The sequence below is a fragment of the Psammomys obesus genome, unplaced genomic scaffold (genome assembly GCF_907164565.1).
Source record: "Psammomys obesus unplaced genomic scaffold, mPsaObe1.curated_primary_1811, whole genome shotgun sequence".
NCBI classification, from domain to species: Eukaryota; Metazoa; Chordata; class Mammalia; order Rodentia; family Muridae; genus Psammomys; species Psammomys obesus.
In genome coordinates, this window is record NW_026592510.1 from 23,344,618 (window position 1) to 23,416,481 (window position 71,864).

General features: G+C 42.5%; 3 protein-coding genes and 1 pseudogene across 5 annotated transcripts in view; 1 reads left to right on the forward strand and 3 right to left on the reverse strand.

The window, feature by feature from the left end:
- Nucleotides 1-4,584: 4,584 nt before the first annotated feature.
- LOC129681799 (glycine N-acyltransferase-like protein) lies at nucleotides 4,585-28,324 on the reverse strand. Of its 3 annotated transcripts, XM_055613962.1 has the most exons (7): nucleotides 23,726-23,865; nucleotides 19,577-20,094; nucleotides 16,333-16,423; nucleotides 11,116-11,223; nucleotides 8,358-8,484; nucleotides 7,360-7,534; nucleotides 4,585-5,479 (listed from the first exon to the last, which is right to left on the reverse strand). In XM_055613962.1, exons 3-7 carry the CDS (start codon nucleotides 16,408-16,410, stop codon nucleotides 5,038-5,040), a joined length of 930 nt encoding a protein of 309 aa, XP_055469937.1. In that variant the 5' UTR covers nucleotides 16,411-16,423; nucleotides 19,577-20,094; nucleotides 23,726-23,865; the 3' UTR covers nucleotides 4,585-5,037. The 3 variants fall into 3 exon arrangements, with proteins under 3 accessions (XP_055469937.1, XP_055469935.1, XP_055469936.1); XM_055613960.1 differs by lacking the exons at nucleotides 19,577-20,094; nucleotides 23,726-23,865 and adding an exon at nucleotides 28,035-28,324; XM_055613961.1 differs by lacking the exon at nucleotides 19,577-20,094.
- A 16,429-nt stretch (nucleotides 28,325-44,753) lies between these two features.
- On the reverse strand, nucleotides 44,754-46,042 carry LOC129681974 (transcription factor E2F5-like; annotated as a pseudogene).
- An 8,235-nt stretch (nucleotides 46,043-54,277) lies between these two features.
- Fam111a (FAM111 trypsin like peptidase A) lies at nucleotides 54,278-67,226 on the reverse strand. The gene is made up of 3 exons (XM_055614247.1): nucleotides 67,173-67,226; nucleotides 63,994-64,190; nucleotides 54,278-57,137 (listed from the first exon to the last, which is right to left on the reverse strand). The coding sequence occupies exons 2-3, from the start codon at nucleotides 64,069-64,071 to the stop codon at nucleotides 55,362-55,364; spliced, it is 1,854 nt and encodes a 617-aa protein (XP_055470222.1). The 5' UTR covers nucleotides 64,072-64,190; nucleotides 67,173-67,226; the 3' UTR covers nucleotides 54,278-55,361.
- The window catches only part of LOC129681975 (serine protease FAM111A-like), a 27,935-nt gene continuing 21,904 nt past the window's right edge, over nucleotides 65,834-71,864 (forward strand). Inside the window, exon 1 of the mRNA XM_055614192.1 lies at nucleotides 65,834-65,860. The gene's annotated coding sequence lies outside the window, so the exon portion shown is untranslated. The remainder of the gene's footprint in view (nucleotides 65,861-71,864) is intronic.

The following is a 71,864-nucleotide window of genomic DNA, read 5'->3' on the forward strand; positions in this document are numbered from 1 at the left end:
AGTACCACAATTTCTGTATCTCTTCCTCCATTGATGTACACCTGCGTTTCCAGGTTCTGGCTATGACGAATAAAGCTGCTACAAACATGGTTGAGCAAATGTCCTTGTTGAAGGGGGAGTTAGTATGACCTGGAGAGAACAGGAGTTCCACAAGGACCAAATATATCTGGGCACAGGGGTCTTTTATGAGACTGTATCTCCAACCAAGGACCATGTATGGATATAACCTAGAACCCCTGTTCGGATGTAGTCAATGGTAGCTCAGTATCCATGTGGGTACCCTAGTAAGGGGAACAGGGACTATTTCTGACATGAACTCATTGGCTAGCTCTTAGACCTCCCCTGCACACCTGAAGGAGGAGCAGCCCTGCTAGGCCACAAAGGAGGACTTTGCAGCCAGGCCTGAAGATACCTGATAAGCTAGGGTCAGATGAAAGGGGAGGAGGTCCTCCGCTATCAGTGGACTTGGAAAGGGGTAGGGAGACAATGAGGGAGGGAGGGTGAGATTGGAACAGAATGAGGGAGCAGGATACAGCTGGGATACAAAGTTAATAAACTGGAACTAATATTAAAAAAATAAAAATTTAACTAAAAAAAAGAATTCATTTTTCTTAGTGAAAACCGTGGTTCTTCTCTGCCCATTTCAAGGCTACAGTTAAACTTTCAATGATTTGGTGTGGGGACTTCTCACTTTAAAGCCTGTTTACATTCATTTATTTTACACAGCGGGGGGGGGGGGGGGCAGAGTCCAACAGCATGTGTGGAGGAGAGAGGATAGGTTGTGGAAATCGGTTCTCTCCCTGCACTGCGGGTCCTGGGGATCCAACTCAGGTCGTCAGCCTCACTAGCAGGAATCTTTACTCTGGGCCAACCAACTAGCTCTTAATCTCACTTTTATGGAGACAAAAACTGAAAGCCATTGTGGTAAAGTTAGGAAAGTGTTCAGTCCAGAGATCTTTTATTCTTTTTAAAAATTCCACGAAGAGGCTGCATTATGATATTCCCATGTATAAGATCCATTTTGACTTTCCGCAATAGTAAATGAATGCTATATTTGCCTTCTTGATTATCCTTATCTCCTCCCCATTTCCTCCTTTTCCTCCTCTAAATCTATCATACTTCCCCATTTTACACTCATATCTAGTGTCCACATTTGACGGAAAATATTTATCTTTATGTGACTGTCTGTTGCACTGATGATCTCTACCAAGTTCTGTACATTGTCCTGTATGCAATGTAATTTATTTTTTATCACTAAGTAATGCTCTGTTGTATGTGTATATAACACATTTCCTTCATCCATTCATCCATCGATTCATACCTACCCTGATGCATGCCTTGGCTACTATAAATAAGGTACTGGCAAAAATACGTATGTGGGCATCTTTGTGGTAAGCTTTGATTCTTTGGATGTGTTTCTAGAAGTAGACAGATGGAAGTTGTTTTTAATTTCCTTCAGAAACGTCCATATTGAGTTCTACAGTGGTTGAACTAGTCTATGTCACCACCAGCAGTGTGTAAGGGTTCCTTGCTCACTTCACTGTTGCTGGAAGTTTCTGTTTGAGTTTTTGAGGATAGACATTTGGACTGGAGTGAGACGGAATATTGATGTAATTTTGATTTACATTTTCCTGGTGGGAAAGGCTTTTCTTCCTCAACTGCCAACATATTAGCACTCTCTCCACCTCTCTAAGACCGAACAAGGTCATTGAGAAGTCAAAATCAGTCCTGACTCCACTATCTGAAATTAAGGAAACTAGTTTCTAGGTCCTTGTTATCAATACCATTTATCCAGTCAGTCAGGGATTTCACTAAGGAAAGATGATATGCTCAAACTGGAAGACCAGAGAAAGCGGTAGGTAGCTGTTGCCTACACAGAGGGTCAATGAGCTTGTGTGTTCCTCAGTCAATGGACTGGCATGGTCCAAGTTGGCACATATTTTTGTCTTCTTTTGAAATCCTGAGTCTTCTTGGCCCGTTAATTCCCATTCACATCGCTTGTAGTTTGAAGCCCTGTGATCAGCCTCAACCTTCTCTGTAGCAAAACTCTAATGAATGGTTTTGTTACCATCAACAGGGTAAAACCCTTGACTACATAAATCACAAAGGCTGACTGCAACAAAGGAGTGGAGTCTTCCTATACCCCAATTTCAGAAGCAGACCTCTCCTGTCTTCTTCAGCCTGCTTACTTAAACATGTAGCTAGTCAAAAGACAAGGAAGACGTCTACTTTCCTCTTCCCTTGGACAAGACTCTTCACTTCTTGGATGGTTGGGAGGGAGTTGTGTTGGGCGAGCAAAGGCAGTTGAAGGGAGGGAGTGGGGCAGATATGATCACTATACATTGCATACATGAGTGAAAGTGGGAACTGTTCTGCATGCTTTGTAGGACTGTTGGTTGTTACAGACATTATGAGAAATTGTATAGATACTTTTTAAAGAATTTTAAAAACAGAACTACCATTTTATCTATAAATCTTTCTTTGGAGCATATATAGGATAAAGACCAGTTTATCTTCATAAAGATAAACTCATTATGAGATTATTCATAAATTAGCAAGATAGGGAAATAACCTAAATATCTGCTTATGGACCAATGAATAAAGGAAGTATGGCATGAAAAATACATATTACAATGTAATAATATTATCCTTTACAAGAATAAGTTCTTTTTTAAATAATTTTTATTTATTACAATTTATTCACTTTGTATACCAGCTGTAGCCCCACCTTTGTTCCCTCCTAATCCCGCCCTCCCTCTCTCCCTCATCTCCTCCCATTCCCCTTCCCCAGTCCACTGATAGTGGAGGACCTCCTCCCCACCTTCCATCTGAGCCTAGCCTATCAGGTCTCATCAGGACTGTCTTTCATAGTTTTCCTCTGTGGCCTGGTCAGGCTGCTACCCCCTCAGGGGGAGGTAATCAAAGAGCTAGCCACTGAGCTCATGTTAGAGACAGTCCCTGTTCCCCTTACTAGGGTACCCACTTGGAGACTGAGCTGCCGTGGGCTACATCTTTGCAGGGGTTCTAGGTTATATCCTTACATGGTCCTTGGTTGGACTATCAGTCTCAGAAAAGACCCCTAGGCCAAGATTTTTTGGTTTTGTTCTCCTCCTTGTGGAGCTCCAGACCCTTTCAGGTCTTTCTTTCTTTCTAAAGATTTATTTATTATTTATATAGTATTCTGCTTGCATGCCAGAAGAGGGCACCAGATCTCATTATAAATGGTTATGAGCCACCATGTGGCTGCTGGGAATTGAACTCAGTATCTTTGGAGAAACAGCCAGTATTCTTAACCTCTGAGCTATCACTCCAGCCTCAAGAACAAGTTCTTGCCATTTTCCATAAAGTGAATGAGCTTGGGTGGTGTACCTGGTGGGAGAAGCTGGGCAGAGAAAAACTAACACAAATTCACTTATATGTGTGTTGGGGGTTGCTCGGAAGCTTTATTATTTTTTTCTTTTTTTAATTTATTATAATTTATGTACTTTGTATCCCAGGTATAGCTCCCTCCCTTGTCCCCTCCCAATCCCGCTCACCCTCCCCCTTCTCAATGACCTTGTTTGGTCTGTTCCACCATTCCTCCCTCTCCCCCCCCTGCCCCCCCCCCGTCCCCTGATAGGGGGGGTCCTCTTCCCCTTCCATTATTTTGCTACTAATTACCAGCCCTCGTGATTTGGTTACACCTATCCTTGTTATGTAAACCCGCCTAAGACGTTTTACCTGATTAGTTGATTAAAAGCTATACCTGGGCAGTGCAAAACGGGGTAACCGTGGCTAAGGTTTCTGGGCTTTGGAGTTCAAGAGAATCACAGGAAAGAGATGGACAGGAAGAGAGGAAGGAGGAGGACTCCATGATGGGTTAGGTGGAGGAGGAACCAAGTGGGCTCGGAGACAGGACTCCAATAATGTCATGCAAAGGCTCAGATAAAGAACACAAGCAAGTATTTATAAGATTATGGATGAAGGATAGCTCAGATGAGGATGTTTAAGGAGGATGGCATTGGATGGGGGCTGGGAGGTGGATGGTGAAGTTATTGAAATGGTTTAGGTGAAATATCTGCCCGGTCCAAGATAAATAAGGCAATTATAAAATCTAACAGGTGTTTGCATCTTATTATTTGTGATAGGAGGTTAGATAATACCACCATGAGATAATCTTAGGGCTGATAATAAACATTAAATAGCCCAACACTCATTTTTTAATTTACTACAGCATATATGGAATTTAAAAGTTTTTAAAAATTCAGAAATAGAGAATAAAATGCCAGTTACCAAGGTTAGGGATGAGATGAAAAAGAGAGCATTATACCAGAGGATGACAAACTATCAGACATGTTAATAAGAAAATCTAGAGATCTGCTTATAACATGAAGACCATAACATTGAACTGTGCATGAAATTTATAATAAATGAGATTTTAGCTCAATTTCAAATCAAAATTTGGCAAGTATGTGAGGTGCTGGATTTGTGAATCTGTTTCACTCTAGAAAACATTTTTACTCTGTGTTCCCAAAGCCTCGTGTTGTACACATCTAAGATGCATGTAAATTTTCTTAAAAATTAGTCTTCCAGATAGCACACCTATCTAGTATCATATATTTATTCGTGTAATACTTAGCATGGTTGTTATAGAATGATCATAGCACTACCAGTGAAGCAATCATTTCAAAGCACCTGTCCATGAGGAGAAACCTAGCTCCGAGACAAAGCAGTGAGGGAGAAAAGCATACACTTTTCCCATGGCAGCACCACCTCTTGACAAAACATCAGGGGCAATAATCTACATGAGGATAGTAACGTGTGGCTGAATAGACATGTCACTGATATTCAGAATATAGAAAATAAAACAAAGTCTGTGGCTCAGATATGGCCATGCTAGGTCTGCTGGATTTGAAAGGTAATAAGAGGGCAGGGACCGGCTGAGCTATAATGTTGGCCATTCACACTGTTCCCCCACATCCCAAGCAATGCCCACTCTTATATTGCTCATTACAATTTTTTTTTCTCTATGTCCACCATCTATTCCTCAAGCTTTTATTATGGTGTACCCAACACAACCTTGCGTTCAACATCAGGGTTCAGAGGTTCACAGTTCCACTGATTCCAGTTACAGGGCATGGGGACATGATGCAGAGTGTGACTCATTTTCTGCATGAGCTTGTTGGCTCTTTCTGTGTGATTATACACAGGATAGCCACGTTCATGCATAACCAGCGACTGCGAATAAATGATGTGCGAGATCAGACCTTGTGCCCGGTAATCGGGAACAGTGCCTGCCATTCGGATTTCTCCAGTTTGGTCCATCAGAGCCCAGGACACAGGAGTCCCTTCAGGTCCCAGGAGACATAAGCTAGGAAAGATCTGGATACAGCGCCCAATGAATCTCTGGCTCTTCTCATTGCCTCCAAACTGCCAGAATTTATCCACCAAGGCAGCATGGGCAACATCTAGTGATGAGAGTTTAAACATCTCTTCATTGCTGGGGAGAAAAAAAAAAGAAAAAAAAGAGCAGCCCTAAATATCATGCACAGTGTGAAATACTTGTCCCTCTTCACAAGACTATCGTGAAGCACAAGAGCACCAGTGATGGCATGCACCAGTTCAGCAGTGTCTGGCTAGCCTTGTGACAGTAGGCAGCTAACCAAACTTCACGCCTCTCTGTCCTCATTCCCTTTAGAAGGGATGAGACAAGAGCCATTCTGTCAGAAGACAGAAATTAGTATTATAGGAGGTTTTGTCTCGTAAGTACCCAGGACAGTGACACCTAAGCAATTAAATCTTCACAAAAACTCAATGCTGTTCTCAACACTGCTGTGACCCACCTTCCCACTGGAAATAGACCAGATAACATCATATGGGCAAGAAAAGTGAACAAATGGAGAATAAGTACTAAAAAGTACATGCTAGCAAGCAGCAAAGCAAAACTTGAGAATCATGGAATCTGTTTGTGTGTGTGTGGTGTGTGCGTGTTTGTGTGTGTGTGTGTGTGTGTGTGTGTGACTGCATGCATATGTATAACAAAAGCAGTTAAAGAAAAATAGTCTATAAATTTGAGGAGGAGCAAGCAAGGCACAGAAGGAAAGGAGAGAAATTATATTTTCATTTCCAAAAATAGAATTTACTACATGTTTTGAGGGTCTGCCTATTGAGGATCTCTCTCTCTGTGTATGTCTCTGTTCCCCTCCCCTTTCTCTCTCCCTCTCCCCACCCTCTGAACAATACAGTAAGAATTCTTGCTCTTTTTAAATTTTTACATTTATTTCTTTATTGTTGGGAACACAATAAAGAAATAAAGAAAGATCTCTCTGTGTGGAGATCAGAGAATAACTCATTAAAAATAGGTTCTCTCCTTCCACCCTGAGGGTCGCAAGGATTGAACTCAGGTTATTACTTTTGCAGTAAGAGCCTTTGCCCACAGAGACATCTTACTCACTCAATATTCTTGTCCTTAAGGAATTATAAATATTGAGGGAGGCTTCTATCAACACATAGGTAGATATATTTTAAAAAATAAGCTGTTTCCAGCTAATAAAAGTACATTAAAGGATATGAAAGTTAGCTTTCATGATGTAAGTGGCTTTTGATGGGGTGCTCTGAAATGAAGTCTCAATGAAAATTAAATTTAAGACTATGAAGAACAATAGCAAAAAAAAAGAGAGGAAAATGTGTGAGTACTGGAAGGACAAGCAAAAAGCAAGTGTCCCACAGGCACGTGTGAACATATGAGAATCAAGTAGCAGAAGGACAGAGCTTCAGGTGGGAGGCAGATAGATGTCCAACAAGGGACAAGTGCGTGTCCTACGGGAACCACAGTGACTTTGAACTTCACCAGAGCATGCTGAGAATTAACCGATGACAGGATTAGGGAATAGTTCATCACATTAAGTGCCTGCTGCACAGAGAAGGCGAGGTCCTCAGTCTGATCCCCAGACCTCATGTTTTTTTTAAAACTGGGTATAGAAGCACAAGTCTGTAATGAGCCCTGGGGAGCTTGACACAGGTGGATTTCTGGACCTGGCTGTCCAGACAGCCAATCTGAATCAGAAAAATCCCAGTGAGAGGCCCATCAAAGAAAGAAAGCTACAAGATGGACCGTGCCCAAAGGGAAACAGTACCCGAAGTGGTCCTTTCACCTCCACACACATGTATACATACCTATAAACACATCAACATACACATATATGCAAGACAAAAAAACCTGAAAATAACTGCTTGTGGCCTTTGAGGAGATAGATCACACACAGAGTCCGTGTTATATTTTTAAAACAGTTATCCCAGAAATGAGCTGTGTAGGCAGAGAAGTTAGGGAGCTAATTTTATGAGAGATCTGAGTGAAACAGCATCTTCAATCCAACTCACATGGCACGGGGTCTGCCAGACTTATGATCTAACTTCTCTGTGCCCGCCATCAGGAAAGGAACCAGTTTCTTTGCTGTCTGGGGAATCATATAGAGAACACACTGTGTTCTCTTGACCTTGACCAGCTTGGCAGCTGCAAGACCCATTATTACTTCATGGAGGTTGGACTGTGAACCTAGAAGGAAACGCAACAGGCAACAAATAACTGTCCATGTAAGTCAAGGAAGTAGTCCAGGGATGTACACAGGATTTAGTCAGAAAACCCTGTCTCAGTTGTGTCTCTTGTGTGTCCATCCCTAAGTTATGCCCTGTGTCTCCCCTCCTCCCGCCTAAGGTACAGCAGAATATTTAAAATCCTCACTATGTCTCTATGAACAGAAAGAGCACATTAAAATAATAGCCAATCTTGTTTGAGCATGCTGTATGCACAGGCATTGATCATATGCCTCATTTAATCCTCTCATTGATTCTACATTTTAGGATCTTTTAGTATCGGAAATTTTCACATATGAGGATGCTAAGTAATAGAAGAATCATCTGCCAAAGAATCACAACTTGGAGTCAGAACATGGAAGTTCCCTGCAGTTTTAACTCCAGAGGGCATATTTGTAACCATTTTAGACATAAACCTAGGTGACCTGGCAGGAGCTCAGTGCCACAATAAGCTACTATCCTTGTACCAGGAACAGAAGACCAGAGACCAAGCTACTACTCCAATCTAGTTGTTCTGAAGGGCTCCTGAAAATATCTTCAAAATGCGTTCGGCTAACCAATACTACTCAGTTCACTGTTTCTTCTTTCTTCTGTTGAAGTCATAGCCTGCAGTATTTGAAATCTATTCCACTGTAGACAGACCAAGGAATATTCGGTTGGTTGGAACTTAGAAGTTTGTAGCAAGAGAAAAAAAGGTTGCAGGGTGAGGTGCCCAGGGCAGAGAGTGCTCCTACAGATGTGATGCAGGAGGTCCCAGCAGTCAGCACCCATCCCAGTCCCCTTACTTTGGATATGTAGATGTTGCTTCCAGTTGATGGCATCTGGTTTGCCAATACATTCCAAACAGTTCCTAGGGTCCTTAGAATAGATCTGGTAAGTGTTGGTGTGGGGATCAAGGTCGTCTGTCATCTCCTATTTGGTTGAGCAGCGTAGAAGAAATGAAACTGATTATCTCATGTAATTTCAATATAGTTTAGAATTTCATTATACTCCTTTTTTCTATTATTTTTTTAATTTATTCTTTGAAAATTTCAGGTATATACAAAGCATTGAGTCGTATTCATCCCACTCCCTCCCTCCAGCTCCTCCAGACCCCTCCCAATAGATTTCCTCTCAACTTCACATTCTCTCTCTCTCTCTCTCTTTTTCTCTTTTTAAAAAAATAACCGTTGAGTCCAATCAGTGCTGTCCAGATGAACATGGATGTGGGAACAGCCTGGCAGCGGCTCCTCTTTCCTCACCAGACATCGCCTTCAGCCAGGGCTGAGCTTCAGCAACTGCTTCCCATCCTTGCTGGAGTTTTCAAACTCAATATTGAAACCTCAGCAGAGATGTTTTCTTCACATGTCAGCACCACCCTTCAGTTATTAACATCATGAAACCAAGTGAAGTACTCCACGCAATTTATGAGAAAGTCCTTATTAAACTTTATCAAGTTTTTTCTACAAGTACCATTACAATTTTAAATCGATTAAAGATGGTTTATGGAGCATTCCTCCCTAAGTTAGTAAACCTCAGGAAAAAGAAGAAAAGTGATACCATCAAAGGCCTCATAAAGATAAGTCTTCCCATTCCAAAGAGCCTCAAAACTCTTGCATTTTTTTCTTTCTCTCTGTATGTACAGTGTGTTTGTGCAGGAATGTGGGGCGTGGTCAGAGGGTCATCTTTGAGTCCCAATCCTCACCTTCCACCTTGAGACACCTTCCACCTTGCATTGCTCATGCCAACGCAAGACTAGCTTGCCTGTGAACCTCCAGGAATTCTCCTGTCTCACAAGTCCCACTTCTCTGTAAGCATGCTGGGATTACTCACATGCACTGCTGCGTAGAGCTTTACAGGGGCTTCTGAGAATCCGAACACAGGGCAACAAGCTGGCCCAGAAAACATTTCACCCCCGAGCTATCTCTCCAGCCCATACATATATTTTCAACATGACAATATTAAAATATTGAAATTGAAAAGATGATCTTGTATTCAGATGTTTATATATACACAATAAAGCCACCCAAAAAGAAAACATGATGTCTTTAAACTCTAAAGCACAAAGCACCATTTTTCAAAAAAAAAAAAAAAAGTGTATTTCTAGCAAAATCACAACATAATTTATTCAAAAAGCTCTTCTCAATGTTAATGAATGACAGCAGGAAGTTTTTTAAGGTAAAGAAAGGAACTGAAGGACAAATACTCTGCTAGGGCAGGCTAGCACACTGTCTTTGCTGCTAGGCAACATTACAACTAACAGTCCATCTTATCAACATACTTTAAAAACAAATACCATTCTATTTTTATATTTTAAGCAAATTTAAATTTACTTTATATTGTATGCTATTTGGTGGGTTTATTTTTTAAAGGAATTCTATTGTATATGTTTAAGGCACATGTGATAGTATGAAACATAAACACATAATAATAAAATGTTTATTCCTGAAGCTAATGAGCAGAGCCATTGTCCTCCAGATCTCTGTGAGCCCCTATTTAATCCATTTACATTTGAGGTTAATATAAGAGCTTATTACTGACGTTTTCTTACTGTCTACCCCTTGTTGAAGGTGGAGAATTGATGTCTTTTACAGTTATTGACTTGATAGGTATTATTTTCATTGTGTTCATTAATATTTGCTTTATATGTTTCTATTACTCAATTCTAAGTGACTATGTGTTCACATGACCATTAAACAATAGCCATCTTGATACTTGTGAAAAATTTTGACTATGTGTCAAAGTATTCATACTCTTAAACTTTTTTATATCTTGTTCATATCAAGTATATTTTTATTCTAAAGTGAGTGTAGTCTTTTGTATGTGCCCTATACCTTGGTCTTGTGTTTTTGCTTTAAAAAATAAAATATAATAAAATCACTTAGCTACTCTACATCTTTAGATTGAGAATTTTTATTAAAATGATTTTTTAATTATTCTCTCATATATTACATCTGCAATTTCCCCTCATTTCTGTTCCCCAAGCTCTCTCCACAACTTCTTCTCTCCCACAGACCCATCCCCTTCTGCCTCCCAGGGCATCAGCCACACACGGAACAGCAAGCTATAATAAGACCAGGAACATACCATCACATCCAAGCTAGACAAGACAACCCAGTAGGAGGAAAAGGGCCCCACAAGTAGGCAAGAGAGTCAGAGCCAGCTCCCCACTCTAACTGTTAGGATTTCTATAAGAACAGTAAGTTACTCAGCCGTAACATAGTATGAAAAGGACCTACGTCAGGCACCTTACAGGCTCCAGACTCTCCATGAGCCCCCATTTAATCCATTTATACTTAGATTAAAGTAAGAGCTTATGACTGACATTTTGTCATTTATTCTTTATTTTTTTGGTTCTGATCCTATGCTCCTTTCTCCATCTCTTACCTCTCTTTGAAGTAACTCCATTTTAGAGTTCATGTGCTCATCTTGTTTACATTTAGAACAGGGACCCTGTCATCACCAGGGGTCATCTGTTTCCTTGGAGGCTACATATTTCCAGGTTTAGGTTACACACCAGCAATTGTTAACTTAGAGTCATATTCATGCCATGATGTAACTTACCTGCTCCTGAGGACGGATAAGAACTGTATTAAAGTCAGGCCACTTGTCCACCAGAGCCTTGAGATTGAATGGGTTTCCTTGGTTCATGTGGAAGACAGTCCCATAAACCTAAATATTTCAACAACTGAATGGTCAGATCTTTACAAAGGGACAGTAAAATCCTTGCTTTTGTTACCAAATGATATTGATTTCTATGAAATTAGTGTATGTAAATCATACTGTAGCTAGTTCAATCTTCAAGTAATATCTGATTAAAACTCCAAAGTAGATAGACTATCTAAGCAAAATCATAAGACTATTATAACAGTTAAATATGAAGATAAATTAAATTAGTAATAACTCAGTCTCACATCAACAAATTTTGCCCTATAAATTTCTATTTTCTGCCATATAAATATTTGCTTATATAATTTTATAAGCAATGGAATTTCCTAATGAAAATGAATTTTACATTTACTAAAGACATACATTCATGTCAATAAACAGAAATTTACATAGTGTTCCTTAACTACCCAATATTTAATACTTGGGATGAATTGCAGTTGACACATGTGATAAACTATTCAATATGCACTGTTTAGAGAGAGGCTGTTTCCAGCTACAATACATATATCTTTCTACTACCTGAGACTGGTAATATTGATTGGAAATGACTACAAGCAAAATGACTTGTCAACTCCACTCATTTTGTATGCAAACACACCAGCCTCCTTGCATTGTTTAACTTCTGCAATGTTGCACAATGATTTTTTTTTTTATAGAATTTTAAACCTGAACCGTGGAGTCTGCCATTTTGACAGATACCTTCCCTGTCTCATCAAAAGGAGCAGTGACTTGGGATTACAGGAAACTCATGTGGTTTAGTCTATGAAGGACAGTTCTGCAGGCTGTCTGAGCATCTGGGAAAGTAAATAGAATGTTATGCTATTCATATTTCTCATTCTTACACTCAGTGTAACCTTCTTGCTGTCCAGAAGAATCCAAATAGACAAGCAGTTTAAAAAATGAAACGTAAAACAACAGAGCTCACTGCCCACTGTTTTGGAAGCTTGGTGCTTGGGGGGGAGGAGGATTTTTGTGTGTTTGCTTTCTTTGTGCTGTTATAAATGGTACCTATTTTAAATTTTGGATTCCAACTATTCATTAACTGCTAATGTACACAAATACATTATGCTACTTGCAGCAGGTTAGAGCCCACCCCCAATTGCCTACCTACTGGCATGCTACAGCCTGCTAGCAACAGTGGCCAGGTCTGCCCAAGACCCTCTGTGCTCCACTTCCCCTATAAGCCCCACACCCCAGTTCCCTGGCCTGTGCCATTCCTGGAGACACAACCTGATCTGCAGCCCCTGAGACCAGCACAGATCAGGGAGCAGCAGTTTCCTGGCCTGTGCCATTTCCTGAGGGTACCCGGATCTGTGACCCATCTCTGTCCCCAGACCATCATGGATTAGAGAGCAGCAGATCTGAGGCACTGGAGACCAGTAGGGATCAGGGAGCATCAGGAAAACCAGAGGACTGAGAACATCTGAGACCATGAGCTCTGCCTACAACCCCAGAGACCTGTTACTATCCCGAATCCTTGACTTTGTTAAACTTACATCCAGAAAACTGTTTTGTAGACTCTTTTGGTGATCATGACCTCTGAGAACACACTCTATTTTACTTCCTCCCCACCCCCAATTGGGTGTTACTTTGATTTCTTTTTCTTGACTTATACACTGGTTAGGTCACCAATCTTTCATTAACTAGGATTAATAAGAATGGATACCATTGCTTAGTTATCCATCTTAAGCAAAATATTCAATTTCTTTGCTATATAGGAAGATCTTAATTGTGCATCACTCCTACATGCTTTTTTGTAAAATTGAAAAAATTCTTCCTTCCTAGTTTTCCGAGTTTCATATTTATCAAGACTATTATATTTGTCCACCTTTTTTTTTTTTTTCTGTGCCTGGTAAAGAAAACAGGAAACAAGCTAGAAACCCATCACGGAGGGCCTCTGAAAGGCTCTGCTCTGCAGATTATCAAAGCAGATGCTGAGACTTATGGCCAACTGTTGGACAATGTGCATGGAATCTTATGTAAGAAGGGGGAAATAGTAAGATCTGGAGAGAACAGGAACTCCACAAGGAGAGCAACAGAACCAGAAATTTGAACACAGGGGTCTTTCCTGAGACTAATATTCCAACCAAGGACTATGCATGGAGATAACCTAGAATCCCTGCACAGATGTAGCCCATGGCAGTTCAGTGTCCAAGTGGGTTACATAGTAATGGGAAGACGGAGTGCCTCTGACATGAACTGATTGGCCTGCTCTTTGATCACCTCCCCCTGAGAGGGGAGCAGCCTTACCAGGCCACAGAAGAAGACAATGCAGCCAACTCCTGATGAGATCTGATAGACTAAGATCAGAAGGAAGGAGAGGAGGACCTCCCCTATCAGTGGACTTGGGGAGGGGCATGCGTGAAGAAAAGGATGGGAGGGTGGGATTGGGAGGGGAGGAGGGAGAGGCTTATGGGGGGATACAAAGTGAATAAAGTGTAATTAATAAAAATAAAAAAAAATAAAGATCAAGCTTGGTGCAGTAGTGAACACCTGTGATCTAGGCACTCAGGGGGATGAGGAAGGATGACGATGAATTAAAGGCCAGCTTGGACTACTTAGTGAGATCTTATCTCAAAGTGCAACAAAAAAGACAGCCAGTCATGGTGGTTTATGGCAGTAATTCCAGCATTTTAGAGTCTGAAGCAAAAGACTGCCATGAGTTTGAGGCCAGACTAAATTACTTGCAAGTTGTAGGCTGTCAGGGCTACACTGTGAGATTCTCAGAAAACAAACCAAAAAAATGATCATATAATTTTTTAATCAGTAGTGTATGGACATAGTGATTTGTATTGATTACGCATGGAGTCAAATCTATTGTTTAAATATGTCTTGCTGTCTTGATAGTATTTTGGAGGACTTTTGCATTTATGTTAATGATGTGTATAGTTTTCTATTGGTGTACAATTTTGGTTTTGTTACCAGGGCAACTCTGAGTTCATAAAATGAGTTTAGAAGTTGTATCTGCCTAATTTTCTGTGTGGTTGGCATTATTTATTTATTTATTTTGTATGTGAAGCCATCTACCAAAAGCATTTCCTTTGTCAAAATTTTTTATATACATATGTAGGGCTATATAAACTGTATATTCGTCTTCAAAAAACTGCCAATTTGTTCTCTTCACATGACAACAGCATATCTGAAATCTATGCGTACTTTGCTAATTGCAGGACCTCCTTGTTACATTTATACTGCCCACTGGATTTTTAATGATATCTCATATTTCATTTTGGAAATATTTATCTTCTCTACTCTACACCAATTTGGGTATAACCTTATCAACATTAATAAACTTTTCCTAGAACCAGATCATAAATGGTTGATTGGATTTTCCTTAGTTTCTTTTTTTTCTCACTCAGATTCATTTGTTTCTGTTTAGATGTGTTTTGATTTTTTCCTGTTACGGTTTCCTTTACTCTGTTTGCTAGTGAGTTTGTTTGTTATATTTTTTTCTAGTTTCTGTGGTGGAAACAAACTGAGCGCCTGAGCTGGTTCTTAGGATTTGAAGTAAAAGACGTTAGTTAATGTTGTGTGCTTCCCACTAACCAGTGCTTCAGTTGCCGCTGCACCTCCACCGTCAGTCAATTAACTTAGTCTAAAATTTCCTTCTCACTTTGAAGCATGGTTTATTTAAATTTTTTTATCAATTGCAGAAAATTTGAGGATTTCCAGGTACGATGTATAATTTTACCTTTAATTCTGCGTGAGTGTATTTGTATGCATGTGCACTTGAGTGACATATGTGCATATATGCAAGCCCACATGTCTGCACAGGTGAGAGATCTGGAAGAGGACGTTGGGTGTCCTGCTCTGTCACTCTCCACCTTGTCCGCCTGAGGCAGGGTATCACACTGAATCTGGAACTACTATGAAATAGCAAGTCCCAGTGGTCCTCCTAGCTCTACAACCCAGAGCTCTGGCAATATAGGAGTACATGGCCATGCCTGGCTTTTTACTTGAGTGCTAGGAATTTCCTACTCAGGTTCTTCCACACACAGAGCAAGCACTCTTACCCTCTGAGCCATCTCCACAGACCCAAGTTCCATTACTTTTGAGAACACATTTAATATGATTTTGATAATCTTAAAATTCTAGAGTGTGTGTGTGTCATCTGTCTTGGAGATATTCTATGAACACTTGAACAGAATGTGGATTCTGCTGTTGTCAAGGATTCTTAAGCTAGGGTCAGATAGAAGGGGAGGAGGTCCTTCCCTATCAGATGACTATGGAAAGGGCATAGGGGCAGAAGAGGGAGGGTGGGTGGAACTGGGAGGAGACAAGGGAGGGGGCTGAAGTGGGGATAAAAACAGAATAAATTGTAATAAATAAATAAATAAATAAATAAATAAGATTATTAAAAAAGGATTCTTTAAGTGGCAGCTAATATACAGTGAGCTCCTAATGTTTCTTGGGGAGTCTGTTTATATACTTCCAATCACATAAATAAATGATGGAAAGAAGAGAATTAACCTTAATTATACTTGTGGGTTTCTCTTCCGTTCCACCAGCTTTGCTCTCAGGGGTTGAGCCTTCATTGCTAGGAGTGTAAATTCCAGCAGGTTTTATATTCCTAGTAATATTCTAGTCCATTTTTAATATAGATAAATAATAAAGGGAAGAAGATAATTTGTTGCTCACCCAAATTATGTGTAATTCTTTGAGAACTGGCAAAACAGGGATTGGTTCGGTATTAGTTTTGAGAAAGAATCATCTGGTTAACCTCTTGTCAGACATGTGATCGGTTAGGAAGTAGTTAACATTAATGCGCTGGTTTTCATCAACTTGCAACGCTGGGAAATACCCAGTGTTATATAAAACAGTTCCTGTGTGAGCACAAGGGACCGTCCCTGAGTTGGCAAAGATCATGTAGATCCAGTTGTCACAATGACACTCACTATGGTGTGGTCCTGCTCTGTCATAACTGGGCTCTTCTTTCCTCTTTAGTTAAATGTGTAGAGTATTCCTCCCTTGCCCTGGGGTGACAGCAACTAAATATTAGGCCACAACATGAATACCTGACCCAGAATACGGCTCAGCAACTGTTCTTTCTCTTCTCCACCTTTTTCTTAGACACTTAATAGTCCATTTACCCTGAGACTGTTCCACATTTACCTTTAAGGACTCAGGAAGGCATTTCCTCAAGGAATTCTCCAATGTCTGCAGCATCTGTGAACCTCGCAAATGGAGCATCGTGGCAGCTATCCTAAAGAGAGAATTAAGAAATGTTCAATACATCTGCTGTGAGATAGTGTCTTCTATATATGTGGTTGTTTGAATAAGAATAACCCCCCCCCCATAGGCTCATTTTTTTTTAATGCTTAGTCATTAGAGAGTGGTACTATTTAGAAGGATATGGAGGTATGGCCTTGGAGAAAGTATGCCCCTGGGGGTGGACCTTGAGGTTTCAGAAGCTCAAGCCAGGCTTAGCTCAAGCGTGGCTTAGTCTTCCTGTTCCTGCTCCTGTGGAACTGGCTGTATATCGTTCAGCTACTGCTCCAGCAGTATGTCTACCTGTAGCTGCCGTGCTCCCTGACTAAATCTCCGAAACTCTAAGAAGGCCCCAATTAAATGCTTTCCTTTGTAAGAGTTGCCATGGTAATGATGTCCCTTCATAGCAACAGAACACTAACAAAGACCATATTTGACAGGGAATAGACCCAGGAAATCTCTACAATATGATTAACAAAACAAGACCTGAAAAAAATGGCAATGCCAACTGACATGCCAACGTGGATAGAGGAATTCTCACAAGGCTTCTACCCTAGGTGAAACTCTATGGATGATCAATGGCTGGTGAGAGAGGAGGAACTAGTCTTCTCCAGTAATGAGCCTCTGGTACGTTATCCAATCCCAAGAGGTCAGCCCTAAACAAATGTGAACAAAACTATACAAACTCAGCAGGTGATGTTTATAAATTTCCATATATATGGTCATATCTGGGCATACAAATAACAACAATATAGTATTGAAGAGGATTAAGATGGGATGGGTTATCTGTGTCACTGGCACATGTTAAATGAGGTCATGGTAAAAAAGACAGTAGCCTTTAAGTCTACAGCAAAGTACCCAGATCTATGCTTGCTCGCTATCTTTCAGCCTATCTTATTAACTAAATGAAGCACGTCTTTTCTTGATATCAGCAACAAATAAAGAAAAACAAAAGGTGTTTCCTCTGAGTCCTTCTGTATAGATTATGATGATGCTATAGTGAACCATTACCAGAGTTGACTGTGTTAGAATGATCTTAGAAATTTACATATAGATAAATAGACCGATAGGTAGATAGATGGATAAATGGTAGGTAGATAGATGATGATGATAGATGGATGGATAGATAGATAGATAGATAGATAGATAGATAGATGATAAATAGCTATAGACAGTGGATAGATAGATGATCGATAGATGACAAATATTCTTTAACCTTGACCCATTTATTTGCTACATAGAAGAATTAGCAATAATTTATGTATGATAAAACTCACAAATTTTCAGTGAATAATTTTGAGTTTTTATAAATGTCTATATTTGTATAAGTAGCACTATAATAATAATGCAAACCATTTTCACACTCTCAAAATGTTCGTTTAATCTCCAAAAAGTTCTTTATCTGACTCTCTGGCCCAAGAAACCATCAGTAATTTTCTGACTCTAAAATTTTCCTTCAATTAAATGTCAATTAAATGGAATTATTTACTATCTACATATTAAATCTATACTGGAATTGTGTTGTATTTTTCAATATATGATATATTAAAATATATTTTGACACTTTTAAAATCATCAAATACAAGTTGTTGTTTTTTTATATTTCAAGAGTACATTTAATTATCAGGGAATGGAAGTCATGTATGTATGAATCAGAGTTTTTCTATCCTTTAATCTTCTAATGGATACACATGGTCTGTTATGGTTTATAGGCAGTTACTACTAAAATTATTATGCTAGTAAATGTACACATACGTGAGCATGTTTTTATTTCCAGAGTTATATGATATGTATTTGACCTTGTAAATAACTGCTTATCTTTTGTCAAAAATGAATGCACAATCTTACATAATCATTGTATGATGCAAGAGTCTCATTGGCTTTTCTCCAAAATCATCAACACATATTTATACATCCATAATCAGAAACCGTTAGTATATTTATATACTAATTTGTACAGAAGTCTGAAGCCTCAGCTCTTCACAGGGAAACATAACAGGGCTCATTACCAAGGTGGACCAAACAGTTAAGGCCAAAATATATCTTAACAGATCAATTTTCCAAAGAATGGGCAATGCTGAATTTCATCCAAACACTGTGACTCAGCAAATACAGTGGCTGAAGAAATCCTCCCAACCCAACTTTTATTCGGTAAACATCCCACTAGAAGGACCATCCTTCCCTATGTCATGTGTGTCTTCCATGTGCCCTCCTTGTTCACCCAGGACGGGGGATAAATACAGACCCTCCTAAGCTCCATTCTTTGCTTCATAAAGGATAAGCTGAACTCATTAATCAATCAGAAAGTAATTACTAACCAAACAAATCAAATTTCTCTATTCCCCCTGCTCAGCATACAGCACCTTTCCCAAAGTTGGTGCACAGCTTCCCCTGAAACAGGCAGAGCTCAGGGGTGAAATGTGCTCTGATCCATAACAGACGCTGCTGCCCATTCCATGTCCCTGCCCAAAGTTCTCTCTGACTCCGCTTATTTCTTTGTCATAAACATCTAAACTGTTCATCCTCATTAATCTTTAAGAAGATTAACCAAGTTGACCCAACTTCAGCTAATTGCTAATTTTGCCCTCATCACATGACTGAACTTTGGCCCACTCTCAGCCTGAGCCAACATTCACACACAGAAGCCTCGTTCTCGCCGTGAAGACTCTCCAGGGGCTTGTTTTCTCCACTGCAGGGGAGGAGCTGCACCTTTCAGATGCAGCTCCTAGGGTCTGACATGCCTCTTTTTCAGTCGTGCCTTCCTCCTATTTTACAATAATCCTGCACAAAAAAAAAAAATTCTCATCTCCTTACCCAAGCTTTTATTACTTCTTCTTTAAAAAAAAATACAGCGATTTTAATAGCCTCAGTAAAAATTAACTTTCTGACTAGCGTGAGAACCCAGTGTCTGTATGTTCATCCATTCACCATCCTTTCACATGTTAAATCATGGATGAATACCGAATGTTTTTGTAACGAATTAGTTATTTTGGGATTGAACAAAACTACTTGGAAAGCCCCTTCCTTCCTTGAAGTTTGATGACTAGAGTGGACCACAGAAGAGGTTGCGCGCACATTGTACGTGTGTGCCGGTGCGCACGGAGACCAGAGAGGGATGCCGAGTAACCGCAACGTTTCTCAACCTTACCTTCTTTCTTTTCATGGGTGTGAGTGTACATGTGGGCACAGTGCGGACGTGTATGCACATGCTCACAAGTACCTGTGGAGCCCAGAGACCTCGTTTGAGTCAGGGTTTCTGGCTTCTTCCCGTGGCATCTGCTGGGCTAGCCTTGTGAGCTTCAAGGGTTTCGCTTGTCCCCACGTCTCACTTTTCTATTGGCATGCTAGGATTAAGTGCCTGCTTTGTGAATTCTGGGAACATGACCTCTGGTCCTCGTGCTTGCATTTGTAGGTTCTTTATCCACTGATCCATTTCTCCAGCTCTCAGACCTCGTTTTTTGAAACAAGATGTATAAGGAAGTTCATCAATTCAGCAATGTGCTCCATTGACTCCCCTTCTCTTCCTTTCCTGTGCTAGGATTATAGATGCATGTTGTTGTGCCTGGCTTTCTATATGAGCTCTGGGGATCTGAAGACTTCATTCTTCTTCAGCAAGTTCTTAAGCAACTGAGCCATCCCTCTAGTTCCAAGGAGAGATATTTGGAGCTAAAATTGTGAACAGCAAGGTTTTTTTGTTTGTTTGTTTGTTATTTTGTTTTGGGTTTTTTGTTGTTGTTTTTTGCTATTTGTTATTGTTTGTTCATTTAACTTGTTTGAATTCAGAAAGCAGTAGATTGCTGACAAATATTTCACTCTCCTCCCAAATCTGTATCATTGGCTTCCCTGTCGTTTTGGCCATATGTGTGTTCAACTCCACTAAGGAGGAAGTTAAAGGATACTGCCAAAGAAGCCAGAGTCAGCAAGGACCAATGAGATTTGTTTATCCCTTCTGTGTTCTTATTTGCTCTTACTCTTACTCTCTCCTACTCCATGTCCATCCCTTTTCCCAAGTGCTTTCCCTGTGCATTCCACTATCCAGCATCAGACATGAAGAAGCCAGAAGAAACAATTAAGCACCACACGGTTGCATAAGGCTAAATTTCCATGACAAATAGTCAACTGCTATTGCTATAGATTTCATCATTTTAATCAATTTACTTATTGTTTGGGGGCGGGTGCATGTCATGTTCACCTGTGGAAGTCAAGAAGACAACATTTGGGTGTCAATTTTCTTCTTCTGCCATGTAAGTTCTTAACTCAGGTAATCAAGCTTGGTGGCAAGCACCTTCACCAACCGAACCATTTCACTATCCCCTGTTTCTATTTTGAAATAGCTTTCAACATGGAATTTTTTTTCTGTTACATGAAAATGTCATTATTATTTGTTCTATTACAAAGTAGCGTTTGAAATCTATTCACTTACCTTTTGCCCAGTTCTAGTATTTTCTTGAATCTTACCCCATCTTGAAATAAACCTAAGGGTCTTGTGTACACACTGTGTATGACCTAAGTAATGCAAAGCAGTATTTCTGCATTTTGATCCAATATGTCAAATTAAAATTATCAAATATTGGAAAATATAACACACTGAGTGAAATGATCGAACAAAACTTGTCATCAATGACCATGTCAAGTGTTCTGCCTGAGTCGCAGGATTTCATCAGATGTTTAACGTATATTTATAGGGACCTTGAGAGGTCTGCACGAGAACCACTAAGCAGGGCAAGGTGTTAGAAAATATGCTAGTTTCTATGATCCATGGAACCACTGCGTATCTTGTGAGAAATTATGAAAAAAAAAATCATCCTGTTGGACTTGAATAGCAGCTAGACTTTGGTGTGGAGTTTGCATAACTCAGTCTTTAAAGACAAAACCACATTTGTCCTAAATCATTTCTCTCTGTGTTCCTTCCACTTCCCTGGCAATTATAAATGGCTCTTGAGCTATTTTCAATGTCCATGAACTAACTTAGCAGCAGTTGGGCAATAAGTCCAGCTGGCTCCTTTTCTGTTTACTCTGCCTTCTAGGTCTCTGGTCACTATGTTCACAGACTTTCCTGCCTTAGTTTGACCCTCTGGAACACCGGTTCTTTTGGATGATCAAGGAGAATACATATCTGCACAGTGCTAGGATGAGTTTGCTTCTATTGGCTCCAGTGACCAAAGATCTCACTCTGTTTTTGTTTTTGTTTTTGTTTTATCTCGTTGCTTTAGTGTGTTGGGAAATGTTTGGACTAATGAATTTTCCACGTGTGATCCTTTTATCTATGTTTGCTAACCAATTACATATGGCAATGACAGTGTTTTCACTTAGTTTTAATCTCTCTATATAGAAAAGAGAGATCTTTTCTAAAAGAGGATGTATTCTTCTCTCATACAATACATCCCAATTGCAGAAACGTTTTAACTTTATAAACTGTCACTTGCCTATGGGCCACATCTGTCTCCTCTCTATCCAGAAGCAGTTCTTTGTCCTACGCTGGAACAAATACCTCTTCGCCCTCTCCTTTGCCCCACTTCTCCCTCTCCCTCTGTCTCCTGTCTTTGTCCCTTATCCCTATGCTTTGTCCCTCTGTGGCAAATACATCTTTGTGACGAGAACTTGGTCTGAGAATTTGGTCTTGGGAATCCTGAGCTGATACTTTCCTTTCAAAAAGTGTAATTTGTTATCAGATTGTGAAATTTTTGTAACTGGACAGACCTATGAATGAGAACCAACATATTATATAGGACATTGACTTCTCTGACTATTGGATAATATTAACTTTGGCCTCCAGAAATATGGCTTAGATATCATGAATATAAAAAGTAGAATAAATCACAAAAATAAAGTTTTATTTAATGACGATTCTGTCATATCTATTAAATGAAAGAATTGTGAAGTATTTACATTTATGCAAGCATTTATTTGCTCCTTTCACTTGGTGTAAGGATTCATTCTTCATTCAACACAAATACTTATGACCTCCCTCAATCTATATGTTGAAATCGTAATAGCCATCCTTTATATACTGAGAGGTGAGACTTTGGGATTAGGTCACAAGGATTTGGACACACAAAGAAGACCCCATTACTGAATCACAAAATACATTGTTCCCTTATAACATCACTGCTAGCTCTGCAATCTTGTACCTTCCAGCATCCTGAACTGTGAAAAAGGAAGCTGCTGCTGTTAATAAGCCTGCTCTATCGTGGAGTTTGGTTAGAGCAACCCAACACATCTAAGACAAAGTAGCTATTGATGGCCAACTATTGAAGAGTATGGGGATTTTTACCAGATGCCATCGTTTCCAAGTCCCAGAAGGCCTCACGATAGTAGAAGAGTATCATTCCAGGAGGCCAGTTTGACATTTAAGCTAGAAACAACTCAGAAATGGAATGCAAATAAGAAGCAAATTGGAGTTTGATATCAGACCACTGCAGGAATAATTGTGAGAACTGCTGAGCACACTGTAAACCAGCTCCTGCACGTGGTCACCCACATCCTAAAACAGAAACATGTTGTTCAACTAATATTGGGAGAAAGGGAACAGGCACACATTACTGAGCTGCCAGGGCTGGCCATGGGCAAAGTCCTCTTGCAAACGGCATTTGGAAACTCCTTATGAAACCATTTCAATGTCCGAAATTTATCCAAAGAAAACAATTCATGAAGAAAAATTCCCCATGAAAGACTATACAAAACACAGACATGTCTTCCTTTATGTACATTCATAGATATGACATAAACATTTTAAAAATAGAATCCTTAGTAATATAGATATAGTATAGATGAGGTTTTAAAATAAATATCTTTCTATGATTTTGAATTCACATGTTCTGAGGGTTAGTACCTTAGTGATTTTAGGTAGAGAGACTCATTTATCTGGATATTAGTAATCAAAATAAATCTGACTACCTTAGTGTATTATAAAATATTTGCATACAACACACACACACACACAAATAAATTCCACCTGAATTAGCACACTTCCTCCTAGTCTCGATTATATTTTCTGTCACAGACCTACAAAATAGCAAGTTTTCAGTTTCTTATTATTTGACAACTCATAGTAAGCCCTGCCTCCAATCAATCAAAAATCCCTCACAGATCCCAGCAGACTGCTCAGGATATGATGGTTGCCTAAGTTTCACTAAATAAAAAAAAACTTCCTTTTTCCCATCAAACATAATTTTCATAATCAGTGAGCTCTAATAATGTCTATCCACATCCAATAGGAATATTTTGCTTCATCTCCCTGAGTAGAAAGCCAAAGGAAGATGAGGAGCCCCGAGGGTCAGTTTGGCCCTGTCCTCACCTGCAAAGCCGTCTCCTCTTTCACCCTCTACAGATGTTGGCTGGAGAAGCAACGGCAGTAAACGGTGGCAATGAGACCAACCCTCAGAGTGCACTGACTGGGGGGTACTTTGATCGGTTTCTAGGAAGCTGTTGAGTGGAAGCTTTTACAACATGTGTACCAAGCTATGCAAACTCAAAACAGTGTGAGATCAGGCCCCTCCCTCTGGGGTCCTTGTTCCAGAATCAACTCAGAAACTTTGAAATTAGCAGTGTACATTTGAGGCTGCTTTCTAAAAGACTGGATAACTTCCTGCCCCCAGAAATCCCACTGTCACTCAGAAACTTAGCTGCAAAGCCAGCTGACCAGGAGCAAGGCAATGTGTGGTATACACATGCCATGAAATATTACTTGGCCCATAAAGGCATAAAAGTTTCATATGTGCCATAATATGGGTGAGGGTAAATATACAATCATATTAAATGAAATAAACTAGACACAGGAGAGAAACATCCTATAACTCCACTTAGGAGACCTGCATCGAGGAGGCAAATGAACAGACACAGAAGGAAGAATAGAGGTTACAAAGAAGAAGTTAGAAGTTATTGTTTAGAAGGGAAGGTGGTCATGTTAGAAAATGATATAGCTTGGGGTGTAGACGATGGGGGGTAGCCACAAAATATTGTGCATACATTTGACACTACTACACTGCACATTTATAAGAGTTAAAATGATGTTATGTGGGCTGCACAGGGGAAAGTGTTCATGCCAGTGTGCATACATATGGAGGCCAGAGGTCAGTGTTGGAGATCTTCCTCAATGGCTCTCTACCAGCAAGCCCCAGAGCTCCTCCTGTGTTCCTCTTCCCACCACTGGGATAACAAGCATGCACAGCTGTGTCTCACATTTAACTGGGTGCTGGAGATCAGGACTTAGGTCCTTGTAATTACAAGGCAAGCACTCTACCAGCAACCATCTCTCAAGTGTAAGCTTCCCAACTGAGCAACTTAGTCAACATTTTGCTGGCAGGTGCTCTGCAAGCTGTTCAGCTTTGCTAGTGCCAGGTAGGGTCCAGAAAACACAGGCAAGAGCAGCAATTTCCACACTTCACTTACCATGTGATCCTTAGCAGAGCAAAGTGTGGATGGCTTCCCAGTTATGCTTCTACACATCACTATGAACACTAAAAAATTCCTCTGAATCACAAAAACCTTGAGGTCAGTCCCTCTGGGTTCAAAATTAGATGCTGATACCCCTTAAGTGAAGCCACAGAACAATAACATCTAGCAAGAAGTCTGGGTATTAGGGTTAACTGAAAACTTTGCAATTATGTCTCAGAGAGGGAGAAGAGGGGAGCAGGAAGGAAAGAGAAGGAAGGGAAAGAAAAAAATTTTAGAGTTAATTTCAATGCTTGCCTAACAGAATTATGATACAGAAGTTCCATGATTTATTTAACCATTTTCCTGTTTTGGAAATTTATTATCATTATTATTACAATTTATTCACTTTGTATCCTGACCTCTCCCTCATCTCCTCCTGGTCCCACCATCCCCCCCCCATGTCCTTCCCCTAGACCACTGATCTCCCCTACTATCTGACCCTAGCCTATCAGGTCCCATCAGGACTGTCTGGATCCTCTTTCTCTGCAGCCTAGTGAGGCCACCTCACCAGGGGGAGTTGATCAAAGAACAGGCAACCTAGTTCATGCCAGTGACTGCACCTGCTCCCCTTACTAGGAAACCCCCATTAAGACTGAGCTGCCCATAGACTATATCTGAGCAGGGTATGGTCTAGGTACCCGCCATGCATAGTCCTTGGTTGGAGCATTAGTTTCTGCAGGCCCCAGTGGGCCCAGATTTTTTTGGCTCTGTTGGTCTCCCTATGGAGCTCCTGTTGCCTCCAGGTCTTTCTATCTCCCCCTTCTTCAATATGATTCCCTGCACTCCACCCAAAGTTTGCCTGTGAGTCTCAGCATCTGCTTCAATACCCTGCTGGGTGGAGTCTTTCAGAATCCCTCTGTAAAAGAAGATAAACAAGGACCCTAGGGAAAATGTTTAATCCTCATTCAAGAGGGCAAACCGGATAGACATCTGCAGTAGAAGAAAGGAAACTGTTTTGGAAATTTGAAAGGATGCTTTCAAAATTTACTATTATTAAAAAAAGACCAACATGAGAGGCATCTTTGTATATATTTATTTATTATTATTTTATGTGCATTTGTGTTTTACCTGCATGTCTTGTGGGGTTGTTAGATCCCCTGGAACTGGAGTGACAGACAGTTGTGAACTCCATGTGGGTGCTGGGAATTGAACCCGGGGTCCTCTGGAAGAAAAGACCACCGAGCCATCTCCCCAACCCCTGTAGTTTTATTTTTTTAATTAACAAGTAACACGCAGAATTAAGTTTTATTGTGCCCCTGTGTTGAATCACCTCGCCCGTCTCTCCTCCACCTCACCCTCTCAACCCCTCACCGTACCCTCACACACACTCCATTTTCACATCCATATCAATTGTGCTTCCTACTGCTTCCTCAACACCTTTTTCTCATTTATTTTATTCACTTTATATCCTTGTGGCCTCTTCCCTCCTCCCCTCCCAGGCCCACCCTCTCTCCCTCCTCCTTGACTCCTCTTTTCCTCAGAAAAGAGGGGCTCCTTTTCCCACCCACCCCAGTTCTTCAAGTTGCATCAGGACTGAATGTGTCCTCTTCCCTTTCCTCACACTATTCCCCAACACTCCCTACGCATCGACCTCAACACTTCTTTATCTCCTCATTTTCTCTTTTCTGATTCCGGGGCCTATAATCACACTCACCCCAGCTTATATACTTACAGACTTCATAAGCTGGGAAGAGATAAGAGAGACATGTGCCTTCTGTCTAAATCTGGATTTGTTTTTGTTTTTGTTTTGTTTTGTTTTGTTTGCTGATTCCCATATTCATTCATTTTCCTGCACATTACTTCATTTTTTTTTTACAGCGGAATGAAATTCCCACTGTATATATGTACCGCGTTTTCCTCCGTTGGCTCCATCCAGGCTCGTTCCACTCCTCTGCTGCTTTGAAGGGAGCATCAGCAGGTGTGGGTGTGCAGGTTTCTCTGTAGTAGGATAGAGAGTTCTTTGGGTATATGCGCAAAAACAGCATAGCTCGATCGCAGGAAAGTTCTACTTTTATTTGATTTTTATTTTAGAAACACACTAATTTATAGACGGGCTGTACTAGGTGGCATTGCCTCCACCAGGGGCTCAGCATTCCCCTTTCCTCGTCTCCTCACCAGCAGCTGTTGTTCTCCCTTTTCTCTATGGTAATAATTGTCACTGGAGTGAGACAAAGCCTCAAACAGTTTCAAGTTGCGTTTCCCTAGTAAATAAGAATGCTGAACAGTTTTTTTTAAATCCTCTGTGTCCATTTGTGTTTCCTCTTTTGAGAACTGTGTCTTCCTTTTCATTAGACAATTTACTGAGTGGTCCTTTGGGGGGTCAATTACTGCAGTTCTTTATATATTCTAGATGTCAATCTCTTGTCCGAGGTATAGATGGCAGAGACATTCTTCCATTCTGCAGGCTGTTGGCGAATGCGGCAGAATGTTCACTCGGTTGTCTGTCCTCCTGTTTCATGGACAAAAGGAGCAGCTTCCCTGCCAGGCATTCCAGAGCCCAGGCCTTCCCCCTCCTCTCTCCATCTGCTCTGGCCTGTTGCTTCAGTGCTTGGAGTGCAGAGGCATCTGTGGGTGCCATCTCATCCAGGGTGCTCCAGCCCCAGAACCCCCGGCCCACTCTCTCTCCCAGCAATGTCCCAGCACCTTCACACACTGACTGCAGTTAGAGACTGGGAACCCCTATGCCTCTCCAAGCCCCACACCCAGGAGCTGGCAGTGGGAAGGCTGGGTCTATGGAAGAAGGCCAGAGGCAGTAAGGTTGAAGGGGGTGGAGGTGTATGGTAGGCCCAAAGGTGCCTGAGGCAAAGCAGGGGCAGCTGAGGTGTGAGCAGCCAGGGGCTCAAAGAGCATCTGGCTGGGGAGTCAGCATTGCCCGGGGGCTGCAAAGCCCTAGAGTTCCCGCACAAAGGGCCACTAGGGGCTGAAGGGGCATGAAGGGGTCCGCCGCAGCCGGGCTGAAGCCGGGTTTGCATAGCCAAGACACTTTAAAACTACTTGCAAGGACATTTACTAGGAGGTGGTCTCGGGATCCTGAGAGGCTCTGGGGAAGGGAAGCACCTGCCCTCAACCTCTACCGCTGACACCAGCAAGCGAAGCTGCCCACTGGGTGGGTCACGGCGGACCCGCCAGGCGGAAGCTCCGGGGACAGACAGGGGATGTGGGCAGCTCACCCGTGTCTTGGCGGAACTGGTTCATGGACTGCAGGTCGATGATGTAGGGCGCGAGCCGGCTGTCCACCTGGCCCAGCACCACGCTGCCCCCGGCGCGGGGACCCGCGCGCACCACCGCCTCTATGTGGTGGCTCACCGCCGGGCTGTAGGGACGCCAGCGGCCGTGCTCGTTCAGCCATTCCCACACCACCACGGCCGAGGCCAGGAGCATGGCGAGCCCGGGGCTGCGGCGCGGCGCTGCCCGCCTCCCGGGCCCGGCCTCCTGCGCTTCCTCGGGGGCCGCCGCCTCCCGGTCTCAACCGCGCCCCTCGCCCCGCGCCCCGCGGCCGCGGGCAGCCTCAGCGGCGGCCCATGGGGGAGCCCGCAGCCGCGAAGACGCCGGGACGCCGACCCCGGGGCCGCCCGGCTCCGACCGCGCGCCGCCGGCCTGCGCCGCTGCTGCCGCTGCTCCGAGGGGTCCAGCGGCTTCATGCAAAGGCCCGGCCCCGCGCACTCGCCGCCCCGCCTTGCCAAGCCACCCGGGGGCGCGCGGCCCGAGCGCGGCGCTGCACCCGCCTCGCACCAGTTGCGCCTGGGGCTCCGCGGGCGCCGGCCAGGATCGCGCCGCTCGGTCATGCCCTCCGCCCGCTCTCTCTCTCTCTCTCTCTCTCTCTCTCTCTCTCTCTCTCTCTCTCTCCCCCTCTCTCCTCTCTCCTCTCTCCTCTCTCCTCTCTCCTCTCTCCTCTCTTCTCTCTCCTCTCTCCTCTCTCTCTTCTGAGCTCTCTCTCTCTCCCCATCCCTGCGGCTCGGCTCAGCAGCTTTCGGGACTCGCCCTTCCCCGGCAGCGCGCCAGGGCGAGCTCGCTCCCGCCCTAGTCCCCGGGTGCCGAGAGCTCGCGCACCACCCCGGTCCCAGCGGCCACCTCCAGGCCCCAACTTGGAACTTTCCGTCTGTCTGTCTGTTTTGAGCGCAGCACGAGCCGAGCCCGCAGCCGGAACTCCGAGGATCATGTCTTGCTACGGCTCACACGCACCGACACACCCACAGTCGCACACACAGGCACGCAGGGCTTCCTAGAGCTGCCATGACCCCTGCTGGTCCCAATCCTCAAGTGCAGTTCAAAAGCCACAGATTTGTGACCACTGAGGGCCAGCGCCAAGGGGACGTATGCGTTTATGGCATACACTTTATGCTACCTACGTAGAAGGCTGAAATGTTATTCTGGCTGCTTGAAAGCTAATATGACAAAGCAGATGCTGAGACTCATACCCAAACTGAGCAGAGTGCAGGGAATCCTAGGAAAGAAGGGGGAATTAGAAGACCTGGAGGGGACAGGAGCTCCACAAGGACAGCATCAGAACCAAAAATTCTGGGCACAGGAGTCTTTTCCGAGACTGATACTCCAATCAAGGCCCATTCATGGAGATAACCTAGAACCCCTGCACAGATGTAGCCTGTGGCAGCTCAGTCTCTAAATGAGTTCCTTGGTAATGGGAACAGGGTCTGTCTCTTTGACAGTGGCTGGCAATTTGATCACCTCCCCTTCATGGGGGAGCAGCCTTACCAGGCCACAGAGGAAGACAATGCAGCCAGTCCTGATGAGACCTGATAGGCTAGGGTCAGAAGGAAGGGGAGGAAGTCCTCCCCTATCAGTGGACTAGGTGAGGGGCATGGGAGGAGATGAGGGAGGGGGACTACAGCTGGGATATAAAGTGAATAAACTGTAATTTATTAAAAAAAATAAATTAAAAAAGAAAATGAATATGAAGCAAAGAAATAGACCCCTACTTTCTGTATCTACCTAATGTTGTATATGTACACATATAAAATAGGTTTAACCAGAACTACCTCCGGACACTATTGACTATAAAGCCTAGTGAGAGATGTGGGCTACCATTTTAGAACTGTCCCACAAGACACCCCCCACACCTCACTCCCACATCTCTTGGTTTCTCTTCAGAACTTGATATTGGTGTTGATAAAGATGTCCCGTTTAGGACTGAGAACTCCATTTTATTCTCAACTTTGACCAAGTATGTGTCTCTGTGTTAATATTCACGTTTAAAAAGAAGCTTCTGCCTAGTTCTATGGCATAACCATAAATATTTAGAAGGAATTTAGACCCAAGACGATTTAATAGCAATGGCAGCTTCTACCCTGGGGTCTAGAACCTACCCAGCCATTGATTTGGGGCCAGTTTTTTGCTGTGGTTATGACGTTTCTCCCCTTGACCTAAGCAATGTACTCAACATCTAGTCTCTACCTCGTCATGAGTAAAATCTAGTATTTTATATATTGTTCATCATCAGAGGAGGAGGAGGCACACAGCATGGTGTGTTTGGAGATGGGAGGGCAACTTTGTTCTCTTTTTCCATTGTGTGGGTTCTGGGCATTGGAGTCCTAATGGTTTGGAAAGCCATGTACCATACACCACACACGTCTCATATCGCTGGCACTATTTATTTCCGCATCGGTAAGTCATGTGTCCAGTAGCCATGGCTACATCCCTTTTCTGCCCCACCATGGGGCTTGCTCACACAGTCAGAACACGCCCTTTCCTGCTCCTTTGCAGAGTATAGCTTGAGTGACACTGCAGACCATGTGGACTGCTGGCTTCAACCTTATCTCTGATGGTCAGACTTATGAACGTGCATATCAGTGGAGGCTTTTAATCCCCCTCCCTCCACCACTGCATCTGTTTCTTGGTTGACAAAATCGAATTCCAGATCCCCAAGAATCTCCTCAGGTTCTGGAATGTACGGTGCTGAATATGCAGTGGAAAGAACAGTTGACGGGATGGAGAGCTGCTTCCAGGGTTACGAGCATTTCCTCAGGAGGACCTCGGATTCACGGCAGCTCCCAACCCTCCAATGATAACTCCAGTTCCAGAGGATCTGATGCCCTCGTCTGAACTCCTCAAGGCACGAGGCATATACCCAGTATGCAGAGGTATACCTGAAGACAGAACACCCATAATACAAAATAAAATCTAATAATCTAAAAAATATTCATAGACTTAGAGCTTCAAAGCATGACCCTCAGTTGGGAATGAATAGAACAGGCAATTCAACCCCATGTGCAAATGACAGGAAACATTGCAAGGCCCCCAACAGAATCTGAAAATAATGACAACCTTTGGGTTGATAAGCGTTACCTATAAACAAACAGACAAATAAATAAATAAAATACATAACTGAATCCGAGCAGCTGTGAAGACAACCTTTATTACTTTGTAACCTTGAGAGTGTGTGTGGGCCTTCCTGCCCAGATGGGAAGATGAACCTGCTGCAGGCCAACTAGAGATGTGGGACAGGGTACTAGTGTGGCTCAGACCACAAGGGGGAGCACAAGCTCCAGAAGAGCCTATCTGAGTCTCAGCAGCAAAGGCTGGCTTTCCTGCTCAGATGGGAAGGTGTCCTGGGACTCTGGAGTCCAGGAACCACACAGCTTTGAGATGGGAAGGTACCCCAATGGAAGGGCTTCCTGAGACATGGGGGCCCAGGAACCACACAGCTCTGAGAAACCCAAGGGAAGGCATCCCCAGCTGAGCTGAAGAGCTGAGAAGGCTCAGGATCCACTTTTTTCCCTTCTTCTCTTCCTTGCTTCTTGGGCTCTTCCTGTGAAAGATCCACAGGCAGCAAATCTCATTAAAGAGATGCATTGGATGTTCCAGGGAGTGGAGAGACATATCCAGGAGTGGCTGCTTCTGCTCCAGAAGTCAGCAGGAACTGAGTAGACACAGCCTTTATACAGGATTTCTTAGAGGGTGGAATTTTCTAGGGAAGAGATTTCCAGAGTGTGGATTAATGGGATTTCAAATCCTGAGCTTGGAGGACCTTAGGGATTGGTGAGTTTTCCTGCTCTGGGACTGGTGGGATTTTGTTTAGACTTTTCACCTGAAATTAGCATAATCTGTGAGGGGTCCTGTTGAGGGCTGGAGATGTGACAATTACAGAGGCTGGAAACCCCGTCATGACCATTAGAGAGGTGTGGAGAAGGCTGCTATTGACTTATGCCTCAAAGCGTTTACAAAGACTTGAACTCTGAGCTAAACAAAACAACTTTTTCCTCAACTAAACTGTGAACTTTTACCAAGGGGCCAGATTCCTTCTCGGGGTTTCTCTCCTGGCCTTTGTACTTTCTAATGCGGGCCCTCTCCTCAGGTGCCAGATGCTGATTTTGGCCAGGGATCCCTCCACTCACCATGCAGAAAATAAATCAGAAGAGGGTCTAACAGTGAATGAAGACCGTACAATATAAATAAACACGAGATTGTGACCCCTACCTGGATCCATAAAACGTGCAGCAGCTACCTGACGACCAGGCCCTGTGGAGGCAATTCTCCAGTGGACTCTGCAGGCTTGTGTGAATTGTGCCATCGAGGGCAAAGCTGTGTTTCTACTTGTGAAACCAGATAACCACAGAAGAGAAATGACAACTGCCTTCTTGAATGGGAAAGTTCATACTGTTCAGCTCCTTCCAGTGAACAGAACATCATTTGCACTTTGCTATCCTGAAATTTCCTGTCACTGCCTGAAGTGTGATAACTTTTTAAGTACCCAGCCTTTCAACCTTAAGGCTTGTTGTGTTCATACCCCTACTATAGACCTTGAGCCAGACAAACTAGCAAAATGACACCAAGGAGCGGAGGAGCGGCTAGACCTTGGAATTATGGAAGCGCTAGCTTTGGAAAATGAAAGGCAGCCCCAGAAGCTGCAGAGAAAGCCAAAAGCAGTGTATTCACCAACTCCTTGGAGGATGAAGACAGACCAATGAAAGATGATGAAGCAGGCCCGGTTGGGGAGAAAAAAAGGCAGCGGAATTTCCAAACCATCTATCACACCACCTCTTATTCACTGGAAAAGTGAAGCCAGACCACAGAAAGATGTCTAAAAAAAACCTCAGCTGAGAGAAAACACAAGTGTACGATCAGCAAACCTCAGGAAGACCAGACTGTACCTTTTGAAGAGGGAGAAATAGCCGTAGCTTCAGGTTATTATTATTCAGCTGTACCTGACCCTAGTGTCCTGAAACAAGGCTTCTGTAAGATCCCTTTAAATTGGTCTGTGAATGAAGTGGTACGTTTGTGAAACATACAGATCCTCACATATAAAACCCCTCACCTGCCTCTTTAGGCAACATGAAATTGATGGGAAAGCTCTGCCATTGCTCAAGAGTGAGCTGCTGATGAAGAATATGGGGCTGAAACTAGGACCAGCATTAAAACTATGTCACCACATAGAGAAACTTAAAGATGCATATTTTCAATTATATATAATTCAATTTCAATTATATGTAATTCAATATAATTTTTAATTATATTGAAAATATGCAGATTTAGAGATAATTCTCAGGTATACTGGAGACATTTTACTTTAAAAGTAATATCCCATCCCACATTGGACTGTTAACGATCCACTGGCCAGAGACATCAGGCTGTTTTCTGTTTTGGAGATCCATCTGGAGTTGTAGGCTCCTGTCTTTTACTATGCCTGACTGGTTGATATAAAAGCAACATCCCTCCCTGCGGAAGAGACAAAAGGCCACCTCTCTCTGCCAATAACAAATCTAATCTTCCCCAATTTCATAGCACTACAGCAACCTGTGAGTATATTTGGCCCCGGAAGGTGAGGCTGGTCTGAGCCACCTGTCAAGATCCTCAACAAACTGAGAGAAAACCTATGTTAAATAGCTAGAAAAGTCCTGCCGTTCCGGTGGCAAGACCAGCAGTTACACCCAGGATTGCAAGCAAAGGCAGGACCTGAGCTGCTCATCTGTTATGCCTTGCTGCTGTAAACCCTGTGATTAGAACTGGCAAAGGTTTTCACCAGGCATAGACCCTAATTTTGGAAAAAGGAGCACAAGGGCACAAGTGCCAGACCACTCAGTGGTAGGTAGTGGCAGCCTTGAGTGCCACAGGGAATCAAGGTGTTGTGAATGCTTGGGCACAGGGGGCTGCGTGCTGGTGTCAAGGTTAATGGTACTATTGCAGGATCTAGGGTGCCCACAGAGTGTTCCCCTGAGGAGTTAAAGCAGTCTGAAATACCAAAGAGGGAATGGTGGGAGAGCCAATAATGAGCGGTGAGGTAAAAAGTCTAATAAGCCAACTGACGAGGCCACGATTGGTGGTTATGAGTTTGAGCCAGGAGGGACACATAACCAACATTCTCCAAAGTGGTCAGGCAGAGCACTGGTCGCTAACTGATATGCAGAGGTTAAGGTCTGAAATAAGAGATGGTGTGATAGAGAGGCGGGATCACTACTATCTAGGGGAGACGAAGTTAGGGGTGTAAGGGCTTTTGGGGAACGGTGGACCACTTCCTTTACTGTCTTTATCCCTAGGGGTTGAGAGAGTAGGGTGTGTATACCCTCTGTATTTTGATTGTGCCAGATGGGCGGCTGTGATGAATGTTTTACTAATGTTTACCAATGTCTCCTGTCTCCCACCTGGGGCACCATGGGTCCTCAATTAGAACATAAAAATTCCCCAGTATGCTTTCCTGAGAATGCAGCATGTCTCCTACAGGACCAATAAGGACAGCCTCCATAAATCTCTGTCCAATGTTGGCAGTAATCCCAGGTTTGATCACAGAGAAAACAAACATAGCGGACAGGTGTTTTCGAAATTGACTTAGGTGCTACAGGGACTAGTACATCTCCTTTGGCAATCTGCTGGTGAGCACTCCCCACACCCCATCATATGAACGGTCTGCTTGAACCATTAAATATAGGTTTCCTGAACCTCAAGTCTCCATACATAGTGCTCACTACTGATGAGAGTGAACAAGAGAAAGTAGGAGAAGAAGTAGGGCATTACCCAATAGGGTTGGGCTCAGGTCCCAACAGGTATAGAAGGCCTCATTCTTCTGAGAGTGGAGACCTTGATATCTTCTGAAACTTAAGATAGCAAGGTTCTGTTGGGGTTGCAAAGTAAAAAGGAGGATTGCCTTGGGGAAATGGTATAAAGGGCTTGAGATGAGAAATATGAATCTGGGGGGGGGGGAGGCACTAGGTTTCGCTGCAGTTTGGGTAGTAAAGATGACCCTGAAGAAGAAAGAGGAAGGGAGATTGTGACCAGGAGGAGAGATGAGGATAAAGTCCTCAATGTAGATTCAGGAGGAAAGGGGGTCAGAGCCTGGCTACTACAGTGAAAGATTTAGTGCCGATAGGATAGAATTTGCCAAGTGCCGGAAGATAGTAGTGAAGAGGTAGGTTGTGGAACAAGCATGTCTTGTTGCTTGTAAGAGAACCCAGGCTTCTGAGAAGTGAGGCTTTAGCTTCCTTGTCAGATCAGTTATTTAGTCTCTGAGGGGATGTTAGAGAGAAGGGTTTATGGGTTTGGTACCACAACGTGAAGAAGACTTATGAACTTACTAACTGCCATGTTAATAAGTTGGAGATTGAGAAGCACGTGAAAGGTTCCATTGGGCTTTTGAAAGGGAAGTATGGGTGTTAAAGAAAAGATGTGGGGCATAGAAGAGTTTTTTCTTAAAAGGTCAGAGAGAAAGGGCTTAAGTCCCCTGAGGTTTTGGAGAGGAGGGTGGGTATTGAGCCTGGGTGATATTATTTGGTGGGGTTTTGTAACTGAATGAGAGGTGGATGACATTTGGCTAGAGAGGGATTTGGGATGTCCCATACCTGGGGATCCACTTGAGAAGCTGGTAATGGAAAAGGTGTTGTCAGGTTGTGTGGTTTAGAGGAGGAGGAGAGGAACCAGCTGGCAAGGCAGGGGTCAAGCAGATGTGGCAAGCAAAAGAAAACCTCCTGTTTTGGGTAGGAGGTCCCTTCCCAGCAAGGGGATTGGTACCGCTAAGAAGGATGGATAAAAGAAATACCCATAACTACACAGTTAAGTGACGGGGTTTGGTAAGCCTTGTAATGCTGTCAATAGAGAAACAGGAAGGGGAGGCAGGTCCCTAGAACCAAAACAGGACTGAGTAGATGGTCACGGCATGCAGAAGGAAGGAGATACGCTGATATTGTGATGGCTACCTAAGGCTCCCTGACAGAGATGGCAGTGGTTGGGTCAAGAGAGCCCGGGGCCTCTTCAGTTGTCCTTGGCCAGACTTAGGAGATCAGCTGGAGAAGCTGCTGGGTCTGTTGCCTTCATACTTCAAGGGACATGAGGACAGTCAGTAGCTCAGTGTCCCCCCTGATGACACTTTGGACATGATCAGAATGGCTCATGAGGCCTCAGACAGGACCTGACCCACGGTCTTCCTGACTACATTTAAAACAGAGACTGGAGATTCTCAGGCTTTGCGAGGCTCGGGAGCCAGGGCAGTTCTTAAGGCTAGCTGAAAGACCTTAGATAGAACCAGATATTTTTGGTTTTGGTATACCTTAAGGCATACCTTAAAGGCCACAGTTAAAACATCTTCCTGTGGAGTCGGGGTCCTTTATCTAGACGTTCTAACTTTGGCCCTAATATCAGGGGAACGCTGAGAAAAGGTCATAAAGAGTTGTCTCCCATCTGGAGTCTCAGGATCCAGATTGGTAATATTGTCAGAGGGCCTTCATAAGGCAATCTGGGAACTGAGATGGGTTTTAATGTTTATCCCAAATGACCTCTGGGACTTCTTTATAATTTACTACTTTAAGGACAACCTTATTGAGTCCAGCCAGGAGACAAGTTATGAATTGATCCCTAGCTTCAATGTCCCTGGGATCTTGGAATTCCATCCAGCATTCCACCTGGGGTCTGCCTCAGTCCTGGTGGGGTGGGCAGCATCCGTTCAGTGGATTTCATGAGCATGTGCCCTGGCCTGATCCCAGATTCACCTGTGCTCCTCAGGGAGAAGATTGTGTGTAAGGGTCATATGGACATCACGGAAGGTGAGATTGATTATAAGACTGAATAACATACCGGAATCCTTCATACATGTGGAGGCCTTAGCAGTATAGGACCTCAGTCTCTATGAGAGTTCATTTAATGAAAAGTGGACAAGCCATCTACCCCAGCAACTTTCAGAAAGGGGAGAGTCATGGCTGGTTTAGGCAACATACAGAGAGGTAAAGGAGGTTTTTTGTTTGTTTGTTTGTTTGTTTGTTTGTTTTAGCAGAGTGGGACCTAGTAGCAGAAAGACTAGGAGCTACTAGTATGCTAAAAGTGGGTGGGAAAGAGAGCTGATTTGGGCAACCTGTTGCTGAAAAGGAAGAAAAGGAAAGTGGGGAAGTTGGAGGAGAGGAAACTGTGGGTTTAGGCCAATATGGAAAAGGTTTGTTAGCCAGATCAAAAATAGTGGAGGAATCGTCTTACTCAGGCTGCATAGCTAAAAGGAACTGAGTTGGGGAACAGGAAGAACAGAGATAGAGGGATTGGAGAGGAGAGAAAAGAATGCTTGGACATAAGGAATCACTTTCCATTTCCCCAGTTGCTCGAAGTATTCATAAAAGTCTTGAATTATATTGGGATCTAGGGTGCCATTATGCGGCCATATGGATTGATGGTCTAAGGGGTATTGAGGCCAAATTTGATTGCAAAGGTGAATAAATTTGGAGCCCTTCAGGCTGGGTGCCAGGTGGAGAGGCTGGAGATTTTCTCAACGGCATCCAAAGAGTGAAAAAGAGAGTACAGAGGACAGCATTCCCATTGATGAGAAAGGGGAAGGAGGAATGGCAGTAGCCATTCAGTGGGTTACCATGCACTCAGCGGGAATCAGAGCTTAGCCTAGCCAAGCAGGCAGAGATTCAGTACCTGGTACCTGGCACCTGGATTTTCATCAGAGCCCAAAGGCAGAGCCTGAAGATGGAGGCCCTGAAGGTCAGGAGAGACAAAAGCCGCCCAGGGGGTCAGAGCTTAGCCTAAGCCCAGACAGAGAGTTTAGCCTGGTGAAGGCCAGAGGGACAGAGGCTGGAAGGCCAACCAAGTTTCTAAGAAGGGGATCTCATATGCAGGAAAAAGTCAGGGAGAAGGGTGGCAAAAGCCACAAAAGCCTGGAGGATTATAGGCAGCTCTGAAGGGGAGCTGTGAGGAGGGCAGGTAGGGGTTCAAAGGCCCAGGAGGGCCTAAGTGAACTGCAGGATTGCAGCTCCAATGGTGGGAGAACGGAGAACGGGTCAGCTGAGAAGGGCCAGCCATAGCCTTAAAGACCATGGCTGGGTTACCTCTGCCTCCAAGAGTACCAGAGGAGTGCTGGACACTCAATGGTCATTAACTTGAACTCAGGGAAACATTTACATTGACTGACCAGAAGAGACAGCTTACCTAATTGTCACTGGTGAATGGGATGTCAGGTAATCGGTGAGCAGGAAGGTGAGCCCACTGCAGGCCAACTGGAGATGAGGGACAGGGTACTAGTGTGGCTCGACCACAAGGGGGAGCACAAGCACGAGAAGAGCCTGGTTGGCTTTCCTGCTCAGATTGAAAGGTTCCCTGCTCAACCATGTTCACAGCAGCTTTATTTGTAATAGCAAGAATCTGGAAACAACCCAGATGTCCCTCATCTGAGGAATGGATACAGAAATCGTGGTACATTTACATAATGGAATACTACGCAGCAATTAAAAACAAGGAAATCATGAAATTCGCAGGCAAATGGTGGGAACTAGAAAAGAGCATCCTGAGTGAGGTATCTCTGAAAGACACACATGGTATATACTCACTTATAAGTGGATATTAGACATATAATATAGGATAAATATACTAAAATCTACACCTAAAGAAGCTAAGCAAGAAGGAGGATCCTGGGTAAGATGATCAGTCCTCACTCAGAAAGGCAAATGGGACAGACATCCGGAGAAGGAGAAAACAGGGAACAAGACAGAGTTAGTGTGTTCTTCAAGCTCATGGAAGTTTTTGTTCTCTAAATCAGAATCCTGAGTGACAAATGTTGCCATAGGGTTCAGAGGGCCTCTGAAAAACTCTACCCATCAGGGTCTTGAAGCAGATGCTGAGACTCATAGCCAAACTTTGGGCAAAGTGCAGGGAATCTTATGAAAGAAGGGGGAGATAGGAAGAAAGACCTGGAGAGGACAGGAGTTCCACAAGTACAGCAATAGAATAAAAAAAAAATGTTGGCACAGGGGTCTTGTCTTCTCTGAGACTGATACTCCAACCAAAGACCATTCATGGAGATAATCTAGAACCCCTGCTCAGATGTAACCCATAGCAGCTCAGTCTCCAAGTGGGTTGCCTAGTAAGGGGAACAGGAGCTGTCTCTGACATGAACTCAGTATCTGACTCTTTGATCATGTTCCCCTGAGCAGGGACAGCCTTACCAGGCCACCGAGGAAGCCAATGCACCCTGTCCTGATGAGACCTGATATGCTAGGGTCAGATGGAAGGGGAAGAGGACCTCCCCTATCAGTGGACTTGGGGAGGGACATGGGCAGAGAAGAGGAAGGGAGGGAAGAATTGGGAGGGAATGAGAGAGGTGGCTACAGCTAGGATACAAAGTAAATAAATTGTAATAAATTAAAAAATAAAGATTTTCATGAAAGCTGAGCACAGTGACACACACCTGTAATTCTAGCACTCAGGGAGGCAGAGGCAGGCAAATCTCTGTGAGTTCAAGGCTAGCTTAGTCCTGGACAGCCAAAGCTACATAGGGAAACCCTATCTCGGAAAACAAACAAACAAACGAAAAGATTTCCATGGAATTCAGTATGTAGCCCAGTTCGGCTTAAACTCACAATTTTCATATCTCCTTAATATTGTGATTCAAAGCATGATCTATCACGAAATGAGTGTAAACTATGCTCTTTATTATATACTTGTCCTACAAATTAATATAACCATGTGAAATATGTTGGTCACATCCCAAGGAATGTGTGAGAAGAAACTGGTCTCTCTGTCCTTTTGACAGAGAAACTGAGATTACAGAACGTTTGTCCTCTAAGTGCCTTTTCTAATATCAAAACACAACCCACAAAGCAAGTTGGCAGATACCAATACATAGTGGATCCAATATACAACCTAATGTCTTTTTGTATTGAAGTAAAAATTTTTAGAAATTTTCAGCATCTCCCATTTTTATGACTTTATCTTAAGAACCAGGAACAGAAGAAAAAAAAATGGGAGGACATAAGTCTAATTCAGTAAGCAGGAAAGTCTCAGTGAAAACAAAAAGTATCTATGGCAGTTGCTGTTAACTGTCTGCATGACAAAACCTGCAGTCACCTGGGTGATGGGCCTCTGTGCACACCTGTGGGATGGGATGTCATTCATCTTGGTTACATCAATTCTAGTGAGAACCAGCCTAAACATTTTGGCCACGTTCCCTAGGCTAAATCCCTAGGCTATTTAAGTTGATAATGGGGAACTAAGAACACGTCCATTGCTCTCTATTGTTGACCGTGAATGCAACGTAACTATCTCAAGGTCCTGCTGATACGACTTTCCTGCCATGATGGCTTGTAAGAAACTATGAGTCAAGCAAACCCTGTTTTAAGTTAGTTTAAGTTAGTTTAAGTTAAAACCCTTCCTGTTTTAAGTTAGTTTTCTCGGGGTATCGTATCACAGCTGCTGTCTGGGTTTGTCTGAAAGTGTCATTGTCAGAAGGATGCCAAGGTCCAACAGGTTTGTATGCCAGCAAAGTCACTTACTGGTACAGGGAGCTTCGATGTTGGAGCCTGGTTAAAAATTTAGCCTGTCATCAATTGTAATGACACTAAATTCTCAGTGAAGCAGGCAAAAAGAATGCAAAGCAATATAAATCTACTCTATCCAGGCACAGTCTCTCAAAATGCTTTTCTGTAGTCTAGGTTTGGTCAGAAACATTTTTTTTCAGACATGGACTATTGTAACAGCCTTCCATATAGGTAAATATTCCTGCATAGATATGAACTTTTTTTTATTGTTTCTTTCCCATTTGAGGTATTATATAGTTCACTGTGCTCTCAACTTCACAGTCTTCTATTTTCTGCCTTGGAATGAGGGATTACAGCATTGTGCCTCCATGCCTGGCCTCACACGTTTGAAAGGGAAAGAGAGATCATGCATATTCCTTTAGCTTGCTGTTATGGAATAGGACAGAAATAAACACATCTCAGCTTGTCGTGGATTTTCTACCTATTTGGATGCCAGGCTTTCCAGAACCTGGAACACACAAACGAGGGAAAGGCTTTGACATTGCACGTCAAATGCCTGAATACTTTCCCCCCATAAAGAAGATGGTGTCCACTCCGGAAACACACCTCTCGAGTATGCTGTTAAGTACTTGACATGCCTTCGTTTGAATTGAGATGTGATGTTTAAAAAAATATTTTTTAAGCGAAAGCACGAACGAGCCCATCAAAACAAACGTTTATCATATGTTGAAATGGTAACATTAGAGATTAGGATGGAGTGAGGCCAGTAATTCAGTAATCCTTCTCCTATCACACACTATTCCAATTCTTCACAGTTCTCTGGCACCACAAACAATGCTTCAGTAACATACTTCAAATAGTGAAGACAACCTGGCAAGTTCCTCACATGATTGATTTTTGTCTGGCTATCCACCTTGGTCCAGATATCCTCAGTCTCTGCCTTCAGCTGGCAGGAATGACAGACAGGCCGCCATGCCTCCCGAGCTTTTTCTGGAGATGTGAACTCTGGTCCTCACACTTGAGTGTCGAGGGCTTTACCAATGAGCACCCTCCTTCCCAAGAGCATTTTTTTTAAAATATTGGCTTTAAAGAAATGGGGTGTGGGAGAGATGGTTCAGCAGTCAAAACCACTGAGTGCTGTTACAGAAAACCCCAGTTCAATACCCAGCACCACATGGAGACTCAAAACCATCTGGAACTCCAGTTTCAGGGAGTCCTATGGCCTAGTCCGGCCTCCATCTGTACCTCCAGATCCTCTCTCCTCTTCTTTGACTCACATCTCAGAATTGATGATTCTGGGATTCAAGGTGAGGGGCATTCATGGTCTTCAGTGTTTGCCCACTGAGGAGCCCACCAGCCCCCAGTCAGTAGTTTCAAACACACTGTGACACAGATGGCCCTGGTTAAATGCAGTGGCTGCAAAACCAAAACTAAAAGATGTGAATGTGAGAAAGCCACTTGTAGGAAGGAGGTGGGTGACAGGGAAGGATGTTAAAGGATGCTGTAGTAATCAGAACGAACCTCAAGCTTATATGAGGCTGGAGGCATGGATAAGTGGTTAAGAGCAGTGCTGTTCTTCTAGAGGACCAGGCTTGAGTCTCAGCACCCACAGTAGCAGCTGACAACTGCGTAACTCCATTCCCAGAGCATGGAAAGCCCTCTCAGCCCTCCTTGATCACCAGGCACAAACCTGCTGCACAGAGATACCGGCAGGCAAAATGCTCACTGCATAAGATAAGTGAATGCTTCAGAATACTTTAAAATTATCAAAGAATAAATTCAGCCAAAGGTCTTTAAATGTATTCTAAAATTCACCATATTTGTAGATAATTGAAGGGATTGAAGATAATTTTCATATCTAAAAAAAAATTAGCTTCCAATGCTAAAAAATTTTCAAATGCTACTCAAATTTTCAAACAATAAGCATTTTCTCAACCCCATATCTACAGCTCTTCTTCGATAATATCAGTTTGGAAATTGCTCACTCTGGTGCCTCTTTTAGGTCTGTGAAGTTCTGCGTATTCTAGTGCTTTTCCTGAAAGAGTCAGGCATTTCTGTCTGTAGTTATCCTCATCTTCCTCTTGATTGGCAAAGTCTGTGCATCAGCTTAACAATGACAGTGTCTCATCAGCACCGGACACTGTTCTCATCTCACTGCAGGAGCTGGAGGCTACTGAAGCAGCCACAGGTTCAGGTCTCTGCAGGGACTGGAGTGAGCTTCATAGTGACCTTTAGGCTCCTGGATGCTCAGGCTGCTGATGCCTCCTGCAGGGATAAAAGGACAGTCTTTCACCTGGTGTTTTGTTCTTATTCATTAGGACACCCACTAAGCCTGGATTTGTTTTAAAATCATCATTACCAAACATTTAAAGGGACAGCTACACATGCAGTAAAAGTATGAACAGTACGCTGTTTCTTGTCACCTGCCTTCAACTGATACAGGCTCATCCATCCGAATGCACTCTTCTGGATTTGTCTCGTGCTCTTTGAGCTTCATTCTGGTGGCTGCTATGTTATCTTCACTTTCACAGTTGCAATCAGTCACTGAACATATAAACTGTGTGTGAACATTATAGGTGTTCCTCATGCCCCTTCCCCCCCCCCCCACACACACACTAAAAACTGTGGCAAAATTCCGTTATCAATATTCTAGAATGTGCTTTCTGGTACACTTGCAAGACAGAGTTTCTCAGGGACTTTGCATTACTTAAAAAAGTCCTTTCTTCCCTCATTTTATGTGTGTTTATTGAAATTAATTCCAAGACAAATTTGCAGTATCAGCATGTTTAGGGGACTGTAGCTGTACCTCACTGTTACAGTTCTTGTTTTCATAGTGTACTAGAGACCTTGGGTCTAATTCCCCAGGAAGGAATGAGGGAGATGGGAGTAGATGAGAGATGTGAATACTGACTAAGTTAGAGGTATGTTGCAGAAAATCTAGTTGCAGGAAATCTTACTTTTCCCTGTTTCCTAACTCAAGGATAATGAAGCTTTAAAAAAAAAAAAACAGGAGAACATTTGACTTTTAATAGTTATGAGATTATGGATGATTTTTTTTTGAATGATGAAAAACTCAATAGAATGAACAGAGCTTTTGTAAATGCACAGAAAGAACTTGCAGACTTTTCAAAAAGCCTTTCTCTTACATCTGTGCAGAAAGAGCTGGTGGGCCTTGCTGGCAGCAAGGAGATGCACCCTCTGTGGACTGAATCTCAAACAGACATGCAAATGCCTGTTATTTATTGACTGTTTCACAAAAGTTGTTTTTTTGGGTGAAAGAAGTTCCTCCTACCAAGGCCCCTAATGAATGTATGTTTTGTGAAGGAAACCATCACATCCCTGCAACGTTAGTCCTTATTGAACACTGTTTGCATGACCCAATAATGCAAGACATTCCAGGTGTGCCAGAGCCATCTTCTGACCAAAGTCATGCAAAGGCTATATTGCACTATAAAGCTATACTACACTATTTTACACTACAAAGCTCCCTCAGAAAAACTGCTCTGTAAATCACAGAAAACAATCACTGTCTTTCACAAATATTTCTTGAAGGTGCTGCTACTTAGGTTTTTTTGTTTGTTTGTTCTTTCATTTTAACATCTTTCCTTTCAATTTCTCAGAAGCACCATGAAAATGAACCAGCTAATGTTGACAAAGCAACCTGACTCACGACAGTGTACCACATTCCCCCAAAGATCAATAAATTGACTATTTTGTATTTCATTTTTTTAATCTTGTTAATGTACAGGCATTGGCACATTTTAAAAATGAACTACATAAACAGATCTTTCTTGTATTCTAGGACAGTTTGGAAAGTCAGAGGTCAACAAACTGATAGACTTTAACTGCTAAAACAGAAGGCACTTCACAAAATCTGTTCAGTCACCAGGGACAACCTTCGCTTTATATGTGGCAGTGAATGTCTGTTTAAAGGACATGTAAAAACAACTTTGTGGCAATAAAAACATAAGACAAATAAGGGATCTTCTGGGCAACGTTTTGTTGTGATGACCTGAAACCTTTACCTTTCAGGAGAGGAAGCTGCAGAAGAATTCAGCCTTAAAAGAAATGGAATGTAACCATTGGAGGGGCGTGCTGGTTCACAGTTCGCCATCGCCCCAGAAGCAGTCAGAGCCCTTTCCGGTCTGTGAAGTCAAAAGTAAAATGTTACCGTCAGAGGTAGATAACAGTCCCAGGTTTCCATGGAACCTAACAATTTAGTATCTGAACCTGAAACAGATCACAAACTCCTTCAGTATCATCTAAATTAAAGTTGTAGTCATGTGCTGGGGTAGGAGAGAGCCCTAAGAGAAGAAACACACCAGAAGACATCAGTTCATCCATGATGTCTCCTGAAGGAATTCCTGTAGCTGGTGTCTGCTGGAAACTCTGGCATCTTCCAGAAGCATGCTGCTCAAGCAGTTTCTAAGCAGCCATAGTGGATTTCTCTGGAGTCACTGAGGTTGAGGACTGGGTTCCAGGAAGACTATGTGAGGTGGGGGAGGGGCAGGAAAAACCGCTGGCTGGGAAGAACTTGACTCTTTATTTATAAGCAGAACATGGATAGGTCCTGAGTGACTCTTTAAGTTTACCTGGTATTTTTGTCCATTTTGACCCGTTTCTGGAATAGGTAGTTCCAGCTGTGTACCAGAAGGTGCCTGAAAGGCCAACAGTGTATCACCAGTAAAGCCATTGCAGATGTCGTCGTGAGTGACATAGGAAAACCTGTTACTAAGGGAGTCTTCCATCACATTTTCAAATGAAAAGAAAAATTAAATTGTACTGACTTTAGTGCACAGGCAACGCATGCAACGACATTGATAGTCTATATCAGAATGATGAACTGTTTTAATATGGAGACACCATTATTGCTAAGTCAATTTTCAATAGCAGCTAAAAATAGGCAGGAAGTTTATTTAGAGTTACCACCAACTAATAATTTGGTCTGATCTTACTACCTATGATCATTGTATCAGCACAATCATTTTTAACTTTTTTCTTTATTATTATTATTATTTATTACAATGTATTCACCCTGCTCCTCCCTCATCTCCTCCTGGTTCCAGCCATCACATTTTTGATGCTTTGCTGTAGCCATAAGTTCTGCTGGTGGAGTTCTTTTTTTTCTCCAACTCTACACCTTTAAGAAATCTTAATCTACCTATAACTTCTTTAGTATTACAGCCAGCACCTACACCCTTCCACTGGCTACTGTTCTTTGATATTTTTTTTCCAATTAGATCAGTCCCGTCGAAGACATTGGCGATATCATAAATTCTTTGCTTTTGCCTCACAGCCAAAGTATCTGCAGCCGCTTTGAGATCCAGGACGCCATCCTGCTGCAAGGATACTAGCTTGGTGGTGAACAGCCCCAGGCTCTTCGGCGGGCCTGCGGGGAGCCCCATGCTAGGCTGCGAGGATGGCGGCCCAGGCGGCCACGGCTGGGCCTGCGCCTGCGGCCTGGGCCAAGCAGAGCTCACAGGCTCCACTCCCGCCATCACCGTCTTGGCTCTGTTCTTGCCCTGTGCTTCCACCCTCCGCGGCCCCCGCGGCCCACAGCCGCCCTGAGCCGGGAAGCTCGCTGAGCACCACAGAATGCACCATACACAGAGCGCCCAGACTCAGGCTAGCGGCCAGACTAATGAAGCTTTTTTTAGTGGCAACCAGGCAGTCTTAAAGTTAATGCCTCAAGTGAAAGCCAGACCTGTTGCTTGTAAAGGTAGTCTTTAACTGAAATGCTAATTTAAAATGTGTATTTATTAAATAAGCTAAGGATATTTGTCACAGAGTTTTAACACACAGGTTATCAAAGGAGAAAGAATGTAATAAATACAAATTTAGTTAGCATGAAAATGAAGGAAGGGAAGAAAGGAGGAAGTAAGTCTAGGATGATGGCAAGGATGGTCAAATTATACTCAGTAAAACTTAGAATAATAAATTCAATGCCTTTATTCATAATTCTGCGAAATGTAGCACAAGATAAAGCCAAGTGGTCATATATTTTCACCAGTTCCACCATACTTTCAAATGTGTTTGACAATAGACTAACTCATCTCCATTTCATTCTGTGTGTGTTTAAATACACAACTTAATATTATAGGCACAACTCAATTACAGACACAATTCTACAACGGTTTCTAGAATTACTTCTCTTCTGTGATGAAATGCTTGTACCCCTTGGTTAGTACTTCCATTTCTCTCTATATTCTACTAATGTCAACACCTCTACTTTTATGAGTTTGATTATTTTAGATTTGGTATTCATTTTTTTAATTAATTACACTTTATTCATTTTGTATCCCCCCATAAGCCCCTCTCTCCTCCTCTCCCAGTCCCACCCTTCCCCTCCCCCTTTCTGCATGCATGCCCCTCCCCAAGTCCACTGATAGGGGAGGTCCTCCTCTTTTTTTTCTGATCTTAGTCTATCAGTTCTCATCAGAAGTGGCTGCATTGTCAGGGTTCTAGGTTATCTCCATGGATAGTCCTTGGTTGGAGTGAGTCTCTGGAAAGTTCCCTGTGTTCAAATTTTCTTGTTCTGTTGCTCTCCTTGTGGAGTTCCTGTCCCCTCCAGCTCTTACTATTTCCCACTTCTTATATAAAATTCCATTCACTTTTGAGGTCAATGCTGATGTTGAGTCTGTTTAATTTTGCTGTATACTAAAAATGTCACGTTCTTTGTAATAAATAAAGGTTTTATATAACATACTAATTTCTAGAGTCTGAATCAAACATTCTTTCCTTTCTATTCTGAAATTGCTTGTTCCTAGATCAATTTAATATTATCAGTGGGCATGGCTAGAGTGAAATTTTGTATGAGTCAAAATTTGTGTCCAGCTGCCTGAGTTCAAATACTCAAAGGTAGCTTTTCTAAGAAAACAAAACAAACAAACAAAAATAAAATTAAAACTTAATCGAGTTGGGCGTTAGTTTTGCCATTTGAAAATAAGAATGGCAACACTAACACTTGCATAAGTGCCCAATGAGACAGTCCATATAAAATGACACACACTTGGCCAGGTGAGACGGCTCAAGGTAAAGGTGCTTGGAGATCTGGAGATCTCAGTTTTATTCCCAAAATCCAAACAGTGGATGGAGAGAACCGACCTGTCCCCTGATATTCACAAGTATGATGTGGCATACTTTCCCAAATACATAAAATACGATTTCAAATCTAAATATAAAATAACACATATAGCATATAGCACTTTCTCAGCAAATATTCATCATATTTTTTTTTCTTTCTGTATTTTAGTGTTTTTTTTTTTAAGAAATGTATTGTTCATTAGTTACCTGGTTATTTTCAGACCCTTTTGCATTGCTAACCCATACACCTGTAAATCACCTTTTGTTTTTCACAGATTGTGTGATTGCAACAAGTCTATATTAAACAGCACAAGAGAAAGGGATATATCTGTTACCAGGGAATATAAGGTGCCTTTTGCTGGTGTCAGTCCCCTAGAGGAAATACTTTAAAAGCAGACTCAGAAGGACTATGTTAGTGGTGTCTTAAAGAAAAAACAAAGCAAGCAACCTGCACAGTGAGCAGCTGCCAGTCAGGGAATGTTCACAAGGAAGAGAGGAAGTTGCATTTTCCAAGCGAGAGGTCAAGAAACCAGCTGGGATCAGCAGTGGAAGTCTATGAGCCTCTGCACTTGGGCATGGTCCTTATGGAGCACAGTGCCTAGAGCACCAGGGCAAGCCAGCTTGCAGGATGTGGTCTTGAGTGTGAACAAGGGAAGTGGGGAGTGTTTCTGAGTCAGAACTCAGAAAAGTGGGCAGGTTAGCACGAAACAAGTACACCCATGAGAGGCCTTCTGGGGTGTGTTGGCACATATCTCTTTAAAGGACTACTTGGTTACCTTTCCATCCTTATAACATGTGTTTGGTTGAATCATGACTCTGAAGTTACAATTTTTTGAGGAACATTTTTTCCTTTCTAGGTGATTTACAGGTGAATCGGATTAACTCTTAGGGAGTCTTCAGTATTTATAATCTTACAATTTATTTAGAGTTTAGAATGTTTCCTTGCAGGACCAGAGATAGACTCAGATCCCATCTTTTTGAACAAAAATCAGATAACAGTGTAGTCAAAAAAGAATTAGAGAAACTTTAAGAAAATCTATAAAATAGAATTAACTCTATGGCCAAGAAGGAAGTAAGAAAATCATTCACCCTTTCACCCAAATAATTAAAGTACAAAAGGGACAAGCAGGACCCATGGAACAACAATTACCAAACACTGGACATCAGGAAGCACAAGAAAGTCACCTCTGGTCCCCAAGAAAGAAAAACAAAACAAAACAAAACAAAAAAACATGAGCACAGCGCTATGTCTGTCTGCCTCACAGCACAGAATTCCCAAGGTGTATCTCGGGAAAGTAAATAGGCAGAGCCTACAACTTGCCTGCACAGGGAAGCCAGGGCGTGGCTGGAAGGGCAAGAAAGCAGAGAGAGGTACACCTACAGGGAGGGCCTAGGAGGTCTTCAGTGGACAGTTCTTAAAACATTAACTAATTGCTAATCGTTGAATAAGTGTGATGAAGCAGGAAAGACTGAGAGAAGACACTTCCTGAGACTCCTAGAAGGCTGGGAGTTGTTTTCTCCAAGATCAGCCTAACAGTTTAGAATTTATTGATGGATCCAGTACAGCACTTAGGACACCACTGCCTTCATAGCATCGGTCTTCGGATAGGCAGATTGCTATCACTTCGATGATACATTTGGGATAAGTGACTTACAAAAACAAAAAGCTTATTTTAGCTCATGGTTTCTGAGGTTCCAATTCAAGAGCCAGCAGCTCCCCTCAGGGCAGGAGTGCACGATGTAGCAAAAATCATTCACATCACAGTTCCGGCTCCCACAATACTTCCCTTCCCGAGGGAACATCTGCAAAGGCCTAAGCATGGCTCCCAAGCTCTGACCTCCCAAAGGCACAGTTCACTTCCTCTAGATAGCGCCACCCTTGGTACCAAGCTGTTGTCTCCCTGTGTCTTGCGATGAGCTTCCAGGCTCTTTATGTCTCAAGAAAAGAATTAAACAAGACACAGGAGCAGAAGTAGTAAACATATACATTTATAGTATTAATAGTGAGAGTGAAAGCCAGGGATACACTCCACAGGGCTGGGGAAGGCTCCAGCAAGCAAGGAGCTCAAGTGTCTTGATCATTTATTTGTTTGTTTTCCTGAAAATTTAAAAAAAATTGTTTTTGAGATTATAATATAATTATATCATTTACCCTGTAATGGTCCTTTTAAAAGTGTTTTTAGTTTACATAATTGTTGTATGGGCATGGTGGCCCATCTTTAATCCAGGGTAGAGTTATCGTAGAAGACACCCAAGTTCAGCGTCTTACCCTCACAATGCTGGGCAAACATATGTGCCACACAGATGAATAAGCACAGACACACACACACACACACACACACACACACACACACACACACCATACATGTGAAAAGAAATTAAAATCTGAAATAAAAATTAAATCACACTAACATAACCCTCTTAAAAAATTTAATGAATTTATTAAAGATGGATGTGGTGGTGTATTCCTGGAATAACAGCACACAGGAAAAGAGACATGAAAATCATGAGTTTGAGGCTAACCTGGGCTACATATTTCATCCCATGGTGGTCTCAGCTATAGAGTGAAAAAACTCTATAGAAAAAGAAAAAAAAAACTCTCTCAGAAAAACTATAGTAAGTGGCTGGAAAGGTAGGTCGGCTTCTAAGTGAATGTGCTGCTCTTAAGGAGAACTGGAATTCATTGACCAGCACTGACATCATCATGAGGCTGCAACTGGCTGGTACTCCAGTGAATCTTGCTTATCCTGAGCATTGTTTCTCATTCAGTGCAGCTCATACTTATGAAAGAGGTCCCATGTACTTTTGGAAAAGGACTTTACTATTCTGCTTGTTACAAACCTTTCTTCCCTAAACCCATTACTTCTCAGTCAATAGAACCCATTCTGTGGAAGAGGTCACAGACACTTTGCAAAAGATGTGTACTTTGAGAAGGAGTTCTGATGTCACCATGCCTTAAGCTTTGTTTTGATCATTGTCACAAGGGAATGTTCTTCCAAAGTTGCACTATGTTTACATATGTAAAAAATAAACTCCTTGGGGTCAGACTCCAGAAGTCGGAAACAGACTGGCTAAGGAAGATGTGCTAACCTGGGTTTCCTTCTTGCCTCTCCTGTTTGTTTTCCCACCAGCAGTAGAGCTTGCAGGAACCCCTACAGAAAGCAAACTTTCGTGGTCTTGGACAGATAGAAATAGAGGGCAGTCCATCTTTCTCCATCTTCTAACAGAAGTGACCAGAGGAGAGCTAGTATGTGGAAATCACAGTATTGGCATGATGAGCCTAGTTAAAATAATAATAATAAGCCTTTTATACCAGAAAATAGCTTAGTCAGGAACTGCACTGCACCGAGGCTGCTCCTGACAACCAGAGCCCAGTGGCATCACTTCCTCACACACTTCCAGACACACTGCCAGAACTGCATGAGGCACACTGCACGGTACATAAGCAAAGACTGAGAGCAACGTTACACATCTTCAGGACTGCTAGAGATAGTGGAGAGATGCCGTCCTGGTCTACCCTGCAGCTGAAGAGTCTCCTCCGTGGTCCTGAGCCTTGAAAAGAAGACTGTAATTAGAGATCGGACCTGACCTTCAGCTAAGATGCAGTGCCTCAGTGAGCAGCACTGGGGAGATAGGCTTAGGGCCGAGGTTAGGAACTAGAGTGCAAACCTTGTGTGATGCCCATCGGCATAATAAGATATAACTTTTGTTATACCAACTGCAGATTATTGCCTTCTTGCTTGCAACAGTTGGTTTACCTCCAGAGTCAGTGCTCACGACCTGCTGGGGAGAGCCAGACCTGCAGCAGACCTCAGCCCACTGTTTGCTCTGATCCTGCAAAGACACTGTTGTGGTGATGAGTCCTGAATTGCACCTGAGAGCGTGTCTTCTTAACCTCAGTAATTCCAATGTTGTCTCCTGGACCCTCTGCTTTCACCATCCTAGAGATTTCCAGCCCCTGGTTCTTTCGGCTGAGTCTCTTTTACCTGGGATAAACTTTGATTTACTTTTCTTCATCACTAATTTTCTAAATTTCCAGTGTATGTATGTATATTATGTGTGTGTGATATGTATATAATATATTGTAATGCTCTATGAGTAATATATAATATATTAATATATACTTGTCTATACATATATACATAATATATTCATTCATACACATATATATGAAGATATACATATATGTATATGTATGCATATGTAAATATTTTATATTTTATACATATTATATGTGCAAATTATATATTACATATACATTATATACATACATAATACATGTATGTGTATATATAATTTAAACAGGACAGGAGGATGTTTCTTTTGAGCAGACTTACAATCTCCTTTGCCATAAAAACTCTGCCCTATTCAAGGTATTAGGTTCTTTCAATCAGGCTAAGCCACAGTCTTTAGACACAGGACATGATGGCTGACAATCTTCAGACCAGGAATGGAGGCAGAAGAGGGGCTGTTTGAAAGGAAACAGGGATGGAGAGATGGCTCATTTGGGATAATCTTTCCATTTTTCTTTTGGATCATTCTTCAGAAATTCCTTTTGTTTTCAAGATACTACCCGGTTATTTTATCACAAATTTCCGTGTAAATTCACCACCCCTTAAAACCTCCACCTCAAAGGAGGGCAAGATCTTAATTATCAGTGTGAGAAAGACACAATTTCGAATCCCCAAATGCAGATTCGTTTGTGGGATGTTGATATCTGCATTTGAATTCTACCTCTACTTCAAACTCTAAGCTTGATCACATCATGTCCTTGGTCCAAGATGCCCTTTCCCTAGAAGCAAAACTGGATAGAACCTGCTTTCCACAGCAGTCACAGGGGTAGATATAATTTCTTTGTGTGTGTGTTTTGAGTGTCTTTTCATAATACTCTGCCTTTATTGTTGAGGCGATTATGCTTGATAGAAAACTATCTGCTTATTCAGAGCATCCTGGCACCAGAAAGGCTGGAGCTGAAACGGGAAGGTGGGCTAATGGGACCCCAGTTCATCCTTTCTTCTGTGCAAACTGGGACACTTGTGAAGATACTGTCATAACTTGAGCCATTTTGAAGTTTGTGTTTTAGCATAGCCATCTGTTTCATCTCTAAGTCACCACGAGCTATAAGAAGTACAGATCACAGAAGATCCTATTTAATATGAAGAAAAATGTAAAAATCAACTACTGTTTTCTTCGGGTATGTCTGTGTATTAGTCACTTGTCTACTGCTGTGACAACAGCGCCTGACAAAAGCAACTTCAGGAAAGAAGGGCTTATTTTGCCTCATAGTTTGAGGCCATGGCCCATCATGATGGAGACTACATGCCAGAGAAAGTGAATGTGAGGAAGCTGGTCCCATTCCATCTGCAGTCAGGAGACAGATGATTATGGATGCCCAGCCAGATTATTTCTTTTCCTTGGGTCAGGATCCCAGCACATGGGAAGGTGCCGCCCACATTTAGGGCAGGTCTTCCCACCAAAATTAATCTAGAAAATCATCATAGTCATGCCCTGAAGTCTGTGCGTGTGCAAAACCACAAGTTTCCCTCAAAGGGGGTAAATGATAATTTATTCTGAAACCAAATATGCAGAACTGGGTTGTGGGGACACAGATTTTAGGTTGCCTCAAATTCCACGTTCTGTGTAACAGTTTGATGAGGTATTGATATTAACAGAACAGAGGGAGCTATGGATCCAGGTGCTTTTCAAATGCGTTGGAGGAAACATTAGGTAGATGGGTTACAGTAAAGCAGGGAAATCTCAGCTGTAGTCCTCATATGCTGTCAAAGAGGTCGGGTGCCTCCCTTTGAGTGCTCAAAGCTTGATTTCATATGTCTTGCAATGGGCTCTTTGAAAATGGTACAGCAGGTAAGCAAAGTAACTTTTGAGAGGAAGATACAACAGCGGGCAGCATAGCGTAAACTTAGAAAATTGCTGAGTCCCTGGGATTCAATTCCTAGCCCTGCCATGGCAACTCACAACCTTCCAATTATAATTCTGATTCCAGAGGATGAAACAACCTGGTGAGCTTTGCTACTCAATTAGAAGCCAGCCTCCACCTGAATGTCCTCCCAAACCTAAGAATTGTGTAGAGCCTAATCAAGGGCTTTATCTCTCATCTTTATGAAAAAGGCCCCATGTACTTTGCATCCTGGTAGGAACCATCTATACACTTATTAAATATTCTTCCTTTGCAGGTCTTAGCCTTAAGCACTGTTTCCCAGCCAATATAACCCATTCTTAAAGGTCTCAGATATTTTTCAATGATGGGGTATTTTGCAAGGGAATTTAGCTGCAGCCATCTCTGAAGCTTTGTTACAAGAATTTTCATATGGAGACTATTTTCCCAAAATTCTACTGTGTTTGGACATGGAGGAAAATTAAGCCACAGGATGAGACTCCCTAGAAATTTTTATCCCATTGACCTGACCAAGTCCAGCTGTAGCAGGGTTTCATTCTGACAGCTTTCCAGGTCATTTCCCCATTGGTCATGATATCTTCAGGGACAACCCCCTCCCAACAGATTCAGAAAATATTGAGGCTCTTTGAGCTTGTAAGAGTTACTATAACAAATAAATAAATAAACATAATGCATAACTAAAGATAAAAGGTTAAAACAACCTTTATTACTTTATAACATTGAGAATGTGGATTTGGAACAAACCAAAGGAAATGCCATAAAAATAAGCTTTACTTTTGTTTCATCTTAAATTCCATAACTCTCTGCAGATATCATACTGTTTTTGTTTTTTTAATTTTGTTCCATTTGTATTTCCTCTGGGAAAAATGCACAGAGCAGGGAAAACAAAACATCACACAATGGCACTAGGAGATGTCTGGACAATAAGGGAAACTGTGGATTAGGATCATGTTCAGCTGCAGCAAAAAGCCCAGGACATACTTCAGTTCTGGTAGAGGGAAGAATTGATGTAATTGCCAGATCTCTTAGCAACCTTCCCACACCATCTCACCCACTCCTTCCCCTTTCCCTCAGATAAAAGACTTCTGGCCATCTTCCGTACACAAATTCTCCTTGGTTTTCATGGTTGTGAGATTACTTCCTGACCACAGTTTCCTTCCTCTCCCTAAGAACAGGACTTGAGTGTCACACTGCTGAGAAGTGTTCTAGGCTATGTCCAGTGTCCTCCTGACCCACTCCATGGTGAATCCCATGAAGTGGAAACCATCTCTTCCGGTGTTTGCTCTCCATAACCCAAGTCCAGGAACTCCCAGATGCCCACGCTATATGGCAGCTCCCTTGCCTGCTCAATGATTTCCACACCATTCCTTGAAGGTTCATTCCAGACCCAAGTCTTCAGCCAGAAAGCCAAAGCTGAAGAAAGGCAAATAATTTCAGGGACCACTTAGGGCTCATAAACCTGTGACCTGGCGTCCTAGCTGAGCTCTGGTCAGCAGAGAGAGAAGATACAGGCAGGCCCAAAGAAAGCAGTGCTTTTAAAAGTGCTTCGAGTTTCCAGAAATCGGCTTCTCTTCCTTCATATCTTTGGTCCACAACTCCAGTTTCTAAGCTCTGAGCTTCTTCATATCTTTGCCTCTCTTGGCACCAAGTGCCCTGAGGCCTAACCAGTACTGAATCTTCTTTCCCATGTTGCTTTACACAGGAAATAATCTGGAACATCCATTTTTGTGAAACAAATCATTTTTGAAAGTTCATAAAACATTATTGTCTGCAGAATAAAAACACCACAGGCAATTCCCTTAAACTTGGATAATGGATTAAATCTTTTCCTGTACTGAGGTCTCTGGGCTCCACATTTCTACATCCTGCTGATTTCCAAAAATTTTATTATAGCAGGGTTCATTGTTTTCCTTAATATCAGCAAGAATAGATTCCATAGTAGGACCAAACTCAATGATACTAGAAATTCCACCTTGGTACGTACAAGTGAAACCAGCAGCGTGCATGGCCACCAATGAACCATTAGAATCAAACACTGGTGATCCAGAAGACCCTCCAAAAAAAGTGGTGTCATAGGTAACCACATTAGTGTCGTGAAGCATTTCCTGGAAACTTCTTTGGGTGTACATACGGACAAAAGATATAGAAAAATGGCAGCCTGCTGCCTCTCTTGCTTGAAAATTTTCCTCACATCTTCTTTCTCGATTATCTTGAGGGACCACTGTGCAACCATCAGTAGACTTCTTTTCTCCATCCGGGTGGCCAATGATATAAATCAACCCATTAACTGGCACAGGTCCTATTCCGTTGTACAGTCCAGCGGGTACTTGGTGTCCGTTTTCCTTCAGTTCCAGGACAGCGTAGTCAAGGTCTGTATCAGATATCTCAAACCAAGGTTTAACATCAAAAATGATGGCATCTGTTAGTGGGAACTCTTCATAACCAAAGGTCACCTTTACACATTGACTAATTATACTAGCCCACTCACTTTGCTCTGCTTTCCCCACGATGTCAGTTATGACATGTCGGCAAGTGAAAATGTACAGTCCTTGAAAAACAAAGCAGGTAGCACAACCCTCATTTCCATTATTGTTCCACCATAGGAACCCGACTGAGTCACTGGCCTTTGAAAGATGCTTGAGCACTTTAACAGATGTAGAATTTTTTGTCAGTTTCCCAAAGTTCTTTTTATGCACTGTGTAAAGTTTCTTCTTTCTTTTTTTACCTTCTTCCTTGATGTATGCTCTGAGTTTTTCTCGTTCTGTTTTCAGTGTGGGGTACTCATCCACAATGTAGTCTTTTAGCTCATGGAAGTTTTTCTTTTCTGACTGAGAATCCTGAGTGACAGATGTTGCCCTAGGTTTCTTTCTTAGCTCGGTGTGAATCTGAAAGAGCTTGCCCTCTAACTCATCAACTGGCTGGGTGTTTTCTATGATGGTGTCCAGCTTATTAATGAGTTTCCAATGGTCACTCTCTATAAAAGAACAAAACCTGCCATCCTTCCTCAGAGTGTCCTTGATGGTCTCTCCTTTGACACCAAACACACAGAGTTTGTTCCCACTTCTGTGAAGTTCTCCACACTTCAGAATCGTTTTCTTCTTACTGCCAATTGCATGAATGTAAAATAGGACATAATTGGTAGATGCTTGGTCCTGTGGTTCCAACAATTGTTTATGTTCTTCTGGCTCCCTTTTACACTGAGAAAATGTAATACTCACATGGCTGCCTTCTGGAAAACAGCAGAGGGGCATGCCAAGGTTGATGTAGCCTTCGATTCCTTCGATGCCACGCACCAGCATTTCTTTGCCCTGTTGACTGTCTATCTCTTCTTCGACAGCAGTGAGAGTTTTAAGTGCTGTGTACAAGCTACTTGTCTCGTTATGTGTGAGTGTGTGTTTCATGTTTCTGTTTTTCCTGAGGTTCACATCTAAGGTGAATGTAATTGTCTTAAGTGAGGGAGGTGTCTGATCTTGTTGAATTTTCTTAGGTGAAAGAAGTTTTTGGTCCTGGATGTTGGTTATGTCTTTTGGTGCTTTTATAGATTCTGCTTTTACTTGAGAAATAGTGGAATCATTTTGCTCTTCTCTGGGAACCTAAAAAATAAATCATAGATACCTTAAACTCTGACTATAATTCTAGTCATGTTTCCAATTTTTTGTGTGCAATTCACAGAATTCCTATGGGAAATTTAGTATCAATCTCCAAAGACCAGTTAGTAGAAACAAACCAAAGTCAATCCTAAGATGCAAAATACAACCTCAGCTTTTTATCAAATTAGTCAAAAGAGCTACTTTTATTACACACTGTTCATTTTTTTAACAAACAGGAGAACAGACAGAAGTGGTATCCAGATACTCAAAGGTCTACCAGCTTCTCTGTATGGTAGTTCAAGTCATTTTTATTATTTTCAGCAATATAAATTTTTTCTTATCCAAGCATAAGGAATATTGCAATAACATTTTGTTAAGCTATGTATTTATCCTTAATTGTTTTTTAACGATTTGTTTATGTACATGAATGTTTGTCCTACATGTATGTGTGTGCTCTGTGTGCATGCCTGGTGCCCACAGAGGTCAGAAGAAGGTATCAGATTCCATTCCCTTGAACTGGACTTACCAGTAGTTTTGAACCACCATGAGGGTGCAGAAATAGAGCCCAGTTCCTCTGCAACAGTAGCAGGTGCTCAATAATTTGTGTCTTGCTATGTAGCTAAGACTTCCATAGATCTCAATTGTAGCCCCCTCCTTTCTTTATGGTCCCTTCCTTGCTTCTCAGCAAAGAGGAGACACTTATCCCCCTGTGCAAACCTGCCTTAGCACATCCAGGCTCATCAGGATGGTGTAATTCCTTTTTCCCAGTGTTCTGGCAAAGCAGCCACACCAGAGTGAAAGGCAGGCAACAGAGTTCATGTCAGAGACAGCCCCCATCCCTTTCTGGGGGACCCACATGAAGGCTAAGCTGTCCACTGGGTATATATGTGTACAGAATCTAGGTCCAGTCCATGTTGGTCCTTGGCTGTAAAGTGAATAACTAACTACATTAAAAAAAAAAGTTTTAAAAAAGACTTCTATAGAATTCAGCATATAGCCCAGGTTGGCTTCAAACTCACAATGTTCATATTTTATTTCATTAAGGAATACTGTAACTTGGACAGTATCTATCATGAAATGAATGCAAGCCCTTCCCTTTATTATATCAATTCCCTATTAACTAATATGATCACATGAAATGTGTCAATCATACCCTATGTAATGTGTGAAAAGAAATTGGTCTCTCTGTCCTTTCAGTGGAGAAATTGAAATTACAGAATGTTTGTCCTATAAGTGCCTTTTCTATGTCACCTCATAACCCATAAAGTAAATGGATTCTAATACGCAGTTTAACATCTTTTTCTATTCAACTATATGTATTCTTTTCCTGTAAATTTTTGTCTTCTCCCACTGCAGGACTGTAAGAATCAGGGGAGAAAAAAAATAGGAGGACATAAGTCTAATTCAGTAAATAGCAAGGCCTCAGTGAAAACTACAAGTGTTTATGACAGTTGTTGTTAACTGCTTGACAGAACCTAGGGTTACCTGGGAGGGGGGTCTCTGAGCACTTCTGTAGGGTGCTATCTCGGTTACCTTACTTCTGAGGAGAACAACCAGCCTAAACATGCTGAACACATTCCCTAGGCTGGATCTTGGACTGTTTAAGTTGATAAGGAGGAACTGACCATTCATCCATTGCTCTCTACTATTGACTGTGGAGGAGATATAACTTGGTCTCTCAAGCCCTACTCCTGTAACTTCCCTTCCATGATGGATTGTAAGAAACTGTGAGCCAGACAAACCCTTCCTATTTTAAGTAGCTTCTGTCATATTATTTTATCACAGAAACAGAAAAAGATACTAAGACAGCATGAACACTAAGTGTGGAAGGGATTTTCCCTAAGTCGTATCCTTCATGAGAAGGATGCCAACAGGCAAGGAGTTCATAGGCTAGCAAAGTCAGGTAACGGGATGAACAGTGTTGAGCCTGAGTAAAAATTCAGCCGCTCATCATTTGTAATGACACTAACTTTCTAAGTTAAACAGACAAAAGGAATGCAAGGTGTTGTTCCCCCCAGACCCAACCCTTTAGTCTCATCCCTAAAGCTGCAACACATCACCAGATGCAGCCTCCCCCCTCACTGCTGTGGATCCTACAAACCCTAACCACCCTCTTTCCACTAATCACTGCATCCCAGACCCAAACTCAAGTAAGAATCTCCTACTCAACCACAGGCCGCTCCTGCCAGAAAACCAGATAGCCTGTCCACAGGCCTTCTTCTCTCTCTGTTCCCCCAGACCCAGTAGTACCACAGTCTAGCACTGCAACAGATCACCAGCTGAAGTTTCCTTACTGAACTACTGGGGCAAGGCAGAAATAGGAAATTAAAGACTTTCTAGAATTCAATCAAAAGGAAGGCACAACATACCCAAATTTATAGGACACATTGAAAGCAGTGCTCAGCACCAAATGCCTTTATATAGAAATTGGAAAGATATCATACTAGCAACTTAACAGCACACCTGAAAGCTCTAGGATAAAAAGAAGCAAACACACCCAAAAGAGATAGACTGCAAGAAATAATCAAATTCAAGGATAAAATCAATAAAATAGAAACAAAGGGAACAATACGAAGAATCAATAAAAGAAAGAGTTGGCTCGTTGAGAAAACCAACAAGAGTTACAAACCATTATCCAAACTAACTAAAAGATGGAAAGAGAAAAGGCGCAAGACTTTTCAGAGTCTGCTCTTGGATCACTTCCTCCTGGTGAGTCGGTCACAGAGAAAGAGGATGCAGCCAGTCCTGATGAGACCTGATAGGCTAGGGTTAGATAGAAGGGAAGGAGGACTTCCCCTATCAGTGGACTAGGGGAGGACATAGGGAGGAAGAAGGAAGGAGGATGGGACCGAGAGGAGATGAGGGAGGGGGCTACAGCCAGGATACAAAGTGAATAAATTGTAATTAATAATAATAATGAAAATTTTTCAAAAAAAACTAAATAAAAATGAAAAGAGAGTATCCAAATTAACAAAATCATAAATAAAAGGAGGACATAGCAACAGACACTGAAGAAATCTAAAGAATCATAAGGACATACTTTCCACCAAATTGGAAAATTTAAAAGAAATTGATAACTTTTTCAACTTTGCCAAAGTTAAATCAGGATCAAATAAACAATTCAAATAGACCTATAACCCATAGAGATATAGAACCAGTCGTTAAAAGTCTCCCTGCACCACCCCCCAAAACTCCTCAGGGTCAGATTGATTTTAGTGTAGAATTCTACCAGAATGTTAAAGAAGAGATTACACCAATACTCCTCAAATTATTCTACAAAATACAAGCAATGAAAGAAAAATGACCAACTCATTTTATGAGGCCATGGTTACCCTAATATCCAAACTACATAAAGATTCAACAAAGAAAATTACAAACTGATTTCCCTTATAAATATAGATGCGAAAATACCCAATAAAATACTTGCAAACTAAATACAAGAACACATTAAAAAAATCATCTACCGTGCTCAAGTAGGTTCATCCCGGAGATGCAGAGATATGTCAACACACAAAAATCAGTCAAATGTAATCCATCATATAAACAAACTAAAAGAGGCACATGAGCATCTCATTGGATACAGAAAAGGCCTTTGACAAAATCCATCACCCCTTCATGATAAAAATCCTAAAGATATTGGAGATACAATGGATATACCTAAATATAATAAAAGCAATTTACAGTAAGCCTATAGCCAACATCAAATTCAAAGCAATTCAAGCAATTCTACTAACATTAGGAGCAAGAAAAGGCTTTCCACTCTCTCCATATCTATTCAGTATAGTTCTTGAAATGTTAGCTAGAGCAATAAGACAACTGAAGAAGATCAAGTAGATACAAATTGGAAAGAAAGAAGTCAAAGTATGGTGATTTGTGGATGATATGATAGTATACATAAGTCACCCTAAAAATTGAACCAGGAAACTTCTACAGGTGATGAATACTTTCAGCGAAACGGCTGGATACAAGATTAACTAAACAAACAAACAAACAAAAAACCTACCAACAACAAAACAGTATCCCTCCTATATACAAATAGCAAATGGACTAAGAAAGAAACCAGGGAAGCATCTTTGACAACAGTCTCAAATAATATAAAATATCTTGAGGTAACTAATGAAGCAAGTAAAAGACATACAATAGAAACTTTAAGGCATTGAAGAAAGAAATTGAAGACAATGTCAAAAGATGGAATGATCTCCCATTCTCATTGATCGGTAAGATTAATATAGTAAAAATGGCCGTCCTACTGAAAGCAATCTACAGATTCAAGACAATCCTCATCAAAATTCCAACACAATTCTTTACAGTCCTTGAAAGGAAAACACTCAGTTTCATATGGAAAAAAATCAGAAGAGTTGAAACAATCCTGAACAATAAAAGAACTGCTAGAAGTATCACCATCCCTGATTTCAAGTTGTACTACATAGCTATAGTAATACAAAACAGCAAGGTATTGTCATAGAAAAAAGACTTTGATCAACAGAAATGAATTGAAGACCCAGAAATAAATCCAAACACAGAAGGACAGCTGATTTTCTTTATAAAGAAATCAAAAATACGCACTGGAAAAAGACAGCATCTTCATCAAATGGTGCTGCTCTAACTGGATGTCTGCATGTAGAAGAATGAAAAAATACCATATTTATCACACTGTACAAACCTCAAGTTCAAGTGGATCAGAGGCCTCAACATAAAACCAGATACACTAAATCTGATAGTCGAGAAAGTGGGGAACAGCCTTGAGTGCATTGGCACAAGAGACAATGTCCTGAACAGAACACTGAATAGTGACAACACTAAGATCAAAAATTAATAAATGAGACCTCATTAAACTTCGAAACTTCTGTAAGGTAAAGGACACCACTCATTATACAAAGTGGCAGCATAAAGAATGGGAAAAGTTTTTACTAACTCCACATCTGATAGAAAACTAATAGCTAAAATATATAAAGAACTCAAGAAAGTAGATGTCAAAAAACCAAATAATCCAATTTAAAAATGGGGTACAGGTCTAAACAGAGAATTCTCAATAGAGAAATCTCAAATAGCAGAGAAACATTTAAACAAATGTTCACTATCCTTAGCTATTAGGGAAATGGAGAGCAAAATTACTTTGAAATTCTACCTTACACCTGTCAGAATGGCTAAGATCAATGACACAAGTGACAGCTCATGCTGGTGAAGACGTAGAGCAATGGGGATGCCCCTCCATTGCTGGTGGTACTGCAATCTTGTATAGCCAGTATCAAAATAAATATGGTGGGTCTCAGTTGAATTCAACTGAGTTGTTGGCCAAGGGGTCTCAGAGAAATCCCTAAACCCAGGCTGATGCTAAGACAAAGGGCTGCTCTCTGAAAAATGACAGTGGGGGGCCCTGTTTCTGAAGACAACATCCACACAATTCATTGAACATGGAGAAGTCAAGCCGGTGCCTCCATGGGGCCTTCACTCCTGCATTCCATTCTCTTTGGTGTTGAAGGTACTCAGTAGGCTAACTGAAAGGGAAATGTGGACACCACCCAGGCACAAATTCTTTGACCTACAGTCTACCTTTTGCAAATTATGCTAGGGCAATGGTGACAGAGAACTTAAGGCCCACTGTACCAGAAGAAACCCAGACCTAACACTGCTTAGGTAACCAAGAACCAGAGACTAGACAGCCCAATGACCTAGGGTAATTCTAGCACAGCTGGTTGAAAAAATGATATTCTACTATATTCATAGATCAGTGGCTTATCCACTCATCAACATAGAATCTTCCTCGGTCAGCAGACAGGAACAGGTGTAAAGATCTCCAGCTGGACATTATGAAGAGAAAAAGTCTAAATTGTGGGTCTCCATCAAATCCCTCTCCTCAGAGCTCAGGCAATCTTCAGGAGAAGGAGGTGGAAAAATTGTAAGAGTCGACAGGGATGGAGGACGCCAGCAACCATCAGCCTCTGAATTAACTAAGCAAGGTACATAAGAGCTCATGAAGATTGCAGCAGCAAGCACAGGGCCAACATGGGATTACACCAGTTCCTCTGCATATATATTGTAGATATTAGCTTAGCATATTTATGGGACTCTTGACTCTAAAAACAAGCGGGTCTGTGACTTTTGTGCCTGCTCTTGAGACTCTTCCTCCTGTTGGGTTACAGTGTCCAACTTTGATATGAAAGTGTTTTGCTTCACCTTATATTTTGTTATGTTTTGTTGTTGTCTCTTAGAAGTCTGATCTTTTCTAATGAGAAACAGAAGGGGAGGGCATCTGGAGGGGAGAAGCGGTAGGGAGAAACTGGGAGGGGTGGAGGGATGCAAAACTATAATTAGGATATATTGTATGAGAAAAGAATCTATTTTCAATCAAAAAATGCCAGGCAATATAAATCTACTCTGGCCAGGCATAAAATCTTTCAAAACACATTTCTGTAATATACATTTGATGAGAAACATCCTTTTTCAACCATGTAATAGACCTCCATATATTTAAATATTCCTGTGAAGTATTAAACAAATATAGGCTGTTATGACTGGAGAGACCAATCATACTCAGAACATTTGAACACTAATAAATAGTGTTAATTTTTTCCCACAGGTTGTTTTGACATGTATTTGATCTATTTTATTAATGTTTCAGGCATGATTTAAATAGGATTTTTTTTATTAAACACTACTATGGTGGAAAGCTATAATACAACACATTGTCTTTGCTGCCATTCACCAAAATAAATCATGTGAAGGAGAACAATCCTGGAGTATGTCATTGGCCCCGTCAACAATTAGGTAGCTTCTTGGTAGTAGATCCTACGTGACCTAGGACCCATGTTGGCTAAGACAGCTTGTGTTATCACACAAGCAATATTTATAGACATACCTGAGAGAAATAGTCATTGATCTTTTTATTTTTCCTTGCATTAAATAAGATCTGTGATTTGCGCTTCTTGTAGCTCATGGTGGCTTAGAGATGAAACAGATGGCCCGACTGAATCACAAACTTCAAAACCAGTTTAAGTTCAGTGAAGCGTTGCTTTAGTGGTAGAATGCTTGTGCAAGGCCAGGTTCAGTCCTCAGCTCCAAAAGAAGAAAAAGAAAAGAAAAGTGGTCCAAGTTATGGCAGTATCAGCATATCCCAGGACAGTAACCTTGCAAGCAGATGCTCTATCCAAAAAGCATAATCATCCAATAGGAAAAGCATCACATGTCCTGCACTGTACCAAACACTTAACACAAATCATCTGTAGTCACTAACTTCCACCACTGACAAGGAAAGCAGCATCTATATAGATTTTGTCTGGGGGAAAGGATACCTTTGACAAGGGAGGTGCTATATCCAAACCCACAGAATTCAAATGCAGATATCCTACAAAGGGCTTGCAGCTGGGACACTCATAACTATGTTCTATTTACATCGATGTCAACATCTGCTGTTGTGAAGATTAAAGAGAATGTAATACCGGGTTGTGGGGGGCCCATGGCGGAGTGCGGCCGGCAGGGGCGCCGCAGGCGAGGCCCTGCCCACCTCCCCGGGCTCGGCCCTCTGCGCCAAGGGTGCCCTGAAAGCCGGGGCGGGGCCGGGAAGGAGGCGCCGGCAGGGGAGGTCGCCTCGGCCTGGCGGGCGCGCTGTGACAGCGGCGGGGTTTCCAGGAGACTGCAGCCTCGGTCTGTCCGGGGACGAAGCCCGGGCCAGCCCTGCCCGGCGACCTCTAGGCTTGGCGCTCACGAGGACCCCGAACCCTGCCGCGGGGTGTCCCCAGGGACAGCCCCGCCCCGGAGCAGCAGCATCAAGATGATACAATCCCTCAAGGCACTAACTGAAAATGCAGACGCTGTGTACGACAAGATCGTGCGTTGTCAGAAGGCAGCCAGGGAACTGCATGAACGCTTGCACAGCGTGGGCACCGAGGAGGGACTAGCCCTTCAGGAACGGCAGAAGGCTGTGGAGAGCTTTACCTGGAATATAACAGTCTTAAAGCGACAAGCGGATCTTTCGAAATACGCTAAGAATGAGACCTTGGAGAATCTGAAGCAAATCCATTATGCAGCTGTTTCGTGTGGCCGAAACCCGGCACTGAAAACTCTGAGGCCCAGAAGCAGCGCCTGAGCCTAGAAGTCATCCCGGAAAAAGCCTGTGATGAAAATGAGGACTAGGGGCTCTCCCAACTGTGGAGTTCCAACCCTAGGACCAGCCACCAACTGCACTGCACTCACTAATGAGGGTGATATCTGGGATTTCAAAGCACAACTGGAACAGCCAGTTACAGTCCATTACAGCTACAAACGTAGGTAGCAACCCGAGGGTGAAGGCAAATAAAACTCTTTAACAAGAAGTCCTATCCCTGGCCCAAACACACTGTCTTTGTATTTGTATACCAAACGCCCTGAGGTTTCACTGTGAAGAACAGGGCATTTGCTCTAGTTCCAGAGAGACACAGAAAACAGTTCCTACTGATAACAGTTCACTCAGGGGGAAATGGACTGGACTGTTAAATTCGTATTTGTTGGTGAAGGGGTGAAGGCGTACTTCCTGTGTGTGTTTACCCGTCGTGGGGCGGTAGAGGATTTGGTGGCATGCTTGCTGAGCCATATTTACTAAGCAGAATGTAAGGACTGGGAGCTGAGAGAGAATGTAATACATGTAGTCCTCAGACAATGGCCATGGCCGCTAATGCTAATGCTGCTCTTGACACCAATGCTTAACCACGGGGACACTCCTTCACAGCCACTGTAGAAAACGAAAGTGGGTGAGTACTTGAGGAACCGGACGCCATTACGTGATATCTGCAGGCAGAAATTTGTTGTTTATCCAGAAATACAAGTTGAGGTTCTTTGTCTGTTGATGACTCATACCGTGATTCATATAAAAAAATAATAATAATAAAGCCAGCAGAAAGAAATAAGAATTTTACGGTTCACTGGCATATATTTAAGCAATTATGAACCACTCTGTATCTACCCCATACATATGAATTCCAGGATCCGTGCTGGGTCGTATTTTACTGAAGTGAATTACGTGTAGTTTTCCTTGAGCAACCCTGCTAAGGCAAAGTCCGCTGAGCTAATTAGATTTGCTCTTTCTTCAGTAAAGCAATAAACCAACGCAGGACCTGTGGAAGGGCCTATCTCCAGCCTCCCTGACAGTTCCTGGATTTTTTTTCTCCATCTTTCCTCCTTCTCTCTCTTCCCTCCTTTTCCTCTCCCCAGTTTTTCATCTCCTCTCTCTCTCTCTCTCTCTCTCTCTCTCTCTCCCTCTCCTGCTCTCACTCCTTCTCTCTCTCCCACCTTCATGTCTCCCTCTCTTAAGGTCTCTTTCTTTCTGGCTAGCCACAAGAACATTCTGCTCCTCTTACCTACCTTTCTCACAGAAAGGATTTCGAGAGGCAAAGGCCATAGCTGATCTAAGCCTTTCCCCACAACACCATGTCATTAACGCCAGCATTCTGAGGCAAGAAATAGCCACTGAAAACCAACCTGGGATTCCTGGGTCCTCTGGATAGATAGCACGTCTGCCTGTGCCCCAAGGACTTTCCTGCCTTAGCGTCTCCCCAAGGTCCCTAAGAAATCTGAGATCGGACCCGCCTTGAAGAGTATCACAGTTTGCTCCTAGAGCTGCTACCCTCCCTCGCTCACAGCCAGCACTGGCTCACTTGAATCCAGCATCCAACATTAAGTCTTATTGAGGGAACCCTCACAAAGCCCATAAGGGACACAGAGTCTGACAATGAACTTGCATATTAGTTAGACCTTTGAGGAAGCTACTCTCATTAATATTAAAGTTAGCTGGCTCTTTCTGGTCCTTGGCAGGACATTCTGGGTTAGTACATTTATGCTGATGGAAACAGCAGACAAACAAGTCACGTTAATTTAGTAGTCGGCTACGTGCTTTGGCTTCCGCTCTATATGCTGGGCATGCCGGAGAAAGAAGTCAGTATTTGCCACTTACTGTGTGTGTTTTTAGTCTAAAACGAAACAGACTTAAGAAATGTATTGGTGAATATTTGCCCCACGCAACACCCTGACTCGAAGAATTCAAACTGAAAGGAGCTTTTTACTCACCGGCTCTTTTCACGCTGCTGCGCCTTCCCGCCCAACCGCAGCAATCCCGCGTCTTTTTGAAAAGACCAAACCTGACGGTCATCTGATGCCTTTGTCTAAGGGGCGGAGAGATCGCGGATTGGTCCTTTCACCGACCAGCAGCCATTACGCAACTGTTTATTGGCCTCACTCGGAGTGCAGGTCCGGATGTGAGCGAGTGCTCCCCAAAGGGCCACTTAGTCAGAGCAGCTGGACTGCCAGTTGATGGAGTGGGTGTGGCCCTCTACTCTCCAGGGATCTTGGCTTAGAGCCTACTCAAAGGAAGTGTGCCTAGCGGACTGGGCAGGAAGCAGCGGAGGAGCCTCTCCCGGACTCAGCGAAGGGTTCCAGCCTGGCTCGGGGCAACTGCAGAGGTCCAGGGATTTCCCACAGCTGGACTAGGCAGGAGATTCCAGACAGCAGGTAGTAGAGTGGCTATCTGGGGCTGCAGGCAGCAAGTGCATGAGCTAGGAGGAGGGAGGTTGGAGGACTCAGGGTCTTTCGAGGGGCAACATCCCTACAGCAAACCAGCTTCAGTGCTTGAACAAATCGGGAAGAAGGAAGGACCTTGTCAAAAACAGATCGGTCTTTTTATCTTGGAGTTTAGAAATGTATTACATTTATATATTATGTATCTGTCTGTATTGTGTGTATGTGTGTTCATGCCATGTGTCACAACTTTCAGGAATTGGTTGTTTCCTATCGTGTGGGTCTCATGGACCCAACTCAGGTCGTCAGGCGAGGCAGCAGATGCTGAGCCATCTTGATGAGCTAATAAATCGATTTTCCAGATGTGCATCGTTGGTAATAAATATTTTCGACACATGAAGAAGAGAGTGTCAACTCCAGAAATAACGCATCTCAAATATGCTGCTAAGTGCTTGCCATAAGTTAGTCCAAATTGAGATGCAATGAAAAAAGAAAAAAGAAGCTGGAGGGAGAGAGTACTGGGGGAGACCACTGGAATGGCATCCCTGGGAGAAGCCAGAAACTTAGGGCAATGAAAATTCCCAGGAATGAAGGTGACCATAGCTAAGACTCCTAATAATGGAAAATGCTGTCTCCTGTAATCAGGATTGGGACACCAAACCAGCCACAAAACATTCTGCGTACAATTTGTCCTGCCTGCAAGATGTGCTGGAGTAAAGGTGGCACCGAAACAGCCAACAATGACTGTTCTAGCTTGAGATCCATGCCATAAGAGGGAGCCTTATTTACCAGGGCAGATCTATCACAAAACCTAGAAGCTAGGTGTATCTGTTAGCCTGGCTAGCCAGCTTGGTGCAGGTATCTGCAGTCTCTGCCTTCACCTTCTTCTCTTGCAGAGAACCCCAGTTCAATACCCAGCACCCACATGGAAGCTCACAACCATTCGCAACTCCAGTTTCAGGGGACCCTATGTCCTAATCTGGCCTCCATCTGTACCTACTGATCCTCACGTTGCCTACAGTCTTCCTAGGAGTAGAAGGATGAATTATAGGAATTGACTTCTGGGACTTTAGGACTGGTGGTGGTCAGGAGTTTAGAGACCCTATTCCAATCCTCTTGCAAATGGAGGCAGTTTCTCTGCAGCAAAGAGAGAGGTGAGCGTGTTGTCAGTTCACCAGATAGGAAAAAAAATCATTCCTCCTTCTTGAGCAACACAGAATAGAATGTCCAGGCTCTTGCCTGTACTCCATCCCCAGAAGCCACCTCTCCTCAGCCTTTTCTGCACTTTTGTCTTAGTTTATGGGATGGCAGTGGGCTCTTGTCCATCAGGCTATCTTCATCCACCAAGTCCTACTCATAAATCACAGTCTTTGTGATATACTCCCCAGGGAGAGGCAATGGTGCGTTTCTCCATTTCCCCAGAACACACCTGCAACTTTACTTACCTAAGCTGGACTCTTCTGGTGGTGTGGGGAGGTCTCTTTCAGGGTCTCATGGAGGAGTCACTACTGAAAAGCACTGGTCTTACCCCTTAATGACCCCTTTATTTCAGCTCTGGTGGGGACTTTGCCAGATTCATTTCCTTAGTTGGGTGTTTGTTTGCTTGTTTGTTGTTTGTTTGTTTGTTTTTCAATTAGACAATAGCAAAATAACCCAACACCCTTCGCTTGGCCAAAAAATATTATTGGCACATCTAGAGCCAATGTGATACATCATTTCAGAGGAATGTAGAGGCATGCTCCTTTTCAAGGCCAGTACTGTCCCCAGGGTTATCAAACAACTCCAACAGCCCGTATGAGCATCAGCTGAAGGTGAGGTTTCCTTGGGAACCATCTATTCTCTATTCTGTCACTCTCACCAAGTTGCAGAGGGTTTGCCTCAAAGGCCGCAGAGGACAGCTGTAAAAAGGCAGCAGAGCTGAGTTCTGCACCAGTCCTAAAGGCTGTGATCCAGTCAGTCCAGGCTGCCTGTGACACTCAGCTATGCAAATGAAGAGCAGATGAAAGCTGATTCTTAAACTATGACTAATTTTTCTGAGAAATGTTCCTTGAAGACTAACAGGATCACAGAAAGGACACATCTGGTGCTTGCTGCTCAGCCAGCAACCAAACACCACGATAGCTAGGAAGCGCATCCTCACTGAATGCCAGTAGGACTGGACAAACTAGAATGACAAGGTGGCTGAATTAGACCACATGCAGGAAAGCAGAACTAGGGGAGGAGAACTAGTCTGACTGGCTAGCTTTCTGTGACCATGTCCTGCAACGCAATTACATTTCTCAGTTAAAGACAAACATGGTTACCATCATGAGCCCTAGATTCTCTCTTTTCCTACCCTTTTGTTCATTTTCATCTGTTTTCTTTCCTCACATTTACGGGCCTTGTCCCTGTTTGATCCTCCTTTGACACTCACTATTCACCATTATCTACTGAAAGTCAATCTTTTCATACTTCAGCCTTTACCTTTTCAATGGAGCTAAATAAAATATAAAATACAGGCACACACACACACACACACACACACACACACACACACACACACCGCAGCAGCAGCAGCTGCAGCAACTCCTTTCTCCAATTTTGTAAAACAATGGAGACTATATTGCTCCAGTTGCTCATGTCAGAATCCCAGAATCATCACTAAGCCATCATTTTTGCTCATTTATGGACCACCCCACCCCTAAAGAAATTCTGTAGGCTATCCCTTTCATTTAGGAGCAGATTCCAATGGTGGCTACCACCTTGGAGAACCCCAACATCCATCCTTTTTCACAACTACCACACCCCAGAGTTTGTAGCCCTCATAGGTGCCAAAGTGATTTCTAACAACATAAGTCATTTTGCATCATGGCTCAGCTTCATTGTCTCTTCTAAAATTGATTTCATGTTTTGTGACAAAATCCAGACTCTGTCTGTGGACTGCTAGATAATTTGCACACGTATGTGCTAAAACTGCTGTGGTATGGTTTTTTTCCCAGGGCCTATTTTATGTCCAGAAGGAGTGAGATAATCTCAAAAACATTGTCCCCAACCATCTCTAGCTTTCATGATTCTTAACGTTTTACCCATTCTACAGTGAAAGATCAGCAAGGTCACCAATGATTTCCCCTCCACTACTGTCAATTTGGTACTGCTCAGGGTGACCTCTTGTCTCAGATTTTAGGAATGACTTTTATTTAGGAAAACTATTACAATTCCCTCCCTTAGTATAGTTCTTAACTTAACATTATAGTATTATTTTGATGATTATAACTCTACAGTTACTCTGTCCAAACTCTGAAGAGTGCCCAGAATTTAAGCAAGCCTGTAGCCTCACTGTGTGTTTTATACTAAATTGAGGAAATCACACCTGATGATGCCAATACCAACATCAACCTTTACATAAACATTTGTTTATCTGTGATCAAAGTCCTGCCGCCTTGTCACCTTAACCAGGTACACAGATTCTCCTCCTCTTTGACCAACATCTCAAAAGTCCTGATTCTGGAATTCTAGGTGAGGGGCATTCATTGTCTTCAGTGTGTGCCCACTGAGGAGCCCACCAGCCCCCAGTCAGTAGTTTCAAACACACGGTCACACAGGTGGCTCTGATGAATGCAGTGGCTACAAAAATAAAACAAACAGATGTGAATGTGAGCAAGGGACTTGTAGGAAGGAGGTGGGTGACAGGGAAGGATGTTAAAGGATGCTGTAGTAATCAGAAGGAACCTCAAGCTTATATGAGGCTGGAGGCATGGATAAGTGGTTAAGAGCAGTGCTGTTCTTCTAGAGGACCAGGCTTGAGTCTCAGCACCCACAGTAGCAGCTGACAACTGCGTAACTCCATTCCCAGAGCATGGAAAGCCCTCTCAGCCCTCCTTGATCACCAGGCACAAACCTGCTGCACAGAGATACCGGCAGGCAAAATGCTCACTGCATAAGATAAGTGAATGCTTCAAAATATATTTGAAAATATCAAAGAATAAATTCAATCGAAGGTCCTTAAATGTATTCTAAAATTAACCATATTTGTAGATAATTGCAGGAATTGGAGGTAATTTCTATACAAAAAAAAAAAAGCACCCAATGCTGAAAAACAAGCTATTCAACTTTTCAAACAATTAGGATTTTCTCAACCCCATGTTTAAAGCTCTTCTTTAAACCAATAACATCAGTTTGGGAATTGCTCACTCAGGCACCTCCATTAGAACTGTAATATTCTAATGCTTTTCCTGACAGCCAGGCTTTTCAAACTGTTGTTATCCT

Bases quoted from the DNA above. Each gene is read 5' to 3' on its own strand.
- LOC129681799 (XM_055613960.1), bottom strand. From the start codon at position 28,213: ATGGCTGAACGAGCACGGCCGCTGGCGTCCCTACAGCCCGGCGGTGAG. The intron at 16,424-28,034 runs GTGAGCTGCCCA...TTCTCTCTTTAG, and splicing joins CCAGTTCCGCCAAGACACGG to GATAGCTGCCACGATGCTCC. The intron at 5,480-7,359 runs GTGAGTTGGATT...TTTTCTCCCCAG, and splicing joins TCTGGCAGACCCCGTGCCAT to CAATGAAGAGATGTTTAAAC.
- Fam111a (XM_055614247.1), bottom strand. From the start codon at position 64,071: ATGAGCTACAAGAAGCGCAAATCACAGATCTTATTTAATGCAAGGAAA. The intron at 57,138-63,993 runs GTATGTCTATAA...TTTATTTTTTAG, and splicing joins TCAATGACTATTTCTCTCAG to GTTCCCAGAGAAGAGCAAAA.